Source organism: Anser brachyrhynchus, assembly GCF_964034855.1.
Source record: "Anser brachyrhynchus genome assembly, chromosome: 7".
Lineage (NCBI taxonomy): Eukaryota > Metazoa > Chordata > Aves > Anseriformes > Anatidae > Anser > Anser brachyrhynchus.
The window spans coordinates 32,776,660-32,832,606 of NC_137701.1; the positions used below are offsets into that span (position 1 = coordinate 32,776,660).

Sequence of the window (55,947 nt, forward strand, 5' to 3'; positions counted from 1 at the left end):
AGTGCCCTGCAAAGGACATGAGGGAAGTATTTGCCCATATGGTTTATGACCCATGGGACACCAAGCTACTGCTACCGCTCTCAGGAGGTCAGGAGATGCTGTGTGACCACCGAAGTGTTAAAATGGGCAGTGAAGATTAAATCAGAAACAATCCTGGTACAGACTAACTGCGTGATGCCATCCTCTGCACGCTCGTACCCCACCCAGGGCAGCTTTTCACCCCAGCCACGTCTCGTCAAGGCTCCAGCAACACCAAGCTAAGTAATGGCATCGCTCCCTCTGCTCATTTCCTCTTCTGCATCTTCCTCCCACAAGGGGAAGCCTTCCTCAGGGTCCTTTTCCATTGCCCTATCTGCCCTCAAATAGATCCTGAAAATCCCATCTTTTCCAACTAAAAAGAACCTAGAAGAAGAGCTTGAAAAGTAACCAGTAACTCTGATGTCTCTCATTGTGTGCAATGGAAACACGGCCAGTTTATCAGGCAGAGAGGACCAGCCCAGATGGATCATCAACTCATGTCATTCAGCGTGTCAAGTAGTTCCTTCCAGCCCAATTATCACCTGATGCTGGCATTTTCGCTGTATTTAACAAACAGAAGTATCCTCAGGGATAATTGGGTGCATTCAGAAATAAAATTAAAAAGAAAAAGAAAGAGAACTGCATGCAAAGACTATGAATTCATACAATAGAGTTGTATTACGGAAAACATGTGAAGAGTACAAAATATTTTATCACTGCTGAGTGCAGTTAGAGATAGTAGGAGGTCTGTAAATGCAAATGACAATTCTTTGGCTTGATTCAGTACAAAGCAACAGAAATCTTTACTTTGACCTCTGCAGGCTTTGCGTGAGACTGTCAGTAAAACTGCTGTGCAAGCTAAAGAGATTCTTGAAGATTAACCTAAATATTGTGTTTAGATAGTTAATCTGATGGCCTTGAAAGTTAAATGATGATATTACATTTACTACAAATAGCTTAGTTTTCCTCTGCAGTGTCAGGGATATGCTCTTGTCAGAAGCAGGTTACTCCTCTAGTATTAACTCTTTCCCCATGGCAACACCTCCAACTCCTTGCTTTTCTGATTTTTTTTTTAATTACTATAAAGCTTGATAATCAATACAGCTGCAGAAAAAGCAAGATACAGTCTATCTCCCCTTATGCCTTAGCAATAAAATTGCAGTTCCATCCTGATCTCAGAATATCAGTTGCTATCAGAGCTAAGTTATGAACTACAAGGCATTCAAAAAATGTAGCTCGATTTTCAGATACTCTGTTAAGTGCAGAGCTGGCAGTTAGAGAAATCTTATTTTGCCTCATAAATGGGGTGAATTTGATAGGGAATTCAGTGAAAAAGCATCAGAAAGAACACCGGCACAACAGTTTCCAAGTGCAACAACAACCTTTGGGGCGACCAGACTTGCATGAGAGTTCTCCAACGCTGGGTTACTTCTAGCACCAGCGGGTGTTCTGGTGGACAGACTCAGGTCCCCAGCCCTTCTTAAAAAGCTCTGGATGAGGCATGGAACAAAATACTCATCTTCCACCTCTTAAATGAAAATTAAATGAAAAACTTTATAAAGAACGTGGTCTAGAGCTGAACAAAGTCACAGGCTAGAGATTCTTTCTTTCTTGCTTGCTTCTCCATAAAGTGTTTGAAATAATAGTTCTGACTCCAACCCTTTCACAACTCATTTCTTCTTCTCTATGGCTTCTCCTACATGAAGAGCCAAGCTTTTCTGACACTGCACAGCATGACAGCCCCTGTTTGCCGTCTTCTTTTGGAACCCCATTTCACTTCTTACCAAAAGCAGAGTTGTTTGTTCTCTCTCTTACAGCTCAGCACAAACCTATTTTCTGTGAGCATCTCAACACTCTGACCCTCGCTAAGAACAGCTGCAACTTTTCTCCTGCTTGTGCTGACTTCTCCACCTCTCGCTGCTCTACAGCATGCTGCCTCACTTCATATACACCTCCAGAAATAAAGGCAGGCGAGTCTTGATGTGATGTTCTGATACAGCATATGCAGCTCATTTCAGCCTACTTTCCGAATCAAAAAAAAAAAAAAGCAGGTTATTTTCTGCTGTGCAAAGGGAGACTATAGCAGAAGGACTGACTACAAGGGAGAAAGCTATAGAAGAGATTGACAATAAAGAAAATGCATTGCCAGATTTTTCTTTAAATCTGCAGTAGAAAGGGAGCTGGGAGAGAACCTAGCCAGAAGAGATGAAGACAGCAGTGTCCTTAAGCTCAGTAGAACAATTTAACAAATTTAAAATTTTATCAATTTTTAACAAAATTTTAACTAAAGAACAAACTAAGACAGTCGCTTCTGCTCCATGCTGATCGTGCTGAACTGCCAGCTTGCAGCAAGGCTCAGTGCTGCCTGCTCAGCTTCCCACCAGCCCCAGGCTTCCCACGGTGAAAGGAAATAATTCCTGCTGGATCCATCTGCAGGAACGGGTGGCTTCTTAGGATGGGATTCTACTTTACAGAAGGTCTGAAAAACAGCATCACTGTGTCTCTGCAGTTACAGTAGTACTGGCCAGGGGTACGGTGCAAAAGGAGCATGACTAAGCTCTACGAGCAGTTCCAAGAGACAGAAAGCTGGAAGAGGTGATTACATTCCCTACACAGAGGCTGATTTAGGAGATAAGAGGTAGTTGCACATCTACTTCTTATACTAAGCAAAAGTAGCACGGATCCTAAGTAAGAGGGCAGCAGTAACGGGAAGCAGAGCTTGCTGGAGGCAGCTTTTAATGCTTGCTTTGTGAATGAGCCATGTTTTGAATTGCCATTTGGAGCAGACTAGACTGGACAGCCTCCAACATAGCCCAACTGTTAGTGTGTCTGTAGGAATGTTTTTCCGAGTTGCGAAGTCACGGAAGTTACAAGGCATCCCCTTCCATCTGTTTCTAGTAGTCACTGATAAGAGGGCATGCTTTGGGGATGCACAGTATAACTCCAAACATATTACCTCCAGCTTTTCAAACTCACAAGAATATGAACTGCTGGAGACAGCAGAGAAATTGCTAGGAGAATTCTACAACAAAAAAGACCTCATTAACTTTGAACTACAAAAAAAAAAAAAAAGAAAGAAAAAAGAAAAATCCAACACATTCACTGGAGTCAACCAAACTGCTGCTTATGAGTTGACTGATAAGAAAAACGCTAACAATCTTAGAGGTAAATCTTTGTCCTAAGTGGCCCTGCTTAAAAGATGTGAGGCTGTGTAATAAGGCATTGCCAGTTCTCCCTATTTTTGTTATGGGCTCTGCAATATTGAGTGTTTGTCTAAAGCCTGGAATCAAGAGATTAGGTGAACGCCTCTGTTTTAATTAAGAAACAAACAAGAAAGGTTTTCTTAATTTTGTCATTGCTGGAAAAAAAAGGGGGGGGGGGGAGAAAAAGAAGAAAGAAAAAAAAAGCTCTCCAAGGGCTCAAAAGCCAAAAAGCAGGCAGAAAAACCTTCATATTGATATATAATTTAGATATATTAAATCACCTGATTAAAGTCAATTACGTTATTTATGAGATTGAATTTAAGTCAATTACATTATTTATGGAGATTGAATTTTTAACGTTCGTTGTTTAGTAACACTGACGATGCCATATCCATGAGTCATCAGGTTTCTTTATTAAAAAAAAACATCCTTTAATCAGCAGCAAAACAGCTTCAGAGAGATCCACGCTCAAGCCAGCTGATTCCTTTCTGATATCACTGGTGAAGGAAAAATAGCAGGTAGCACCGATAGCTGCTGCTACCCGTATGCCTGCGACTAAGCAGGAGAGAATAAGGAGCATGCATCCACGGCTGTTTCCAAATCGACCTGCCCCATGACTGCCATTAGATGCACAGCAGGATGGCAATGCCGCCTGTGGCATGTAGAAAAGGAAATAACCTTGTGTGGAAACTTGCAGAGCTGTTGAAGAGGGACCTTCCCCTTCTGGCATGTGACCGTTGGCGAGACTGAATCACAAATATCTGAGCTAAAAGGAAGAACTTCTGCCGAAGCTGACCCTCAGTTGCAAGCAGTGCGTGCCTTTCTGGCTGCAGTACGCACGTGGTCTTGCCATTAGGTGGGACTGTGAGCGTAGGCTGCTTACTCTCTCTGCACGAGACAGCTTCTTCCAAGCTTCAGAGACAGCTGAACGTAATGAACTTTCATGGTTAATGGAACCCTACTAGGTGGGTTTTTAGCAACTGAGCTAGAACCTGGGTCTTCTGGGCTCGGCGCTCTCTTGCTTTCTATTTTTGAATTTTGTCCTCTAAGAAGTCTTAGAGCCCTTGTATGAATTGGCAGCTAAGGCTTTTGGAGCTGTAACGTTTTTCTTCCCCACCCTTTTGGAAACTGATGGACCTGATCTCTAACTCATTTTTTAATAAAGTGATTTTTCTCCAACTCATCGACTGCTCCAGCCTTCTTCAGTATTCCTCCCTGCACAAAACAGTAGGCTTACCAGTTGGGTGTCTCTGCCACAGCCTGATCAACACCGAAACAAGGCTGATATTTTTAGGAGTCATCACAGGCTGGAGATTCATCATCCCACTGATGTGAGGTGGTGGGAGGAAGCAAGGCGTATCACTTCTCTTTCAGGATAACCGCCATATGCTATACACAGACTTCCTCAGACACGCGGCACAGTTTTATGCCAGGTGACATTCTGATGATAATCTTTACACTTTGGAGAGGATAATGCTTTACCATCTTATTAAGTGAACAATTAGATTAATATTATGTGGATCAGGATTACGTGATAAATTAAAAAATAACTTGGTAATTATGTGAGCATGAATTTTTCATTAATTATATGCTTAGCACTCCTGCGTAACAGTTAAGAATTTCCATGGTTTCCACATTCTTGACTTTTATCTAATTTTTGGCAAGATTCCCTAATCTTCAGGGGTTTTGTACAGCTTTTGAAGTATGAGAGAGTTAGGCTGCACAAACCAAAGCCTTATAAAACCAGTTCTTCGCAGGCTAAAATTCCAGAAGGTGTTTTCTAAGCTTAGCATAATTACTAATTGCTTTTATTGATTTCTAACTAAATTCACTTTAATTTGCCCCTGAACTTAAAGGAAATGGGGGTGATCATCACTGTGAAAAAGAATCTATTCAGAAAAAAAAAAAATGTATTTGTTAACTTTCAGGTTCAGTTTGTGCTTAAATTAGCTATGATTTGCAAATGATAGTCAGGTTACGATCCATGCTTTTTCCCTACCTCTGAATATCTAGAATGGCAAAAGTTAATTCATTTTTCATAATAATCACTTCTGTGGAAACAGAAAATCTTTGTAAAGACAGTTAAGCCAAGCTTCTTGAATACTGAAGGAAAAAAAAAAATGCTTGGATCACACACAGAAAATCCTTGAAATGTCTGGTGCAATAAAACTTGGTACCGCATTTCATGGGGCCTATAAAATCTGCTCCAAAGCCACCTAAAAAATGGCTCAGAACAACTCAGAGAACGCTTGATTTAAATTATGAGAACTTCTTGTGATTTAATGGACAGAAGAGATACGGTCACCATCAGCTTAGATTTTTTTAGCACGCTCAATCTTGTACTCCTTATGCGTAATTGAATAATGTACTAAAGCATATTAAAGCACCCCGAGACAGGGGTGCCCGAGGCTTTCCAAAGCTTTGGAAAGCCCGAGGCTTTGGAAAGCCCGAGGCTTTCCAAAATACTGGCTCTAACCGAACACCACAAATATTTCCCAATAGCAGAAGAGCATGGTGTTGTGCCTGGTGTCACCAGATGGTGCTCTTCCACCATTTGTCAAAGTGTTTGCCTTCGCGTAAGCAAGTTTCGACTCTTAAAAATATGTTGTTCTAAAGTCAGTTTTGGATTGTGCCAGAATCTGCTTGGAAGTAGTTGGAAGACGGGGGCAATGGAGTCAAGGTAGCCAAGTCTGCTTTTCATTTAGGGCTTAGTTGCTGTCAGTATAAAATTCCTAAAAGATATTAAAAATGTCTTTTAGGCTAAAATTCCTAATGTTAGGAATTCCTAAATTTAGGAATAATTTAGGAATTCCTAAATTTAGGAATAAAATTCCTAAAAGACATTCAGGCTAAAATTCCTAAAAGACATTAGACTATTAGTGTCACAATGAGGTAATAGTATCAGAAGATGGAAGATTTGTTAACATTTTTGATCCATTTTTTTCACCAGAAAAGGTTGTTTTCAAAGTCAGTAAATTGAAATAATTCTCAATACAATGATTGTAGTTCACATCAAAGGAAAAGTCCTATTTACTTGAATAAAGCAGGAATCGGGTAAGAAGTGGGACTGTCTTTGTTTGGCACCTCACAAGCCTTTCCGCTCAGCCTTCAGCCTATTTTCGTTTTTGCTTAACTCTGTTCAAGGCTGCACTTCAAGTGCTTGCCTTGCATCTCTACTTTTCTGTCTTTTCTACTGCTACATCACTGACATTCTCTCTTGCTCCGCTTACTACTTCTCTCTTTTCAATTGTCTTTCACAAAAACTGACGTGGAAAAAGAAAAGCTGGAGAAACTCCTCCACCTTAGTCTTTCTCTTGGCAGAGATGTGCACCTGTGAGGTCTGTTACTGTTCCAGATTATCTGTCTGCACAGGGGAACTAAATTGCTCATTCTTATAACTATTTTAAGGGAAGGATGTGCCATACTATCATGACACATAGAAGGTAAAGTCTAAATCCATATATTTTGCCTAAAAAAAAGCAAAGGTGAAAATATACAACTCTCTGCCCCTTTGTAAAGATTTGTCCGAGAGAGTCTGTGATCCAGCAACCTCTGTTCTTTTGTTTGAACAACAAATAAATCTTAAGGCTTGATTCTATTTGGAAAAGTTTTACCTGTTAAAAGCATAAGTTCTGCTTTTTCTTTTCCAACAATTCCAAATCAGATTTGCTCAGTCTAAATATAAAAATGAAACAAAACATTTCTCCCCAGTGCTAGCTTCACAGACACAGCTGTGATCTGACTGAAATTTAATATCCTGGCCCAAAACGAGGGCTGCGTGACGCAGTTACAGTGCAATTGTTCTCATTTGCTTTGTACTTTCTCAGGTAAGGACTCCATGACTCAGACTTAATTAGCTGTTCTGTGGATGATACACGAGTCTGAAAAAGCCCACTGCACTCTCCCATAGATGCATTTCTCCCAACAATAACAGCTACAGATGTCCTGAGACTTTCAAAAGAGAAGATGTGTAACAGCATTGTCCTGAACAGGCTTCACTATGGATAATTGCTCCGTGTTGGTCTGCACTGTGCATCTCCTTGCCTGGACTTTGCAATTTGTACCCATGTAGAAACAGAGCTGTCCCCGTGGTACCCATCCTCCCCATGAGCCAGAAAAGCCCCTATGCCATCACAACTCTGGAGAGCAGGGCAGAGAGGAAGGTGAAAGGTTGAAACCAGATCATTTTTTGCTTTTCAATGCAGCTTTTCTGCCTGTTTGCATGTGTTCTGGGCTTCTAGCAGGAAACTCCATGAATATCCATTGTTAACTCCAATTTCTTCTTGGCAGCTCCTACTCCACAGTCAAAAATGTCCCGGATGAGAACCACAACTGTTGTTTGAAGGATGTTGTATTGACAGTTTTTAGGTCTTTATTATAAATAATGCCAGCCTAATTAACGTCAGAGGAAAGAGATTATTAAGGCCAGAAGAGGCTTCTGAGTACGTTTCTCTCCCTTGTGCCACTATGAAAACTATGCCTCTATTTACCAGTTATGAAAACAAACTACTTTTGGTCTCCATGAAGATGTTGTCCATGGAAGGGGACTCCTTGGTAGCCTGATATTCAAAGTGAGCCCAGTAGGCACTCTCAAAATGAAGTTTCTTATCAAGTTTCTCCAAAACCGAAGAACCCAAAATGACCAATCATTCAAATATTCTGACCATAGCCTTTGAGTGGTGTGACCAAAATCATGTTACTGCAAAAGAGAAGTCTGGTAAAAACTTTCCTATTAATCAGGTCTTCATGCTATTATCTTATTCTCCAGCCAGAACACTATGAGAGAGGTTTCACAGATGAAACTGTAAAGAGCATCAGCCACCAATTTTGCCAACTGTAGCCTACATAGACCTTGAAGGAGCTGGTTTTTTGTTTTGTTGTTTTTGTTTTGTGTTTGTTTTTTTTTTTTTTCTTATCAGAACATCAAGATTTTCACCATTGGACTGTCTTGACCTCTACAAATTCCGCAGGCCATAGTTTTTCCTGTTCCACCTACTTAAAAACCAAACTGTTGCATGGCCCTTTGCTAACTACTGTCACCAAGAAGACAACAGTGAACAGGAGCTTCTTCCGTTTTCTCATCCATTACTTTCATCTTTTTTTTTTTGCTTATATTTGCCTTGGATTTGCTTGGGATAAACTAGCAGCTTAGTAAGTGAGATAAAAAATGTTCATGTTAATTTTGCCAATCTTAATGAAAGAGTATTAAAAATGACACTCATCATTTTCAAGAAAAAATTCTTGCTGTCTCCCTCTATGTTTTAAACTATTAAATGTTGGGAATAGGAATTATTCAGAGGAGAGACTGAACAGGATCTTGGTTAAACTGCACCTTCTAAATGTCACCAACGGATGCGATAGTAGGCATGTTTAAAACATCACTATTTAATGTCAACTGTGATTGCTGAAAGGGCACCATACTTTACAAAACATATCAGCTTGTCTGATGGGATGCAATGGTCTGCTGCAGCTTCTAACGCAATGGCTACTGTAACAGGTCTGTGACTTTTTCATTTCACAGTGCACAGCATCTCACTGCCACAGATGATAATTGGGAATTTGCAGTTGCCTACCGAATGGCCCCTCACGCCTATTACACTTAAGCAATAGATGAAGGGGGACTGAACAACTACAAGGAGTTGGGCTACAACCAAGACAACAAAGAAGAAAAAGACAGTAAATGCATATAGGGGAAGACACTGCTGCGGTGCCTGGCAGTCTTGCTAATTCCAGAAATCTAGATGAAAACCTTCATGGCAGGAATCATTTCATTGTGGATTGGGATGAGCTGCCAGGCACCAACATGGGCTCCAAACAGAGCTCACCCAAGAACAGAGCCACAGAAAACAGGGCAAAAATTGATACTGGCGTCAGAAGGCTTGGGTTCAGTCCCCCACAGTTGCCTTCAGCTTCTCCTGAAATTAGGTACACAACTGAGAAGATGCAATCATGATATTATTGAGGTCCATAGTCCAGGGAAATGACTTGGATCCTTTCTATTTACTCCAAGATATGACCATGACAGTTTATTTATGTCATATATAAAAGAACATATTACCCCATCCAAAGGACTCTATACCAAAGGACCAATATGCAAGGAGTTATACTTATTTTATCGTATTTATCTATCATGCAGAACTTACAAAAAAAAAAAAAAGTCTTAGAGACCATTGGAAAATTACCTAAGCCTATCTGACTATTTATCTAACTTCACCTGCCTAAGGACGAGTGGAGCCCTTGCTGTCGCTGTCACTACTCCACCTCATCTTTTAATTCTTGCTATGACAAAAAGCAAATATGTGCTGAAAGATACAGTGAAACCTGATTGCTACATTCAGTGGTGACCAAGTCTGTTACTGTCAGAAGTCCAGGCTGAACAGCAAAATAAATTTTGTAGTTATAAAAAGTGAGGAAAATCTTTAGTTCAGCTTCATGGGGTCAAGATGAATGAAACTGAAAAATCAAGGCAGTATTGTTCAAAGCAGCTGCACCAAGAGCCAGAATGTGGCTGACCTTCACAGATCAAAATAGAGCAGGGAAGGGGAAAACTACGACTACAACTGAACCTCCTACATATTTGCAAGTACAAAATCTAGAGATCTGAGGGAAGGGAGGTTTTCTTTTTTACATTGTATGCCTCTTGGGACTTTTTTAAGACCTAATTGGTATTAAGAAGATTGATTATCTGAATGTCATAGGGGACAATGACTCTGAATAATCAGGTGGATTTGCATCACAATTAGGTATCGGAAAGCAAAGCTGCTGTAGACTATTTTATTGAGTTTCAAGTAATCAAAGTTGAGTTGTAATGACAATGGAGATGCATTTTTGTATTTTCATGCCTAGCCATATATCAGGTGTAGGAAAATTTCAGCCTTCACTGCAAAGGTGAAAAATGTTTCCAGTCCTCATGATCACATAAACAAAGAGCAAATTAAAAGAAGTAAGTATATCATTTTAATCAGCTTTGTGATGTTGGGTATCAATGCATGAGTTTTAAAGTCTATAGGACTTAGTTAGCCATCTGCCTCCTTTTCTTTACTGTGCTTCAAAAAGCCAACAAAACAGTAAGTTTTCCAGAGTAGGTTTGATTCCTCCCTTGTCTGATACGCACTTAGTACTTAAGCCTCTAGTTCATACTGTCTTCTGGTTTTTATTTATCCTTTCCCTTTAACGTGCTTCTTTGGAAAGGAATTTTGTGACAGTACCATGGCTCAGGAATCTTGTTTCTAAGTTGATGCTTCTTTTCAGTAGTTGTACCTGTGTAGGCCAATGCCTCCAAAGGTCCCGTCCACCCCAAACACTGCTTCTGTTCAACTCTTCTTGTCCCTCTGCTTTGTTTCAATCTTTCTCTCCATGACAAGCAAATTAGAACCTTACAGTTCTCTGTGAGTAGAAAGCAGACAAAAAGCAGAAAGCATGTATTGCTCTGGTGAGCATGTTAGCCTCTGGGGCTGCAAAACAGTTTTCTGCAACTCTAATTAAGACATGGCCTGTGGTTATACCAGGACGCAGACTGAGCCAGTCTGGCATATTTTCGCTTTTATTATTATTGTTTTGATCACTCTGTCATAGAAGCAGTCAGTACGGACTTGCTTGTGTATGCTCTGCTGCCCTCCAACGGATGGAAAAGATGCTCTCGCATGGCTTTTCTTGTTACTTCACCTCCCTGAGATGTCTCTAGTTGCAGCCTAATACAGGGTTTATTTCTGATGATGCTCTGTGTATGGCAAAGAGCCTAGAAACTGAACGCCTGGCGTAAATTTGAAGAGAGATCGCCATCAGGTATTTCTGAAGCCGTAGTCAACAAGAGAAGCTACGCTGCCTCCAAGCTGTGGATTAGTTTATTTCTGGGCTGTTATCACCCTGCAAATCCTTGTGTATCCACCTAACTTTACTCATGAGTCCAAAGTGCGGGCTGGGTGTTAGGAACTGGTGTCTGACGGCAGCTTTCCAGCCCCTGGCCTTGCCAATGCTCTCAGTGCCACCGCTGGGTGACAGGAGGCCTGCCTTGGGCAGATCTAGTGCTTGCAGATCCACTTGTGAGCTTGTGGTTTCCGTCCACTGGATCTGCCAGTGGAATATGACAGAGGAATATGTATTGCAGTGGAATATCCAGCTGCCTTCCTAGTGGTCCGAACCCACGCGCAGGCCCCAGATGAGCCCCATGCTCTTTGGACAGTCACTGCAGAGGCAGCACCAACCTAAGGGGGGTTCCTGAGGGGGAAGACCCATCCGCAGGCCAGAAAATATGTATTTATAACAGCCCCCCGCGGCTGTTACTTCACAGACCACTACCAGGCTACACATGAGGGGTGGAACCGCCTAGCAGGGCACGAGGCGTCTCTCGGATCACACCTCTCAGCAAGCTGCCAGACCGCCTCCTTTCAAAAATAAGAATTGAGGGGGAAAGACAAAATAAATAAATAAATAAAAAGAATAAATTCGATTCAAACAGCGGTGCCAGGGACGCGAGGGGATCACCTCAGCCCGCCGGGGGCACGGGGGCACCGAGGGGTGCCCCCAGGGGCGCTGCGGGCGGGGGCGGGGGCGGGGCGGCGCCGCGGCGGTTGCGCTCCGAGCGGTCACATGAGGCGCCGGGGAGCCGCGCAGCCCCCGCCCTCTTCCCCCCCCCCCCCCCACATTCCCCCCCCTCGGCCGCGAATGGCACGGCCCGGATGCGCTTGCACGCAAGGAGGGTGCGGGCGAACCATTGAGCGGGGGCGGGGGGACCCGGCAGCTGCCGGCTGGGAACACCCCCTGCTCTCGGGTGTTTGAGGGGGGGGGGTGGGGGGGGAGGAGAGAGGACGTGACAGGCGGAGCGGCCGGACACCGGAGGGCCATGGTCGGCCCCCGGGGACAGGAGAGCCAGGGCCCCCAGCAGGTACCGTAGCAGCACCCCTCCGGCCCTTGCCCCGCCGCTGTGGGGCCGGCACCGGCCGCGGGTGGGCCCGGCCCCGCGCCCTCCCTGCCCCTGACCCCATGAGGGGGTGCCGGGGAGGGGGTCTGGGGGTGCCGGGCTGCGCCCCGTGGGGGGCTTGGCAGGCTTTAACGGGCTCCGTGGGAAGGCGTAGCGGCCCCCTTGGGGTTATTTTTCCCCCTTTCGTTTCCCTCAGAGGGTAAATGGGGGGGGGGGGGGGGGGGGGGGCTGTGAGGTGGGAGCCCCCCAGCACCGTTGGCTAGCGCTGGCCTTGGGCTGAGAGCTTGGGTGCGCTGCGCCTGTGGTAAGGCACGAATATTCTGGTAGCTGGGGGGATTCATCCTATATCGTGGTGAAAAACCACTTCACAAGAGTGTGCTGATAAAGCTTTAGGGCATTGGAACTATCCAGACTACCCGTCTGGAAAAAAAAATAAACTAGTTTAGTTTTTGTTACCGCCTTCCTTTGCATTTGCTTAAAATTGCATTACTTGAAAGGTGGAAATCCGCAAAAAATTATCTACCTGTTTTTGTAAAAATATTACAGAAGTGCTAATGTGACTGTTCTGTTTTGTGAACCCTGAAATTGAAAGAGATGTGCAAAACAGAGAATAAATGAACTGTCTTATGGCCACAGGAGCAAAAACTATCAAGTGTGAGGCAAGCTGTGGACCCGGAGTTTGAACAGCAAAAGCAGATTAAAGTATTTAAATGTGTGGAGAAAAAGAAAAAAGTGATGTTTAATCCGTGCAGAAATGCATTACGTATTTAATGTTTTTCAGTTTAATGACGGAATTGTTAATGGAAGTCTAGGGTTTCCCTGATATGTCTCTGCTGTTAGGATAAAGCCTGGGAAACATTCACTGGAAGAATGGAAGAGAAATACTGAATTAGTGTTGTATTGTTCATTTGTCAGGTTGAAACAAGAGAAGATGAGGAACAAAACATCAAGTTGACTGAAATTTTGGAACTGTTGGTGGCTGCTGGGTATTTCCGAGCAAGAATCAAAGGGTTATCACCCTTTGACAAGGTAAGACCAATGCAGTACTTTTTAAAAATCTTTTTTTTTTTTTTTTAAGTATAAGTGGGTTACATTTTTTTCCAAGTTAGTTTAGCAATTCTAGTTGATTTTTTTTATTTTTTTTTTTTAAAGACACTTGCAATGCAAGAGGCTTTCCTATGTAAATGATTCTGCAAATGAGCCCCTTTGAGACAGGTCTCCTCTGTCTTGTAAAACATTTTTATGCAGCAAGGCCTGTTTTAAAAGAGACAATTGTAAGAGCAAGCAAATTGCTGATGTGCTTTTCTATGCATATTATGGCTTAAGTTAGAGTCGTATACAGGGAACTTTGCTCCTCTCTGAACTGCAGTTAAAATTGCTAGAAAATATTTGGAGATAGCAACAATGCTTTTTACAAAGAAGTATTCATTAATTAGAAATGAGGAAGGATTTGGCTCGAGAGGCTTTGTGAAAGAATGGAATAGCTCACTTAGTGAGGTTATTTTGGGGCTGTTTTTATGTGTCTTTAGAATGTCACGTATGTCAACCTTTCATTGTCCTAGACAGGAAGTATGTGATACCAACAGGGAGTGGAGTTCAGGCTGAAAAGAGATTTCTGAATTGTTCTAGTGCTGACTTGGTGAGAAATTCCTGAACCAAGGTTTGACCACGCAGAACTATGGCACAGTCTTTAAATGGACACTTCTGTTTTCTGCTGTTCCTTCCAAAGTAGCACAGCCCTGCTTTGCAGTACGGTTTTAGTTTCCACAACCTGCGTGGGGTTACTGACCTTGGCTGTTAAGGAGACTGTGCACACAGCCATAAAGTAGTTTCAAGGAGACTGCCTTAGGATGGGATGTTGTTGCACTTATGTCTAGAAGTGGAAGCATCAGGTTTATACTTGCCTAAATATAATTGCAAAGCTACCATTTCATGACAATGCTCAACCTTTACAAAATGAGTGTTGCTATTGAAAAGGAGCTGGCTGCTAATATAAAAAGGGTACTGATTAACTGTTTTAGACTGGAATGTGAGAGGCCTATAGGGTATTGCAAGGTTTTCTAATACCCAAATTTGGTGTGTGACATGAAGTTATTTCACATTTAATCCCTTCTTTATGCTCATTGTCTTTGCATATATTTAGGTTATCTTGCATATGTTTTTGTAAGGTTGTCATTAAATGTTCAAGTAGTTTATGTAAAGTTGATGAGATGGCTCAGGAGTTTAAATATGCTTAAGGATCTCTAGGAATAGGGTCTGAAACAGATTTCTATAGAGTTAGACATTTCCATTACAATGTTTACACTGTGCTTAGCAGTTGGTGTTGCAAACGTCAGCAAGCAAAGAATAACAGTAACAACAGTATTGTTAAATATATGAATGCAGAAATTAAGATCCTTTATAAAATTTTGGTGTGGAATTATTGTATTGTATTACGTGTGTACATAAATATTTATCCCATAACTATTTTAAAACTAATATCTAAGGCTAATAGAGTAATTTAGGGCATCATTAATTGTTCTGGCCTTTTTCCACGCCTTTTGTACATGGATATTGTAAGTAGAAGTTGATATATGCTTTCTATCCATATGAATTTCAGTCTGTATATAAGAGTAGTGAGGATGGAGAAATTACGAAGCTGTAGTTTCTAAAATAAATAAAGCCTTTAAGATACGTTTGTTTTTACCTCTTCAGATTGAAGTGGAACTAACCATGCTTTTGATCCTTTGGTAGGTTGTAGGTGGCATGACATGGTGTATCACTACTTGCAACTTTGATATCGACGTTGATTTATTGTTTCAGGAAAACTCTACTATTGGTCAAAAAATGTAAGTTGTTGAAATGACAAAAGTGGTATTTTTTTCTTCTTAGACAAGGAGAAGGGATGGGGGAGAATTACCTGATATTTACCTGTTTATAACAAAGTCAGAGTTTTTCCTGCTTCTCAAGATCATCCTTTTTCAAAACAGTCTGTGGGTTTCTGGATTGCTCAGACTGTAGTTCCATGAGCTGCAAAACCAGAAGGAAGCTTATTCCAAAAAAGGCAGTTACCCCCTCTGCGATGCCATGTCTGTGCATCCCTACTAAGCAGTGAAAGCATTTATGTGGCTGCACGACGAACTGGATTGGGAACTGATCCAGCTTAAAACCTACCAAAAAAAAAGGAAAATAGTTGTAACATGAATCAGTTCCTGGCTCCAGTTCTCTGTGCAGCTGCACAGATGCTTGTGCTGGCACAAGAGGATGATGCAGAAGCCAAAACAAAGGGCAGAGAGAGACCACGCTGCTGGAAACTGGGGAATGCAACATTAGAAGACCTTCCTTGAGTTCTCTGTGTCTGCTGTGTTGCTGTGTAAATAACCTTTGGTTCTTCTTTCTGGTTCTGGGTTGGAATTGGAGGCATCAGCAAACGGAATCTAAATTGCTGCCAAAACAGTTACCTACTGTGATCATGACCTGATGAGACCATTTTGGTTTTATGTCATTTCTTATGCATGGAACTTAATTGTAAGCCAACCAATTCCTGTATTAGGGATCATTTATGCTGAGAAAGGGAATAATTCTAAACGCTGTAATTTTTTTTTTGTGTTTCTGTGATGAGCCATAATTAAAGTTTGCAGGAAGTAAGAATAGCCTGTCAAATTACAGTTGCATGAAGAGACCTATTTGCTCAACATATTTGGAAAGAACATTTTCCTGTGCTGTTTTCTCAAAAGTCATTTAGCATTGGCAAGGCTTTAACACATTTTAAAATAACGATTTGTTGGTTTTCCGTTAAATTTAGAAATACTCAAATCATCATAGCTAACTACATAAAGCATTGGTAAAAACACAAAATTAAATTTAGACTGAATGAAGATGGTGGTAGTGTGGTTTTGGTTTTAACTGCCAAGAAAATGTTTCTTATCTTTAAGAACAGCTGAATAGGAAATAATTAAGTTGTTCTGAAAATGTTCTTTTATCTTTCTAGCTGACTGTATGTAAAACTGGTGAAACAAAAAACAGGCTCATCTCCCAGAACAGCAAAAATGATTTATTTATATTCAAAGTCGCACGAGTATAGTCAGTTGTGATGGTCTGTAATGTTTAAATGAATGGTGGGTCAGTGCTTCTGTGATCTCAAGATAAGGAAAACTTGTGTTTTCTCAGTATTGTTCTGAAAACATTTTGATAGTGTCTTACTAAATTGCTGTGTCAACTATTAGAAATGTTGAAATAAGCATGGAAACAAATTAGGAGATCTTGCATCTGTTGGATTAAGTAACTTTTTAAAACTACGTTTGCTGAGCATTTAATTACACCACTGAGAGACAGTGCTGTTTCTGTGTAGTAGAATAGTAGTGTGGCGCCATAGTGGAAACTGTCTTAGAACTGAGTTCTGTCAGATTCTCACGTCTCTTAAGTTTTCAGGCTCCATTCCCAGGCTCTGGTCTCTCTTATCCCTCTCACTGCCCATTTATTCTTTCAGAGTACCAGTTATCCACTGGGGCAGCGCAGAATATCACTGAGGTCAATACTGGACCACTTAATTATTTTCCTTCTTGGAAAAATAATTCTAATTTTTGCAAGTACAGTGTTCATACTCAGTGCTGACACCTGTTTTTAAAATGTGCTTGACAGTAGGCAACAAAAAAAAAAGTCTTGCTCTAAAATAAGGGATTCTGTAGAAGGCGAATGGTGTTCTTGTAGATGAATGAGTAACCCTTTCATTTTATCAGCTCGTACCTGAACTGTAGGATGTGATGGTTGCTAGCAAATTTGGTTTTATTCACTTCAAACCAGAACCATATGAAGTATACTATGTGCTTAACTATTAGATGCAACACACATTTATACTCATAAAATTTCAGTAGTGGCATTGAGATATTTTGGCAGTTCTATTAAGCAGGCTTTTAAGCCCTTAAAAGTGCATATCTTAGTCTTTCTTTGAGCGCCTGTCTTAAAGCTAGTGTTTCATCATGCATGCATATATTATATCTACAAACACCTTTTCATTCCATCTGAGATGATGAGGGTTTTAATTAGCTCTTTACGGACTGATAATAAATAGCACAATGTAAAAGCTATTCTGTAAATGCATTTGATTGCTTTTCACAGCTGTGTACAATGGAAGCCACTAGAGGGAACCTTCTAACTGCTAATTGTGTTTGCAAAAATCATTTGAGATTTACAAAAGAAGAATGAAGCATAAATACATTTGTGGTTTTGTTTTGTTTTTATAATAGTGCTTTAACTGAAAAAATTGTGTCAGTATTGCCAAAAATGAAGTGTCCTCATCGTTTGGAACCACATCAGATCCAGGGACTGGATTTCATTCACATATTTCCTGTTGTACAGGTAATAGTCAATATTTTGCTGAGAAAGGCCCTAGCATTTGCATAAAGATATTAACAAAGATTTATGTTATTGTTTGTCTCTTTACTTAATTTTGGAGTAAATAATGACAGATGTACTTTAAATGAATGCTTTTGAAGAACTGAGTGGCACTGTAGATGATCCATGTTTAAGAAAAACACAAACTCTAAATTCTTTGAAATGGACTCATTCTGCCTCTTGCAGAACTTGTCTGCTTAAAGAAACTGAAATTTAAGCTTGTTTCAGAACCTGGTAATCTATTTCGTCAGACTGGGAAATAGAACAAGTATCTTACAGCCTATCTTTTAAGTTTACCGAGTGAGTTATGCAGGTAGTGACACAAACAGCAGGATGTCAATAAGATGAAAGCCAGCTGGGGTTGTTTCTTTAAACATAATTAAGCATTTCTTTTCTTCCCCTGTTGGTATCTCTTGAAGACTGGGTAGAAAAATAAATTTCTGACATGTGATCCTATTACTGTGTATTTGTTGAGCAATACTAACCGACTGCATGCATGCTCACAGTTCTTCATTTTATTAAGGTTGAAGCTAACATGTGATATGTTGCGCTTATGTGGTATCTAAAGAATCCTTGGTATGCTGTTATCGTTCTTCAGATTTTGCTTTTCATCTGCACACAAGAATGTAGCCCTGATAAATAGGGAAGGTGAAGACAGGTCAGCAAGCTTTCTCATTAAGTATCTCTTTTCCTCTTTCCTGTGAAAGAGTGTAGCAAGGAAGAATTTAATCAAATTCTACTTTGTAAGAAGTGGGGAAAACTTCCTGTTGTCTCTTGTTATCTTGTAGTGGGAGGCTCTGGAGGAAAACCACACTTAGCTGTCTTTCCCACAAAAAAAAAAGTGTGGTGTATGCTACTGTAATAAAGCTTTCAAGCTGTGCTCATGCTGCCTAAAGTGGGAAGTTTGTGTATTGTCAACGTGAGTTTTTGCTTCTAAATTTGTAACTTTCTACCAAAAGAACCCTACCCTAGATTCATTTTTTGCCCTGGTCAGTTTAAAATAATAATAAATGGCTACATTTATCATATGTAAGACTTATCTCATAGGAAAAATAATTCCTGTCCTAAAGTGAAAACAAACTATTTCTCCTGTTGTAAAAACGTAGCTTCAGGAATTCTTTTCTCTGACCTGCTTTGTCAAAAATTCTGATTAGAGATACTACCTCTGAAAAGGAAAATACATGGTTTTGAAGCAGGAGGGAAGACAGCTTCTGGATTTCTGTGATAGCAGTGATTCTCAGTCTTCATAGCTGGCCAGTAGGCAGTATATCTAATCCATGCCTGGTGAAGAAGAGTTTCTTGATGACCTAAGTTGTTGTTTTTTTCATGTGTAGAGGATCTTTTTCAGGAAACATGGCTTTCCCTCAGGTTCCTGTATTCTAGAAGACTGTATAAGATCTATAATAGGCCTACTACACCATGGTGTGTAGGAATTCTGTGTTTGATAATGACATTTGATTCGATGCCATGTTAAATTCAAGATTCTGCTTACTGTCTAAATTGCAAGTCAGTCCCCAGATGATACAGAAGCTTTTTCCTTAGCTCAGCTCTGTGTCCCAAAAGGTCTTCCACTGTGCAAGTTAGTCCAGTGAACTTGATGGCAGGAATTTAGCTGAATCCTTCTCTACAAGAGGAATTGAGATTGAGCTGGCTCACTGCCACGGACTGTAGCTAAATAAACAAAAAATAGACTTTAAAAATGGGAACCCAGTGAGCAGATACGGTGCTGTTCTTCCTGCTAACTTTTCTCTGCAGACATAAGCAAAGTTATGTACAAAATCTTGTGTTGGGATGTGTTTTGTAATTAATAGCCTGTGTTTTCAGCTCCCTCGTTTTCAGTGTAGTCCCCTGGCTTTCCAGGGATTCACGGTTGTAGCACAGAAAACTGTTGCTGGCTCAAACTTGGATCCCAAGCATGATCTGATCTCTGATATGACCTGCTGCACAGGCTGTCAACAGCCCACAAGATTTGTCTCCTCCAACATTATTTAAAGTGTACTTGAGTCTCCTGTGGCTTTTTGTGTGGTCTTATAAATGTCTGAAGAAATGTTTTTTCTTACACAGGCATGTGGTTCTTCTTGAATGCTTCATAGGCTTAAAGATGCATCTTTTCATGGTGTTGCTGTAGTTTGTGGAAAAATATTAATATCTATAACAGGGAAATTTGATAGAAATGAGCATAGCCTAGTTGTAATGGCTTCTACCTGGGGTACAACCAATATTACTGGGATGAGGTCATGTCCTAAGTGGTGTCCTGTGCCATGGACTGATGATACAAGACAGGTTCCGTGTTGGTTTCTGGCATGGGGAGCCGATAACATTTTCTGTTCAGCTTGCAATTGTGTCAAAATCCAGGCCGTCTGCCCCCATTCCGACCGTTAAAGATGAATGCTGTGAACAGTTGAAGCTTGCTTTGTAGGAGGATGCCCAAGGACTGTAAAAAGGCCACGTGGACTACTAAGTTGTTTGTTTGAAAGTATGCTCCCAAGGACGGCATCTTTGGAGTAAAGAGGGTTTTCCTGCTTGCATGCAGAGTGTAATCTTATTTTTGTATACATGCTATAAATCTAATACTTTCTGGAATCGAGGGATGTATTGCATTTTCAGTATGGCCTGTGCAGTACAAAGATAGTATTGATGGCTTGTGTAGCACAGCAGAGTTTTGAGTTTAAGTATAGAATTCTAGGCAGCAAAACTTAGAGCCTATAGCTGAGGCCTTGGTCTGGTGAGTTTTCAGGTGTGTTGGCTTTTCCGTAGTGTAGATAAAAATGAAAAGCCAGAAAACTGAAGTTTTGACATTTAAAGTTGCAGGCTAAAAGAATAATGTTTGAAGTGGCCCATGTCCATTTGTATTTCACAGTTGCTCATCATTTTCTTTTTTTATAATAAATCTAGTCGACATACAAATATTTGGATTATAGAAATCCATATAGGCAAAATCCTAATGAGCTTTGCTTGTAGTTGTAAAGATTTCATATGTTTTGTTTATGAATTGAGTACTATGAATTCCTACTAGCTGAGGTTTGCAATAATTTTTTCCATACTTATTATAAGAAATATATTGGTATATAAAAGCAATTCAGTATAGGGGAAGTTGTAGTGCAGGCTAAATATAGGAGAAATCATGCAAGAGCATAACTAATTCTGTAATATACTACTTACAAATAGCTATTCAGAAAAGTTGTTTTTGGAGTACCAGGCCCTGTTCCAAGAAGTGTTTAAGGGAAGGCAGTTTTGATCTTTAGACTGTTGAATCCCACTGTAGTATGAACTCTGTGGATCTTTGAGGTTTGCACGGTTCAATATATTTCAGCAGGATGAAGAATGTTTGTTTTATAGACAAAATTCTGAATGTAAGGATAGCCATGTGACTTCTTGGAATTTCTTACTAGGTATGTGATTTCTTCTTTTGTTATCTTTTTAGCCCATCAAAGAATAGCAAGCATGAAACTTATAGAAAGGCTAGTTCTGGATCGTTTTGTTAGGAGTAGGTCTATCAGTTACCATGCTTAAACATAAATGTTCGTTTGTGTGCTTAACATGTGCTTTTAGCTTTTATCATGTATTAAAAGCAATTATGAAGCCATTTGCTGGTCGCTGCTGTTGTTTTTCTTCCTCTTTCCACTGACTAAAAACTTCTTTTTCAGTGGCTGGTAAAACGTGCAATAGAAACAAGGGAGGAAATGGGAGACTATATCCGGTCTTACTCTATATCACAGTTTCAAAAAACACACAGACTTCCAGAGGTAAGGTCAAAGCTAGTTCTTTTTTCTATTACAGTGTGTCAAATGCATAGGTACAGTGTCAGCTTCACAGCTCTGAAAGCCAGCATGGATGTACCAGAGTTGTTTAGACTACGCTGATATACATCAGGCTGTGGGGTTTTGCCTTTGCTATCCCTTTGTTAATGGGTCCTAGAGGAATCCATGTACAGATTCAGCTGGGGAAAAAAAAAATTTTAAACTTCGTTGTGGCAGAAATTTATAGGTGTTAGTTAACTTTTGCTTAGTATTTGCCCTAATTTTTCAGCAATATTTGTTAATTCTCTGTCAATGTTGCTTGCCAGGTAGCTTGCTCCTGGAGTGCATATAGAGCCATGCAGTGTATCCAGGCTAACTGTATGACTAGAGCTACGCTGCCTGAAATACATTCTGAAACACGTGGCATGCTGTAGAGAAGCTGATCTATCTAAACGAGTATTGTTATGTTGTGAATGCTGTGCATAGGTATAATGCCACTTATGACTTAGGTGGTATTTTAATGTGCTCAAAGTCAGCTCTTTGTCTCCATGGATCCAAAGAACAAATCTGTTCTTGAAAACTAGATGCCTGAAAAACTGAACTTGGGAAAGACAGAAGGGGCACTTTTGTGAAAAAAGTGGTACTTTTCTCTCTTCAAAATATGATTGCCAGAGGAGTCAGAGCTGCAGTTTTATCCAGAAGTGCAAAGAGGAACCTTTGAGGTGTTTGAGATATCTTGGTCAAATTTCTTCTGCTTGTGACAACAGTCAAATGCTGCCAGCTTTGAAGTTACATGCTTAGAACAGTGATGTGATCCTTTCCTCTTCTGTTGAAACTCTTCCTGTTCTGCAGTACTGATACAGAGCTTTCTTGGGCCAGGGGGAGAGCTGGAGTGAGCTTGGACCTCTGCATATAGTGCAGAGCCATCAGTTCTGTTTGTGCATATCCTGAGGAAGTTCCATACTTAGAAACAAATCTTTTGGTTCTGGGTTTTAATTCTTTAATATCATTAAAGGTAGATATCCCTAGTGTTGGGAATGACAGCAGAGTTTTATTAGTTTGAGTGCTGTGGGTTTTTTGTTTTTTGTTTGATTGTTTTTTCTTGATTGTTGTTAATGCTTGGGAACTAAAATGATAGGGGAAACTTCTTTCTTTCACACTAAGCTTGTCCCAGCTTTTTTTTTTTTTTGTAGTGTGGTAATGGTTGGAGGTTCCAGTAGTGGGCTGGGATTGCATTTTTGTCAGGTACTATATAAACAAAGAACAGAAAGACTGCTGATCTGGATATGGTTTTAAAGACCTACTTACCTATCTGATGAGAGAAGCAAATACTTTTCTGTTGCAGGAAATCACTAGTGTTTCACCAAACTATTGGTCAGCTCAGTTAGAAAGCATTTGACAAATTTGCTAAACTCGTTGCAAAAGTTGAGAATTAGTCTCATTTTTTTGTATTTTTAATCACTTCTTACATTTTGCAGGATGATGAATTTATGCAAAGAAAAGAGAAGGCCGTCAAAACAGTTACTGATATCTTTGTAAGTATATTATTTTTTATGATCAAGAAGCAAGCAATTTTAGTAATGAAATCACTTTGCTGAGGAATAGAAGTGGTTTTAGGGCTCAGATTTATGTCCTAATAAGTTGTTTTTTAAAGTATATTCTATCCTGTTAATGTGTTTATTCAGGAGAAGCTGTCTGAAAAGGAGGAATGCAATCTATTAGCAGCACACAGTTACCTAGTAAATGTCAGCTCTGTTCAAGTGTCTTGTCCAAAGTCCCATGGTTCTTGGTAGGGTTTTCTTTACATGTCTACCAGCATGTTTTCTAAAATTGCTTTTCAGAGCTCAGAGAATGACACAGCAAAGGTGAAATAGGTTCAGGTATGCCAAATTGGGTGTTTCTTTGTTAACTGAAGAGAGTGAGTTCCCTTATCTGGTATGCTACGGCTGTTACTTTGAAATTCATAGATCGTGGCCCTGGAATCAGCTGTGTATGTGTCCACTTCTGCAGCCAGGGGAATAATTCCATAGTCAGGGTCCAAGAATGGGACAGATAATGGAAGTCAAGGATGACAAGGTACAGCCTGGTTTGATACTATTTTATACTGCTCAGCTGGCTTGTCTGAATCTCTCTGAATAGCTCTCCTGGCTTTGAGCATGCTGGCTGCTCTCCCCAGTTTGGATCTATCTGCAGAGTTGATGAAGATGTGTTCTGTCTTTTCCTCTGGATTACAGGTCTCTAGTATTTAGGTACATCTTCACGGTAGAAAAAATTTTGACATTTGTTCATCATTGCTCAGGGTATCAGACAAGCACCTTTTCACTAAATATATGCGCTCTGTCAGGATTATAGCCTCTACTGCTGGCACCTGATCTTCTTATCAGAAGATTAATTCATGAGATCTTTTAAGGTGTCAACGCATGAGTGCAGTCTATAGGGAAATGCACAGGGAATTTTAAGGGGAGAAAGCATGCAGGCTTTCCTGTCTGTCCATAGGAACTGGAAGAAAGGGTATAAGCTCAAGACTCTTTTGCAGGTCACCTTTAAATCACTGTGCATTGGAATTGGAAGAGAAATCAACTCTCCTAAAGGAGAGAACCAGCAAGAGTGAAAGATTAGTCTGTTGTATGAATTCATTATTAGACCTGGGGTCTAAGGACCTACCTTTTCTCAAGGGGACAATACAATGAGATTTATGGTCATAACCAGGTCTAAAGGTTAGAAAAGGGAATATTAAATGTCAGTAATGCTTACTGGGATAAGAAGTACTGCTACTGAAAGGTGAATATCTAGTAAACAGATTCTCTGGTTTTGCTCAAGTACTCAGTTATCTAATACCAAGACTAAAGTTCATGGTATGATGTCTATTCTTTATATAGCACAAGTATAGTATACAATACCACCATAAAAACTAGAATTATTTTTATGATTTCTACTGCTTTTCTGTTGGTGTTGAAGTACGTGTTGTGGGAGATTCTTGATCATAAAAAGCATGTTCATTGTGATGGGCAAAAATGTAACAAGATTTAATAACTAGAAACAAAGATGACTGAAATTCAGATTGGAAATGAGGTATAAATTGTAGAGAATAACTGGCAAAGTCCAGATAAACTTGCCAAGAAATACTATTTTCACTTGTTCAAAATCTCTACTTTGGGATTACATGTCTTGCTGAAACAGCTTTCAATCTTTTTTAAAGATTATGGTTCAAGAATTGCTTGTTGAAAATCATAGTTCGTGTTGTGTAAGAAATCATATCAAGCAAAAAATGATCTTTCATTTTCCTTTACAGTCTTTGCGACTTTTTGCATTGAATCTTTTGTCTTGTGTGAATATAGATAATAGTTTGAAGTTAAGCATATATAGGAAAAGCACAAGCTTTTCATTGATTTCAGCATTTGTTTTAGTAATGTATTTGTTTTAACCATTTTAAGCCTAGCCATCAAAGGACTTTAAGTTATTTCAATGTAAAACAAACCAAAGGGAGCAGACCATTCCTTTTTGCTGTTGGGTCTTTGGTGATGATGATGATGATGATGATGTGATGAGCTGATGTGAATTCCCTCTCAGGAAAAAAGGATGAGAGAAAATGTCAATCTAATTGATTTGGGATGTGAACTTTTTTTCTGGTGTTTTGACATCAAATGGAATCATAAAATTATCTCTGAGGTCATAGGTTCTTGGTTAATGTCCCTCTCCACCCACCATGCCTTTGCTAGCAGGATGGTACTGAATACTACAGTTCAAGTAACTTAAAAATCTTTGGTCTGGCAACAGGAAAGATTCATTTCAGGTTCACTGCACCCTAATCTGTTGTAAAACAAAATTAATTCCAGTTAAAGTCAATGTTGTCTTAGTTCCAATTTTTAATTTTGGGAAAGCTAAGGATCCCCTGATTTTTTTATTTATTTATTTAGTCCGTGCTTGGGCTGGAATATTTTTTCTATTGTTGGTAAAGAGGCTTTTAAACAGTATAATTGATCTATATGGAAAGAGGAAGAAAAAAGTTACTACTTCAATGTAGTAACATATTTCATATGCCATACATACAGTGCTGTAACAGTTGTGTCCCTGTTAACAGTCTAACAGGATAATACCTCTGACCTTTTGTTTCCACTTTGTTTTTAAATTAAAAGTAGCTCTGTCAGCACAAAACAGTTTTCACAAATCCTTGTTTTGTTTGACGGGTCCAGCTATAGCATCACATTGGGATAATGTGAGACAGAAACACTTTAGTATCAGACTTAAGATATTTTTCTTCTTTAAATTGCAATGCGATTAAGGAGATAATAAACATGATTTTTTTAAACTATTAAATAACTGTTTATAGTTGTTTTTTAAACATGGAAAGACAGATCCTGTAACAAAGTCTTTAGAAATAAATTTAGTAAGATTTTATTGTGTATTTCCAAAAATGATGAAGTCAAGGATGTTTATTTTAGTAAATATATTGAGTTGGAAAGCAACCAGTGGTATATATTAGTCTAGATAGCAATGCCACACTTACTTAAAAATAAATTCTTTCTACAAGCTCTGAATTCATTTACTGTCTTACAGGAGGTTTACAAACCCCAGAGAAAATACAAGCGTCAGAAAGGAGCTGAAGAACTGCTAGATGAAGAATCAAAGGTTCATGCTACGCTTTTGGAATATGGCAGGTGAAAGATTTCATTTGATTGCCTGAGTGTTTTGTATTATGTCTCTTTAGAAGTATTCCATATAAAAATTGGTGTGGTGGTTTCTTTAATACTACTTGAGAATCATATTGTTTCAGATTTACTCTAGTTTGGTTTCAGACTTTGTTTACTCATCCTGTAAATTCCCTGGGAACTGGAGAGTCATATATGTGTTCAATGCCTGATACAGTGGGAACCCACTTTCTGACTTTGTCCCTTTAGCAGGTTATGTTTATTGAACATACTTGTTCTTTGCTCCATAAAAATAGCTTATGCAATGATGGCAATACTACTGTTTTTACAACACAAAACAATACAACCCGTGTCAAATTTTTAACCTCCAAAAAAAAAGGTAAAAAAGTTTGAATATATCTTTTAAGATTTGAATACTGTGCTTCAGAAAGATGTTGCAGGTTCATTTAAAAAAACAAAAAGTGAGTGGTTTCTGGGCCGTAGAGATTGCACTAAGAATATCATAAGGCTTTTCCTGAGTTCAGGAGCTAATAGCTCAGGATTAATTTCCAAATGGAAAGAGCATCACTTCTTCCTTCCAGTAACTTTACATGACAGTATTTTAGGCACAGTCTAGATTTGCAGATCATAATGGAAGAGCAGATTGAGTTTGAAAATATTCTGCAAATACGCTGCACTACCTGCTTATTTAGTTTATTTGAAACATTCCAAAACTAACCTGAACCTGGCTTCATATATATATTTTTTTAATAATCCAGTTTTTAGTGCATTTTTATGTTAAAAAATGATGGAAATTTAATTTATTTGTGGAAGCTGGAAACAGTAATTCTTTCCTGTTGTTTTAGGAGATACGGATTTAGCAGGCAAGCAGGAAAAACAGAACAGGTAAAAAAAAAAATAGATCCAGTTGGGAGTGAGTGGGTGGGTAGGTGGACGTCTGTGTGTTAATGGCATATCCTGTCTGCTACATGAGTAATGAGTATCTTTTAGCTAAGTGTTCCATGGTGTGGTAATTGAAGGAGGGGAGTGGTGGTGTTGTGTTGTACTTTCCTTTTGAAAGAATCACACTGCTCAGTAAAAAATTTTGCAGCCATTTATTGCATACAGGTCATTTAATGTGAAAGAGAAACGTAATACCATGCCGTAAATAAATAGTGGTGCCTCGTGAAAAGTAGGATCCTTTTCTATGCTTTTGATGACAATGGAATCATAAGCTATCTTAGTCAGAGTATTTGCAGTGTTATTATTTCAGTGTAGATACTACTTTAGGTACAAGTTTTTATTATAGACAGAGATGATGAAGAAATGCATCAATTATGTCATGGACTCAGCAGTAAATTGAGCATGTTAAGGTTGCCCTTATTCATTATCTCAACATTCCACATACAAATTTAGCATTTACAATTTATACATTGAGATGTTTCCAAATCTCAGCATACCTCTTTTTCCCTCAAAGTAACTGCCAGGCTGCAGTAATGTTTTATAGAGTTCATTTTGTTTGTTCATCAACTTGACTGTCTTTGAAATGTTATATATTGCAGCCATCATGTTTGTTGTGTGAATTGAGTCACCAGTAAGGCAGAACTAGAATATGAAATAGATTAGTGAGGCAATGGAGAGACCTAGAAATTGAGTTGGTCTGTCACCAATTCTTGTTATTTTAGTGGTATAAATTCCTGTGATTAAATTAGGCAATTCTATGCTTTTTTTTTAAGTTGCATGTTTATCATGCAAATGTTAAGTTATTAAAAATATATATTTTGGTCAAAAATTACAGCTTTACCCTCTATAGCAGACATTTTGGTTTAGACAATTGCCTTGTCGAATTGGTAGTTTCCAGAAGAATATGGAATAAGAGATCTTTGCCCTGGAAGTGTCCGTAGCAAGCCAGAGATGCTGTGTCAAAGACCTTCTGAATGCTTTTGAAATCAGTGAGGGATGGCATGAAATGGAGTGTGGGGATGTTCTGGTAGCTGAAATATTTTTATAAAAGCAGATTAGTTATGTTCCATTTTTTCCTTCATGTCTGTATTAGTACTTTACATTACATGGACTAGATATAATAGTTTCTTAATTTCTCTTTAAAAGGCTGAAGATAAAAAAATTGTGGTACCTTCAGGGCTCGCAGCATCAGGAAAAGCTGAGCCTTGTGATGAAGATGACCTTCAAGCTGCTGAAGAGGTGTGCCATGTACTGAAGTAGGCATGGATGTAACTAGCTTGGGTGGAGGGCAACAGTTATCTGTGCCCCTCCTTCCTCTGTTGCAAGGAAAAATTAGGTGCTTAGCTGAAGGGAGAGTTGCTTTCCAGAAGAGTATGGAACTTGAAATCAATGTACAGGAGTTAAATATTTATCGATATTCGATACAAAAAAAAAAAAAAAACTTCGGTTTTGGAATTTGAGCATTTTTAGGAGGTCAGTTTTTGGCTTAATACTGGGTTCTGAATACCGTGAGTTAGACTGTACTTTTGTAAAGAATTTTCCTTTATTCGGTAACTTCATTGACCTCTGAATTAACTTTCATAGACTTACTGTCCCGTTACGTTCATTAAAATGCATGTTACGCAATGTTAGTTGTATACATATGCCACTGTCACTAGGCAGAAATAAATAAGATATTTTTATGTATAATACCTCATATTTTGTCCTAGCTTCGCATTAAAACTCTGATGACTGGAATGGCTGCAATGGCAACAGAAGAGGTAAGCATCTAAAACTGATACAGCTTTGTTTAAATCGTTGTTAGTTATGTTTTAGTGGTCACTGTTCAGATTCATCATCATCAGTGTTTCCTACTTCATCAGGCTCTGTAGTACATTAATATGTGGTTATAGGGGCGATTTTTGTCCAATGTAAAAGTTTTCTATGTTCCTGTTAACATTAGAGTTTGAGGAAATTGCCATATAAAAAAAGCACAGGCAGTTCAAAAACTCCAAATGTTTTTTTTATTTCTTTTACTTTGATACCCTTGCAGGGCAAATTGACAGCAAGCACAGTAGGACAGATAGTTGGACTCCAGTCAGATGAGATCAAGCAAATAGTGTCAGAATACGCTGAAAAGGTAAGTGTTACGTGGTTATGATTTACCAAATAGTGCTTGATAATTAATTTATTTAAGCTTCTAAATTAATTGCTATGATTCTCCTAAAACAACACTGTTCCATATATTGTGTGCATGACAGCACAGTCAGGATTCAGGGAAGTGTTTTAATTAGACTTAAATATGCACAAGCTTTTGGCATGAGAGTGCATATTCTGTTATTGCATATATGAGTAATTCGGCTGTTAAGCACCTGCTTAAACTTGCTCATGAATAAAGAAAGGCCTGAGCTGATACCTATTGAAACCAGAGACCTGAATGCATTTGAAAATGTTAAACGTTAAGTGCAGGAATAGGGTTCTGCAGGACTGCTCAGAGAAAAATCTATGCCTACTCCACTCAGATTGTTAGACACTGGGATCTTACTTGCACTGGGCACCGTTCATCAGTCATATGCTAGGTCTCTCATTCTGAATCTGGTATTAACAAAAACCAAATCTTTGCTCTTATAAGTCAAGGCGATTAACCGTGTATATTAGCTCCATTCATTGTGTTCAGCAGTGATTGTTTTCTTTACAGTAATGTGAGGAAGAAATCTGGCTCTTAGAGCAATTAATACATATAATACATCACTGCCAGTTATGAGTTATAGGTCGCTCCTATTTGTCCAATAGTCTTCTCATATTTCTTCCTTTTTGTTGACACTTATGAGGTATGGAGCTTTCCCATTTGGGAGATAAACCCTATAACTCAACAGAGTCTATAGCAAATTCTTGGCCTTTCTTTATTATAAAGGATTGGAAGAACAGAAGCCCAGGGGTCATATTTCAATGTTACATTTCTTCTGTTCTGAGAGAAGGCAGCAAGACCTTGACTATTACAGTAGAACAATGATTAATACTCTGGGAAGTAAGAACTGATTCAAGTCAAACCAAAAATATATCGCTTTTCAGATCTGGATATGATGGAAAAGAAATGTTGTGTATGTGTGTGTGCATACACCAGGAAAAGAGAATTAAAGATGTTATCAAACAGCTTATTAAAGCATCAACAATGTTTGGATATGGTTCTAATAGTTTTAACCCCTTCTAAGTATTCCTAGTCTGAAGAGAAAAGTGGTTCTTATTTGTCAGTCAGAATCTTAATAGGTTTCACAGGCCCATTTTCAGTGCAGAAAGCTGGCAAACAAAATTCTAGATCTGATTTTGCCATATGCCAGGACTGTGCTTACAAGATGGTGTTTTTGCTGAAGATCAATGTGTAGTTTTCTGCATTTCCCATCCTTTCTGCTGCTCTGTTAACTTGCTTGGTGAGTTGTAAGGAAAGCTTCTAGTGTTGTTCCTCATTTTCTAAAAAAAAAAAGTCTTGGCAGAAAATTGTTAACATGGCTTTTATTTGCCTATCCATCACCAGCTTTTTAAGGACAGTCATTCAAAGTAGCTTGGATTTTTACTGTGCTAGAAGGATACTTGCAAATTCTCAGAGGAAGAATCCCCACACATAACAGAAGGTTTTGCTAGGAGTAGAATTGGATGAAGAGCTTGTTGCTTGCTAAAATGAGATGACTATAACTAGAGAAATGCTGTCTGAAAACTACACCTTTCAAAATGCTTGAAGAAGAAACTTTTTCAGAAGTGTTTTAAATGGTGTTTGCAAATTGCTCTCATATCATGAAGAGTTGACTTGGAATATTTCTGGACTTCTAGATTTGTATTTGACATTACTACACACCCTACACATTGGGTTGGAGTAGCATAAAATAAGCATTTCAACCATTTAGTGTGGTTAAAGTTCATTGTTCAAGGAAGATACTAAATGTGCTATTTATTAATTTCTTGGTTTGCAGAAACCCTGGAAGGTAGGGTGAGATTCTGTGATTTTTAATGTGGGTTCCTGAGACTCAGGAAAGTGTCAAGGAAAAATGATGGCAAATTACATTGGAATGACTGCTAAGGATTTAAGTGGAACTTGACTGAAAACAGATTTGAACTGTTAAAAGAGTTGAAGATTGCTTTTGTTTTCCCAATGGGCTTCAGACAGTTTCAAATTGAGGCTACTATGGTGGAGTTCAGTCTCCTCTGAAGTGTATTTAGTGATAGGAGGTGGTTGAAAGTGAAGAGATAAAGTTTACTGCTACAACATTTATATCTTCATACAGAGACTCAATATTTTTTTCCTTTAAGAAGCAGGCTGTGACAGTCATTATTACTAGCCATTTATTTTGGCTGGCAGTTTATGAGCTGCAAATAGATTAGCAATACTGATGAATATAAAATAATGTAATTAATATTGAGTTTTAACTTACAAAATTTTGTCTTGCAAAGTGAGTTTCTGAATAATATTTGACTTGTTTATTTTAATTCACTAATTCTTTTGGGGGCAGTTGGAAGGAACCTGGGAGGAGTGCAAAAGTGAACCTATACCTACCTGCCAGTGGGTGGGGATACCACACGTTGACTGAAAAGTTGGAGGATGTATCTGTTCAGTCCTTTTTGTCACATGCAATTGCAATTCTTTTGAGATACAGCAGCAAATTGATAATCTTGAACAGGCAGAGACACTAATGCTTTCTTAAGTAATGTCAGCTACTGGGACAGTTTAGTAAGAGACCAGGTAACAACAAACAATGTCAAAAGCAAAGTAGTTTCTATAAGGTGTGCTTTCTTCCTTCTGTGCTGAAAGTTTTGTTTTCTCCCCTAGTTGCAAATCAGTTCCACAGTAACTGCAATGCTGTAGTGTTGCTGCAGAGCAAATCCTTTTTAATTTTCATACCAGAAAGGTTTTTCTGCAGAAACCTCTGTATGTGGTGGTTATTTCCCGGTTTCAAAAAGCAAGCTTAGCAGCCCACTTCTTGAGGCATGGCCTTTTCTTAATAAATCATCAAGAATGGTGGTGTGGAAACACATTTTTCTTTTAGGTTCCCAAGAGGTTACATATGAGGCAGAAAATACTTTTAACAATGTACTTAAAGCAGGCATGTTTTAATGATGTCATTTTAAAAGCGAAGGAAGGAGAAGGAAAGAAAAGGAAGGAGAATCTTGACACTACTGTAGGAACATTATGGGCGCATTGCGAATGTAGCTCCCATAGTAACCGATAAATTGCATCAGTAACACATGCTCTTTTGAGTTTTAAAGATCAAACCAGGGTTGATTGCCATATTTTTTCAAGAGCATGGAGCACAGGACAAGAACAGAGGTAGGTAGAATTTGATGAGGAACTGAGCGCTCTTTGTTTCTCATGTATTCAAGAGGAAAAAAAATGTTAGGACAATAAGAATGTGAATTGCCTGAAGAAGTAGAAGTTTGCAGAGACAGCAAAAACTGTTTTGACAGTGCTTCCTAAAAGAATGGGAGCTTTAGGGTTTGGCTGTTCTTTGGGATTTATTAACAAAAATATAAAATGTTTTGTCTTTTTATATTCTTATATATTAGTTTTGTTTTATAAGGCCTACACCGAAATGCAAGAAGTTAAAAATACTTGAATAGATTGAACGTTATCAGCCTGAAACAAAAGATTAGAAGATTATGACTATGAAATAATTATAATATGCCCTACAGATTTTTTTTAAAAAAAGAGATAAAAAGAACAATTGTTTTTTGAACATCCCATCAGATCCAGTACTTCTACACACCTTTCCAAAATAAATGGACATGTTAAAACTCTGTCATGGAAGCAAGTCTAGCATTTGTCAGTTTCTGTACTGAAAAGCATTTTGCTACAGAAAAGCAGTTTAGCATAAGCTAATGTTATGATAGGCATTCTGCTTCCTTCATTGTGTGCACATTTCAAAAAGGAGAAATAGTAAATTTATAGGGTTCAGTGCAGGTTTAGAATATCATTTGCCACTACAGAGTGCCAGTTTTTAGCTTGTGATCTGTGAAGCCCCTGATACTTCATAGACTACTACAGATCTTTATGCAAGAAATTAAGCAAGCTAGTTTACCTTTTACAGTAAAATTAAATTTGTTATATAGAACTTTGCACTGTCACAGAAAAAATAGTGGTGTCTACAATCAAAAAAGTAAAAAAAAAAAAAAAAAAAATCAATAATGAAGTAGAATGTTTTTTTTCGGTTGTCTGAAGCCACTTGAAGACTAACATGGAAACCAACAGGAAAAGCAATACTAACTGTATTCGCAAAACGTGTAAGATACATGTTGTGGTTCACTTTTAGTGTTGTAACTGAGGAGTGTGGAGGAGTATTAAGGAAAGTGAAGTAGATCACTTCCTTCAGCAGTAGGTGTTTTTAATGTCAGTATTTAATCTTGCCATGTTTTACGTCATTCCTGCCTAGTAGGCACTAGCTGAGAAGGGTGCAGTGTTGGTGTCTACTCTGCCAAGTTAAGGACTTACCCTTTCTTCATGATTGGCCTGCTCCAAGACGGGCATCAAAGGAGATTTTAGTTTGTCTTCTGCCAATTATAACACAAGTAAATTTTTCACTTCAAGTTGAGAAGAAGATAACATTTATGCCAAGTGTATTATATTGCCTTCTGTGGATGAGGTGTTCTGTTGTTTTTTCTCTTGTCTTCAGAAGACCCCTCTGCCTTTCCTATACTTGTAATAGAAGCTTTGATGCTATGTCTTGAAGCCTCCACACGAGGCACCAGTATTTAGTCTCTCTGCTGCAGTTCGTGTTTGATGTATTGACTTTTACTGTGCACTGTTGTCAACAAGCTGTCATGAAAGCTTTGAGATCTTCAGCACAAGTTCATATGGATTAATATATTATTAATAATAACTATTTTACTATATTAATAATATATTAATTGCTCTTTAATCTACTGCAAATACACAATTTCTATTACAGATGTTATTCATGGTAAAGTATGTTTCTGGCAGCTTTCCCTTCAAAATTCAGAGAGAACAGGAGAGTGGATCCAGATTGTTGTCTTAATTATGTATTTGTGAGACACTTTCTTGGCAATGCAAGCACTTTTAAAGACTAGTGGCCATTGCACAGAAACACATAAAAATAAAAGCGTAGAGAGGTAAATGTAATTACCACGTTGCAATTATGTCAATCAGCATACTGCATGTAAACCAGTATTTCAGAATCTAAAGACACAAATGTTTAGGGCTTTTAAGAGTTATGGATTTACGTGTTGAGGTATGACATTGATATCTCCAATTGAAGAAGTTCAGTAAATACCACTTAAGCAATAAGATTGCTTCAGTTTAAAGGGGGGGGGGTAGGCTGCTAGGCTGCTTTCTTTCTTTTTTTAAGAACCCTACTAGGTTTAACTGTATTGCTGACAAAACAATTAATTTGACGTGGTATGCTGTAGTATTTTCAATGAGTCTCATGGCACTTGACTATCTTACCTTACTGATACCTCTGGGATATAATTTATTTGTTTGGCTCATTTCTTATCTTGATGCAAGACAGATTGGTGAGTCGTTCTTCCTGTTGGGTAGTGGGACACAGCCCTTGATATGGAAATATCACAAGTGTGTCCCAGTTTGGCGTTTCCTTAGCTACTGTAGAAGTAAAAAGTAATGGTTTGAGTTTCAACAGGCTTTACTACTCTTTATTTTAGCAGTCTGAGCTTTCTGCTGAGGAGCGTCCTGAAAGGCTTGGAGCTGCCCAACAGCACAGAAGGAAGGTAGCATCTCTGAATAAGCAGATCTTGCAGAAAACCAAACTCCTGGAAGAGGTAAGTATTATGTGTGTAACAAAGAAAACATTGATAAATGTGGTTGATCACCAAGTTTATGCCACCCAGAAAAGATTTGCAAGCTGTCTTCTCTACCAGCAATTTGTCATGTTCAACATCCATTTCAGCATCTCTGAACATCTTGCTTGCACATTTATTACTAAGACAATGTGCCTGGTTTCATATTAAAAAAATGAATAACCCTGTGAGGGAGAGGGGCTAGTTGATCAAAAGATGTTTTTAGTTTTGTTTGGGTTTTGTATTGTTTTGTACACCTCTTTTGGAGATGCTCTGTGTGTTTTTTCTGCATTTGACTTGATAGCTATGATGTTGAAACTGAAAACAGTCCACTGAAGAAACAAGTTAGAAAACCGCTCTTAAATATGTTTCATGCTTCTTTAGGCTGATGGGTTTTTCACTCTGTATGCCCCATCTGTCAAAAACAGTATTTTTTTAATAGTAAATAGCACTAAAATTATTATTTGCACTATAAGTTGAACGTAGGTGATGTTTGTCACAATTCCTCTTCATTCTAGAGTGAGAGGTTAGAAAGTATTATGCTATATTTATTGCGATATACTGAAATTTATTACAGGTTTTTTACTTGAATTTGTATTATTTCAACACAGTAATATGAATTTTCCATGTCTATTTCAAATACAACTTTGGTACCTGGTCAAAATGATGACTTAATGCTAGGTATTGTCAGTATTTTAATACTTAAATGCACGCTGAAGTGTCAACCTTTCAAAACTATAACATGGCCTTATGAACAGTTAAATTCTAGCTTAATTCCATTATAGGTCTATATAGGTTTATTTTTCTGTTTGTTTCTTTTTTTTCCTCACTGAAATAGGAACATAAATTACAGAGTGTGATCTTAAGGCATTTCAGAAGTGGGGAAAGTAGAAGGATATTCACTGTACCCTAAATCATTACGGTAGAGTGGAGGCAGATACAAGCACTTTGAGCTTGCCGGTTGCAGACCTGTTCCAAATTGAAAGCTGTGCTGTCATGACTGGCAACAGTTCGGTACTGCCCTGTGATAAAAGGGCATGTTCACTTGGGTTTAAGGATATTCCAGTACAGTTCTAGAGATTTGGAGTGGATGTTGGCTTGTGTCCATCAGCCCACATCCATCTGCAGTTTTTCTGCAGACAGCAGACGTACTTGAGGAATGCTCAGTTTGAACGTAGGATACTGGAACAGCGCACCACAGCTCTTGTCCTTTGCCCTTGCACTGTGAGAGCTGTTCGTGTTCTTGGAGACAATTAGCTCAAGGTGAATTTGGGGAAGGATCACCTAGGTATGTTCACATTGTAGCATTGGAGAACTGCAACAGCTAGCTCAGGTTTAAAAAACAAATTTTGATATTGCACTAGCACACTGACCTCCAGCCATGCTGTTTGTTTGATTTTTTTTTTATTTTTTTTTGCCTAGTTGAACAGTAGGAGAGGCTGGTATATGAGCTTAGCAGTTGTAATTGGCTTTTGCAGTGGGGTGAGATAGAAGAAGTTAAAATCAGTGACAGTCAAGACCTCCTTTTAAAAGGTATTTGTGAAATTCTGTCTTCAGTACTGCCGGTATTAAGTAATTCCTGGCAAGAGTTCTCATATCAAGTGGTTCTTTAATCTTTGTCTATTTTCATGAGATGTGGACTTCAGGTTTAAATTACTTTCTTTTTTAGCTAGTTAGAATTCAGTCTGTTGGTGATTTATTTGTGAAAAATACAGAAATACTAATGCAAAAAGTCTTATAAATTTGTCTGTGGAGAGGGATGATTAGAGTGAGTCACAGCTCCGTGTGGTGAATGGCAAACTCAGCCATCAGGAAAAGAGGAAAAGAAGAGGATCAGAAAGTGAAATGTGCATTTCTTTACTTGCAGTGCTTCTCTTCTCTAACCCCCGTCCTGTTTTTATTGTTAATATTTGCAGTGTTACCTTAAAATATATGGACTTTCGGGAAGGATATTTATGTAAAATTAACCTCTAAACTATTTGACAAGTGAAAGAGCCAGTGGCATTTTGGTAATAATATATATCAGGAAGGTCAGGTGGAAAGTATTTGCTGCTATTAATTAAATGTTCAGAGTTCTTGCAATAAGATATACTCACCTGATGAGAAAAGCCCCTGTTTGTGATGGCTTGCCTATCATTTAACAGACAACCATTATTAGCATCTCAAATATTGCTGTTCTCCATTACAGGTGTAATTAGCGTGAACATAGAATTTAACTCTCTTCTTTCTCTTTGTAATAGTTGCAAGCTAAATGTGCTGATCTGCAGACAAAATGTACTGAAGCAAAAAAGACATTAACCGAGGTAATCTCTTTGTTTGTCTGGGCGCTGATTCTAGCTGGATCATTTTTGAGATAATTCTTTTGAGACGTTATGTGTAGAGGGATGTATTAAATGCTGAAGATGACTGACAACTTTTCTATGTTAAGAAGGTTTTGAGGTTGTGAATAGGGTTATGATTTTTTTGTCTTATCGCCCAGTAGCTTTTCTGGTCCAAAAGAAAAACTCACACGCTCTAGAATGGGAGGAAGTGGCTTTACTATGAAAAGAAAATAATGTTTATAGTGGCAACAGAGTGTATGAGTCAGTAAAAATGATTGCGTGAAGTGTAATGTTAATCTATTGGATTACTTCATGGAGTTATTTTTGAATTTAGTTATTTCTGCATGTGAAGACTGCTTTTTGACATTTTATTGCTTTTAATTCTTAGATTGTTGCTCTGCTTTTTTTTATGACGATGCTTCTACATAACTCTAGATCCGAAATATCGTGAATAATAGGATTTTTTTGGTTGGTTGGTTGTCTTTTTTCTTTCAGTGGGAAGGATTACAGACATAGTAAAGGGATTGAACTAAACATTATGGTCTGAAAGAGAAAGTTGTATCTGATTTTACTGTCTGATCTCGTATGTCAACTGTGGAACCCTCTTCCAGTTGTGAAATGTCATTATGACTGGATTTTGTTCTTCATAAGTCCCTGCAGTCCTGCTCAAATTCAGCGCTTAGATCTTTATGTTCTGTGCCTTGTATTACCAGCATTTTGGTTGTACTCATGGGTTGCTGGATGGCATGGTTACTGCCTTACCCCATGCTCCAACGGAATATAGAATAGTTAAGATGAGCATATTGAAGTCACTTGGCACAATGTAGGGGACAATCATGTTTTTTATTTTAAAAGTGTATCTTACAGAATTATTATTTATAACCCTTAGGTCAAGAGTTATAGTGAAAAGCTGGACAAGGAATTGGCGGCTTTAGAAACTATAGAATCCCAAGCAGATTCTAGGTAAGTGTTTTTCCTTCTTTTGTGGCATTTGAAGTTCTGAAAAATGATGGTTTTAAAACCAAGTAATTGAATATTTCTAGCTTTTTTCAGCCTAAACAAATAAATAAAATTTAAACAAGTACATTTTCCGGCTTTCTTCCAAAAACAGCAAAAGATTGTCTTATTATTAAGTCTGAGTGAAAAGTGTCAATACGTAGCTGAAAATAAACGTAGATGCTTAAATATAATACAAGCAAAAGAATACTAAACACAATTGAAATGTATATGAGGCCTTCCTGTTCTTATTTTCTTTATATTTGAAGTCTTCATCTTGCATAAATTATGGTACTCTTTCAAAACTTCCACAACAATGAGGCGAGAGCATTGCAAAATCATCAAAATATTTAGGGTAATACCATGTTTTATTTTGACCATATCACAGAATAGTCTAGGTTGGAAGAGACCTTCAAGATCACCCAGTCCAACCTCTGACCTAACACTAACAAGTCATAGTAATATTTGGATTTATAATTTACATGGATTTTATTGGAAAAGTGTATAGAACTAAGCTTATTCCTGTATCTTTTAGTTCTCAATCTGTTTAATTTAAAAACTAAAAAACTAATGCAGTTTGCTGGATCTTCAAATTTAGCATATTACAGAATCTGCGAGCACTGGTGGCCATGAATGAGAACCTCAAAAGTCAGGAGCAAGAATTCAAAGCACATTGTAGGGTAAGTTTTGATTTTTTTATATAATGCTTCTTTACCAAGCTTTAAATGTATGCTTATACTTCTTCCTGCTTTGTCCTTTCTTCCCCTCCCTGCCATTTACTGCTTTTTACAGGTTCATATTAAATACTGCCACTAGTTTGATTTTTTGCAGAATTATGGACAGTTGCCCAATTCTGCAGTGTATCATATCTACAACGAGGCTGTCAACCAAGAAGGTTGGAACTGAACTAACCAGAAGGACTCGCTCCCTGCTATGAGGCAGGGAGCTACAAGGAAGGCAGGCAGGGCATCTGAAGTAGTGTGGCCTTCAATGTTTTGTTTTGCCAGGGGTCTTTGTTAAAAGGCAGTTTCTAGATAAAACGCCAGATCAGCCCTGTACTGTGGCTCTTCCTGTTCCCTTCCCTGTTCTGCCACATCTGGAGATGTGGCAACAGGGATTACAAATAGATAATAATATTACAATAAATCTAAGTTTGAGATCAGGCTGTACTAGATACCATCTGTGCTATTCACAGCCTGAAACACGTTCTGTCGTCTTGGACGAGCAGTGACCTGAGAAGCACAGTGCACAAGAGGAAGGCATCTTGAAAGTCCCTAGCTTTGGAGCAAACCACCGGAAGAGACAGAGATTGAGATAAATCTATTACAGTTTTCAGAGTAGAGTTTCAGTTTTACTGCTTAATTACAGTGTTTTGCTGCCATGTTTACTGCTGTGTTTATGGGCTGCTTAGAAATATGATCAGAGAGAATTGTTTCCTTCTCTTCTGTTTAAACAGTGTTAGATCAAATTTAATGGAACGAAAAAAAAGTAAAAAGACACACTGCCTGTGGCAGATACTCAGCATAGAAACCTCATTTTCCCCAAACATACCATTTTGGAAAGCTGTAAAGGATCCTGATGGAAACGACCTTACAACTAACTTTGTTCATTCATTAGTGTGAATACCACGTGTTGTGGTTCTGTGTCATGCTATTGCTATTGTAATATTTCTTTACTTCCTTAGTTTCTCATTTTCTATGTCACTCATTAGTTGTTTCAGCTGGCTCTAGTATATTTGTAAGTAAGAAATATATCTGTTCTTTTGTTTGATAAAAGCAGGCATTCAATTTTATGCAATGAGTAATAATGGGTGCCTTACCACTGGGCAAGGAATGCTGTTTAATCTTACAAATTCTAAAATAAAATATGTTGTCAGTGCCACAGTTTTGTTACAGGTCTATGGCATCAAGCCTCCTGCCATCCCCTTTTAGGAGAGGTCTCAATTAAAAGCAACATAAGTTCCTCTCTTTTTTTTTTTTTTATTTTGTAGGAAGAAATGGAGCGTCTTCAACAAAATATTGAGAATCTGAAAGCTGAGGCAGCGGAAAGTGGGGAGGAAGAGGTAAATATCAAATGTGTTAATTGTTTATTTTCAGTTTGTGTTTTAAAATGCTGGTTTAGGTCCTTCTGACTTTGGCACATTCTGGTAAGAAAATCTGTTGCAATCTCTGAAAAATTCTATTTTCTATCACTGGTAAAGCCACAATTCTGGCTAATAAACAGAGAAGTGCAGTAGACTGAAAATCACTGTAGTATTCTTTATTCTTTTTGCTAGAACCCATGGGGCTAACTCATAGATGCTTTCATCCCCTTTCATTTCATCTTTGTAGCAGCAGGGAAGAATCTCAACATGTTAAGAGTTGTGCATATATTTGACAAAAACAAGTCTTCCTCAGAAAGCATGTTTGTTTTGGTTGTCTTTTTTTTTCCTTAAAAGTGGATTTATTTGAGGGATGGAGGCACGGGTTTTTAGTGGCTCAGTGCATTGTATGCAGTGAGCAGCTGTCGGAAGCTAGGTTTTAGTGCAAGTGCATCCAGACCGAAGGCAGTGAATAACAAATGAACAGAAAATGAAGAGCTTGACTCGCTTGTATTTCCAGTGAGTAAACATTTGGTGTATTTGTGTGTCTAAAATGAGGTAGATTACAAGTTCCATGATGCTGCTGTCCTTCTGAACACAGTGTGTAAAAATGAAAACATAAACCTCAGTTGTAAGTTTTTAAAGAAGGAAAAAAAAGAATCTTTAAAACTGCAATCCAGAAAATGTAGGACACATCTCAGAGGGTTTATGTTCTGTCCTGGGCCTTGTTTATCCTTAACCCTGCCAATGAATCAAAGTATAAACATTTGGACAAGTGCAAAGAATCTTTTGATAGGTGTCTTCATTTTGTGTGACTGTAGCAAAGCAGTGGGGAAACACTATCAACAAATCTTAAAAGCTAAAATACCAGTATTAAAATTATCAAAACACACTTCTTTACAGTAAAAATCTGCATTTAAAAAAATGACGACTTTTTATGAATCATCTTTAAAAAAGCAAATGGTTGTGTTTTAGTGGGAGCCATTAAATGGAAGATACAAATATAGAAAACAAACCAATCTGCACATTTTTGTAATTGTGCTCTCATTTGTTGCTGTAATACATAGTTGTTTTGGGTTCTCAAATTCTAGGAGCCGAATAAGCTTATAGACCAGCAGTACAAAACTGAGAAAGATAAACTTCAAAAGATCCGGCTATTATTGGTAAGTCTTCATAAATTGGACAAAATTACTTGTGTTTTTCTTACCTTGTCACTTTTAATACCTCTCTTCTTGTTGTTTTAATTAAAAAAAAATCAAAAATCAGTTACAAAATAATATTGAGCCTCAGCCAATACTTTTTTAAAAAAAATTGATTATTTAGTAACAAAATATTGCTGGGGGGGCTTCATCCATTTTAAGAAAAGAACGAGAAGAGGCTTTGTTTTCTCCCCTCCTAACTTTCTATTCAGGCACGAAGAAACAGAGAAATAGCGATTTTACAGCGCAAGATTGATGAAGTACCCAGCCGAGCTGAGCTAACACAATATCAGAAGAGATTTATTGAACTTTACAGTCAGGGTATGTATATCAAGCAGGAACATTCTGCTGAAAGCTAAAGCCCTGGAAGGAGGGTAATTGCATTTTAAGCTTATGGAGTGTAAAACAGCGCTTGCTAATTCTGAGGAGTTTAAGGGTCGTTTGATATTCACATTATACAACCTATTTTCAAGGTTTTATAAGCTGGCTATAAGAATTCTCCTGTGGGTGAAACTTGATACATGAGGTCTTGGGAGTAAATTCTGGCTGCAACAGGTTCAGTCGTATAGTTAAATGACCAATGATTTTAGAAATTCCTTAATCTATTTATAGACGAGGTTGCTATAAATTTAAGTCATGCTTCATTAATTGCTCTTAACATTAGATAGTTTGGTTCAGAATCAGATGTCAACAAAAATAATGCCAAGTAAAGACAAGAACTTCAAAGAAAACAAGGCATTGTTTATTTCATTTTTGATTTATAAATATCCTGCAATATCTTGTTAGGATCAGAGTACAAGTTACCTTCAACTTCTTTTAAGATAAGTTATAAAAAGTGGGCATTTGCCTGGTTGACTGTTTGGATAGCGATGTGTTTGCTGCGCATGGTATGGAGCATGCAAACTGAATAAAATTTTGAAGTTGTTCTATCAAACTGACAATGGACCGGCATACCTTACTGGTGTGTATTTAGTGTAGCCTGTATAATGGCATAAGCTAAAATATATCTCTCTGTAGAAGAACTAGCTAGTATTTTAAAGATACTTTGCATTTATTATATACAGGTGCAAACGAAGCTCTTGAAGGTTGAGCAGTTCTAAAATTGTTATTTAACTTTGATTCATATCCATTGTTTTTAAGTCATCTCTAGTTGTATAGTCACATGCTATCTTCCCATGTGCATTATCTAGCTCAGTGCATGGAATAGGTGTGCTTCTTTAGTGAGTGCAAATCCAGTTCTTTTCTCCCCTTGCCCCCCATTTGCTTTTTATGTGCTATGCAGTTTGTTTAATCAAGTCCAGCATCTACCTGCTCAGAAGATGGAGGCTTCGTTTATATATGAAGGACAGGAAGATTAAGGAGATTTGTGGAACCTTGGGTGCAGATTTAAGAGGCTTTGAATCTTACAGGACTGTTTTCTGTAGTGCAAAATATGTGTGGTAACTTAGGATAACACCGGGCTTGGTCTCCTGGCCAGGAACCTGTACTGCTCAGGCTAAGCTTCTGGAAATTTGAGCTGAAAATCTCTTGCAAGTCTTTCTGTGAACTGTAGCATAGTTTTTTAGAGTTCTTGCATTTGACCAGATTCAGGAGATCTTCAGTGTAGACAAAAACTGTTTTTTGGACTTCTGGGTCCAAGGCATGGTGGACAAGACAATCTTCAGAGGTGCTTTCTGACTTCAGTGGTCCTGTACTGAAATGCTTTTAAGTTCCAATATTTGCTTTCTTAAACTGTATAAACCAGAGTGAAATCATCCTCATGTATATCTGACTTACTCATGAGCTCTGGAATAATTTTCATTAAATCATTTGATCTTTATAAACATGTACTTTTTTTCAGTTCAGGATTCTAGGCTGCTTAATATAATCATGGTAACTTTTGCCAGCTGTCCTTCTCAATTGAACTTTTTCCCTTGAGAATCAAAAGTGTCTTAGATTTCCTTAGTCATTGAAGAACTAAAGAATAGACTTCAGAGACCTGAGTATCAATCATCATCTTGTGGACCCAAAGGGGAAAGAGTGTCTGAGCCTTACCTTCTGCACTGAGCTGTGAACAGCATCTGCTATAATCACCTAAAATAGATGGCATTATTTGAAAAGAAATGTTTTTTTTTAATTCTATCAGCATGCATATGTTGTAAGAAGAGAAAGGAGGCTTTCAAACAGTAAAACCTTTCTTGTGCATTGTGCACGTTTGTACCTTGAAAGATACAGTTTAATGCACTCCTTTTTTCCATGCAATGCTGTCAGATTACCCATTCCCTTTCTGTGCCCCTGCACTCCCCCTTCCCACCAATGTGCCAGCTAGGCCAGGGCAACTGTTAGCAGCACAGCAGCCTCCGTGGTGTGAGGTTAAAGTTCACGAAGGAAGGATGAACAGGTATTGGTAAGGAAGCACAGCTGATAGTGCCAGTGTGCGTTTGTGAAACGGACTGTCAGCAGCTGGGCTGTAATTTAGACACTGAGCTGTGTTGTTCTGGAGCCCAGTTATCATAAAATCCGATAGCTGTGAATGCTGCTGAAGATTTACATGCAGAGGGAATATTCTTCCAGAATGTATTATTGTCTGTGTTCCGTTATTGATAATTGTATATTATAAAAAGCCTACAAAGTATTTTTACAGGTTCCATTTCACCCCATTTATTATTCTACCCTTTTTTTTCTTTGCAGTCTCAGCAACTCACAAAGAAACAAAACAGTTCTTTACTCTTTATAATACACTGGATGATAAGAAAGTATATTTGGAAAAGGAGGTAAGAGAATGTTACTATTGTTTTCTAAATATTCAGTCTATGGAGAAGATAGGGAAAGCTAAGTAAAAACTACTTAGTCAGCCATGTCAGAGCAGGGTCAGCAGTCTTTGAGAGTAAAATTGAGACAATGAGTTCATAAGAACATTTCTAATGTTGAGGTGGAAGTGGTCTGTGTTGTAAAAAGTGCTGTTGTTAATACAGCATGTTTAATCTGCTTACTGTGCTCACAAAACACAAGTAACATTTGATTAGCAAATATCTTTGTCACAGGACCAAATTACCCTGTTTCTCTCTTCTTGGTTAACCTAACCAACCCATCTCTAGTAACTCTGGAAAGCAAATTCCACCTGCTGGCTTGCAGCATCATTTGGTTCTCAGTGTCTCAGTGAAAGGTTTCTGCTCATATGGTTGTTGGTTTCAATCATAGTTTTTAAAATACTTTTTAAAAACATAGTTTTTAAATGTTTTTAAAATCATTTTTTTATTATGTCTTTGATTTTTGGGGTTTATCCACTAGCTTTACTGTTCTGCGTTGTAACACAAGTGTTACTGTGCAGTAGTTGTGCTGTGCTACCTCTTATTACTTGAATGTTTTGTGGTATAAACTGCATAATTGCATTATTAAAAACAAACTTTCAAGGCAGGGATGTGGGTTTGGCAAGTGTTGATGAATCATGCAGTGATTTCTTTGAGTAACAGGCATTTTTAAGCTTCACAGCTTCTTTGGAATCTGCTCAGAATTTGTTTGAATTTTTCATAGTGAGGTCACGAACAACTGTGGCTGCTGCCATGTATCACCTATTGCTCTCTCATTTATATCAAAGATCTTGGATTTAAGGGAAGTCAGTTTAGCTTTCTGTGGCAGTGGGGCAAATGCTTCTGTTTGCAATGCTTAGGTTTGTTTAGTAAAGAACGCTTAAAAGTACTCATCAAAAGGAGAAACTGCTCGGAAGGTTTAACCGCAGGAGACTTGTGAGAAGTACTGAAAGCCGAAGGGATCGCATTAATTGCTGCTGCTTTGTGAATTTTAGTGCCCTCAGCGATGTTTAGAAAGCAAGAAAAAAATGCATGGTTTAATCTGCACAGTGCGTTTATACCAAGAGCAACAAAATACTTTACTAATGTTACAAATTCTTATGTCTGTACTGTTTAAGTGCAATGTTAGTATCTTCGTAACAGTAGCTATGCAAGTGAAATGCTGTTTTCTACTTCTTAGAAGTTCATCTTTAAACAGACTGTGAAATATGTAGAGGTGAAGTGTGTAACAATACATGGCTTTATGGAAGCCAGTAAAACTGACCAGCACAAAGAATACAGTGCAGAAATTTACCTGTTCTGCACTGCTTGGTTAGGCTGTGTGGTATTAGGTGTGGCTGTGTGGTGAGCCTGACCGGCTCCAGTCTCTAAAGCAAAAGGTTTTCTATTAGTTTTTATTTTTTAAGACATTTAAGTGAAACTGTTTTGCTTTGACACTGCAACTAGGACTAAGTATGCTACTTTAATATAGCTATAACATATGCTTGTGCACCATCACAGTTGAACACTGGACAACTACCTGTAAGCTTCAACACATTTAAACAGCTCTTTTACTTCATTGCTTTAGTTTAGAAAGCTGTCCTGCACGAATATGTGATTCTGTAATATTCTCAGTGGTATAACTGGGCATCAGTAAAACTAAAAATCTCAATTTTGATCCAAGACTTGCTGCTGCCTTCTGTGGTTCCTCCACTAGGACAGATGTCACTTACAAAGACGTATTGTGGTTCCTTTTTTCAAAAAGACGCTCAGGATTTCATACAGCTGACTGCTTGTCAGGGAAGCCTTGATACCAGTCCATTTTTAGATCTGAATTTCATGTTATTGTCTGTGAAAACTCAGAGTAACATCAGAAAGGACAAATGTATATTTTCTTTTTTTTTTTTTTAATTCACAGGTTAATTTACTAAATTCTATTCATGACAACTTTCATCAGTAAGTAATGGTCATTTTTCTCTTGATAGTTGCAGTGGGTGGTGTGGTTGTTTGGGAAAAATGGGAGGGGGCATGAGTTAGTGTAAAAATTTGTTAGAATATTTTATTAACTTAAACGATTTAATAAAATAGCTTATTAATTCTGTTTAAGCCAATGTTTGGGGAATCACAGACTTGAAATTACTTAACTTTTATAGTCAACATATGTTTTTAATATCTGGCTGTTCAGTTGCAGTTGTGGAAAGAAATCATTCAGTCATAATTTTCCTGGCATTAATTGAAGTATTTTTCTTCATTTTGTGAGTTTGTGGTTATTACATTATGTACAAAACATTAGGCTCGAACATATTTCAGACATGTTTATTATACACTAACTCTGTATTTAAAGGTTTTGATGAAGTGTGAAGTCTTTAGGTAAAATCATGGTTCCCTTGGAAGTTTAAGGTCGAATATCAGTCTGTGATGCAGCCAGCATTTGTTCCTCTGTGTTTTGGTTTTTTTTTTGACTTTGGGGGCGGGTGGGGGAACTCCATTGTGATTTTTTTTGTCACAACAGTACAGTGCAATAGAGTCATGGGGGAGGATATGGCCTCATAAGTTATAAACATTTTTTTCTGTTATATCTCTTTATAATTCTGTTGTGAAATTGTTGTGAAATTGTTTTTTTCTTATAGAGTAATTAATGATCTCTGTAATACTATACACCTGTGCCTTTTTGTGTTTGGTCAGAAGTTTTGAGCTTTGTGATGTTTTTTTCCTATTATCCGAAATTCTAATTACAACTAAAACAACAACAAAAAATCCACACCAGCACAAAAAAAAAATAAATTAGGTATTTCAAATGTTATCCTTTGCAGCAGGGATCATAGATCTGTTTTGCTCGGTGATAAGATTTTTGATATTCTGTCCAGTCATTAGAAACCAATTCTTTAATTGACAGCTGTGTTTTGGATTGTTTTTATTGATGGTTGGGTGTGGGGTGGCATTTTCTTTATTTTGTTTTCCTTAATCTGTTCAGAAGTGTTTCGGGGCCTGTAACATATCTTGGCCTCTTCCTGTTAGGGCATAAATTATTATTATTATCTTTTTTAGAATATTTACTGTTCTAGTCCTCTACTCACCTTCTTTATATTCTAATCAGCTGCCTTTATTATAAGTTTGTGCTCTTGGTTAGTTAATAGTAGTTCATTATTTATTACAACACATAAGAGAAAGGAACAGATGCAAGCTGTCAAGGAAAATGTTTGCGATGAGCTCTGTAGTCTGTTCCCATCTCTTTGATGGTTTATACCAGCTGAAGATCTGCACTGTACTTGAAATCATTGATTAAAAAGATGAGTTTTTTACAAAGGATATTAAGCAATGTGAGTACTTGGACATGGGTAAATACGCAAGGTAATTGTAGATGAGACACATTGTCCCACATCCCTATCAGTTATTATCTTTTTTTCTTTCCAGAGCAATGGCATCTTCTGGTTCTCGTGAGCAGTTCTTACGGCAGATGGAACAGATTGTGGAAGGCATCAAACAGAATCGAATGAAGGTCAGAGACTCTTCTCGCTTTCTCTTCTAGAACCTGGGAATTATTTCAGAAAAGCCTCTTGGTTAAAAACTATGAATGCAGGAATTCACTGTATGAGGTGCAAATTAAGGAAGCAACTAACAAGTATTGTCTCTTTCACATCCATAACAAACAGTTCACCACTAAAATGGTAATGGACAGAGTAGAAGAGAGATAGGAATCTTGTACCCCTAAACTTTGTTACTGGCAGTGTAGTGACTTAGGTCTTTGAAACAGCTGGTTCAAATATCTCACTGATATCCCTGAAGTTGATAAGAATTTTTTTCCATTTGGACTGCATAAGCACAGCCCAGGCCTATGTCAGACCCACTTTCTGGATTTAACCTGATTTAGAAAAGACTAGGTGTTGCTGCTGAATACACAGCCTCAGTGGAATTGTGTTAAGTGGGCTTGGGGCAATGCACGCACACAAAGCAAGCATGAGGTTCAACAGCTACTCTAGCTGAAGCCGTCCATGGATTTATTTGCATACAATGGGGTAGTTTTAAGTACCTGGTTATAGCAGTTACTAATTTGTAATTATTGTGTTGTTCTACTTTCTATTCATATGGAAATAGATTTATATACCATTAAGGGGCTTTGAGATGGTTTATCCCGTAGAGCCAGGAGATTCTTGGTAGTGGATTATAGTTGTTCATTTGAGTTGAAATGGAAGTATGGTGCACTTCAAATCAACATATACCAGAGTATGTACTGAAAAAGCCGTCTTTCCAGGTAAAAGGCTGTTTTATCTTAATAGCTAAGCAGAAACTTCGGATATAAAATGCAATAATTACGTGTATATAGGAAAAAAATAGGATGGAATGCAACTCAAGCTGTCATAAAGCCCTCTGCACTACCAAACTTGTAAAAACATTGACTATAGACTACTGTTTTGGAGAACATTGTTTTCAAAGAGGACAAAGGACAGCAGAATAGTGATGATGCTGTTGTATGTATGGGTCATCTTTCTGTTACCAAGGCTGACATAACGAGTGAGTCAAGGTCAAACTCAGATTATGAAAAGACTTCAGAACAGTGCAATTCCAACGAGCGTAGATGAGCTTGAAGATAATTACACTTATTTTGGAAGAGTGACATTCTCTTGACTGCTGTAGCAAGCAACTGCAGGAAATTGAAACTGCCTAGGAGTTCATTGTTTTGAGGAGTTCATTGTTTTGTTTTCCATCTTGACCTCCATTATGCAGACAGAAATGAATAACAGCACAATAAGTCAAAGGAGTGAAAGCAGACCAAGAGCTCTGTGCTGTTCTTCGGGTTCTTAAAAATGAACTCTTAAATCTTCGAAGTCCATTAAAATCATCAATTGTTTCTCACACTTTATGTGCATATGTGTGCATTCCTTATACAGTAAGTGACCTTTTTTCCTTCCTATATACTTACAGATGGAAAAGAAGAAGCAAGAAAACAAAATGCGAAGAGATCAGTTGAATGATGAATACTTGGAGCTTCTAGAGAAACAGAGGCTTTACTTTAAAACAGTGAAAGAATTTAAAGAGGTAAGAATGTTTTGGTTTTTTTTGCTAATGTAAGCTGATGAGTATTTGAACTGATAAAGAATTGCTTAAGAAGTTCTGCTCAGATACACTGATTGTTTTCAAGTGTGTTATAAACCTTGCTTATGTTTAGGAGCAAAGGAGCAAATTTCTAAATACATGGATTTGTCTAGAACTTTAAAAAAAAACAAACAAACAAAAAAAAACAAAACCTGCATTTCTCTACTTTACCTGAAGAGTTAAATCACAAAAAGTTAGTTGTCTGAGGAAGCTGCCAATCTCATTTTGAGGAGGAGCTTTGTAGTGCTACCTAGAAACGAGCAGCATTCGTGTTGTGGGAATGGCTGAATAGCTCTCTCCTCATTAGCAGAACTGTGAACTTTTTCTCTTTTTTTGTAAGGCTCATGATGTAGTTCATTGCTGTATTTCTACTCAATGAGAATTTAGAAGGCAACAAATGGGTCTGCAACAGCAAATGCTTTCATTAGGTATTGGGGGCAGGCAGCACCTGACTTGCTGGTACATTAGAGACAGTTCTAGCAACTACCTGGAGACAAGGTGGGATTTCTGGTGGAACATCTGCCTGACTGACTGCTCTCACTGACATCAGTGGCAGCAGAGGCAAATCCAAGTTGTTTCATTTCTCAAGAGTGAACCTGAATAGCTAGTTTAATTAATCCACTAATAGTATTCCTAAAAGTAAGAATGGATTTAGGTTTATTAATGCCATGACAGCTAATAAGTGCTATTTTACTTTCTTAAACTTACAGTATATAACATGTATCTTTTGGATGAGGTTTTAGGCCTTTGAGGCACCACAATAATGGGAAGGAAGGAAGGCAAATTGGTGGAATTGTTTATGTCCCTCCTACTTAGGAGTAGACAGTGGAAGCAATTCAAATAGTTTATGCCATCTTGAAACAGACATGCAGGATTGCTCTTTGACACTTGTTGCTTAAAAATTCCATAAAACTGGGGTAAGACACAGAAGCCCAGTATTCAGGTAAGAAAACTGACTACATAGTAACTTAAGAGCTTTGTTAAAGCCTGTCAGCGGATGAAGGAGTGGGTTTGCATGTTTGTGTTGCTTCTGTTTTTCTGCACTTCATTTTTAAAAAAAAAAAAGTCAATTCAAGATTTTAAGGCTTCTAAACATGTGTAGGCTTTAATGTCCAGTGACCCATTTTGGCTTGACTTAGGCATTTACTTGTGCACAAGTGTTCCTTACAATGCTTATTGCACCATGTTAACGATGTCTCTTGGTGTGATTCTTCATGTGATTCTTTAAGTTTTATTCTGAAAAATTCCTTTGTCACTGATCAGCAAGCACCACTCCATGTTACATGGGAAGTACTAGTTTGTTACTGAGTAAGCTGTATATTCAGGTCTCCAAGTGGAATCCTGGAGATCTCCAGGATCCTCCTCGAGATCTGTGAGCAGCAGCTAGGTATGTGTGAGTAAGGGAGGGAATCCAGAATCTTTGTAGTCCTAAATACTTTTAGGGACCAGCCTTGTTTTCTAACCCCTGTCAAAGGACTGATTAATACTTCATTGATTTAGCCTTGCCTGAGTTTATCATAATGTGCTTCTGTTAATCACTGTCTCCATGATAATAAATGAAAGTAGTGCTGCCAGGCGAAATTGTTATTGGCTTCAGGAGTTTGGGGGGAAAGAAGACTTTCTGGTTTATTTTGAGAACTCCTTCCTTATTTTGAGGCTCCTTCCTGTTCTGGATGGTACACTCTGGGAGATTGACAGACTGTTCAGCTACTTTTCTGACAGAATTTTGCATCCTCTTTGTAGAAGTTAGGTGGATTTTTTTAAACAATAAATAAGCCATTTGGCTTCCTTGCCTTGTGAGACACCTTCAATCTTGCTATCCTTAAAAATAAATAGTGGTTGTGGTGTTGAAAACTGATGGTATGTACCTATGTAAATATATTTCTTGACTTGGAGTTATTCCGTAAAAACTGACTTTTTTTGCAAACTGTCTTGTGAATTTTTAGATCACTTAAAAGTAATCTCAGTTTCAGATTTATTCAATTTATAAATAAATAGGTGGATATGCTTTAACTACTTGTAACCATTTTAGACCAATGGTCAAGCAGCATTCCTTTTGGCGTGTATGTTGTAAAGTTTAACGAATGTCCTATTGGAATACGTTTATGGATGAATCAGAATTATCTTCCTTACTCATTCCAGGCTACTCTGGATTTTGGAGATCTTTCAAAATTAGAGAGTTTGGTTTACTGATGTGAAGATCTAAGTAACAGAGTTGAGAGCTACTACCTAACTTGTTTCCTTTCTGTTAACAGGAATGTCGTAAGAATGAAATGCTGCTCTCCAAGCTGAAAGCTAGCTCCTCCTGAACGTCTCCAGCTGGTGAAGTTTTATACATGATTGTTCAGTCCATACATCAAATCTTTTTTGTGAAGTGACGGTTAAAAATGCAATTGTAGATATATATATATATATACATAAAAAAATATATATATACAAAAAATATATATATACAGACACAGCTGTAAAGTCTGGGTTTCTTTTCAGCATGTACTCTTTTACATTCCTTCATCAAACGGCCATGTTACTCATTATTGCCTCCACTACACAGTAAAGAGTTAATGCAGTACAGCAAAATAGAAATTATTTATTTGTTTGTTTTTCACAGAAAGAACAATTAAGATGGTTTTTATTTGGGTTTTAACACTGAAGTACATCAAAACTCTGGAATAAGTAGATATGGACTGTTTAATATGTCCGGTACCATAAGATGAGCACTGCAGGATGCAATAGCTTGTAAATTTTGGCCAAAAATAAGCATAAAAAATGGTTCTTGAAACTCTTCACCAGCTAATAACTCCATATTACTTTAATTTACACTCCTAGCTATAGATAAAATTCCAAAGGATAAAAATCAGTTTCTAATGGTTGACAAAAGAAAATGGAAACTTACCTTGGATAATTCCTCATGTAAAACTATAGATCTATATTTTTATAAAGTCTAGCTGTTGTATAAATTTCTTTGAAATTCCATTTTTATATATAGAGTATGTGCTTGTTAAATTAATAGATCCAGGAAAAAAAAACCCTAATCCCTAGGACCGTCGCATTATCCCTAGCTGGGATGAAAATCAAAGTCTGTGTCAGCTGTAACATAGGAAGATAAAGATTCAGACTTTCTACTCAAATGAACTGATGTTCACCTTTGAAGACAACAACCTATCTACCCTGCTGAAGATTTGTCCTTGAAAGTTTAGAAACTTTGTGGAACACTTTCTGAAACACTTTTATATCTGTATATACAGTATTTTATAATTCAAGCAGTTGCTTTTTGTACTTAACATCGGGATTTTGGACTGACTTAATGTACATCACATATTTTGTTCAGGAAAAGGAAAACCACATTCTTCTTCCCCAATAACATTTACACTGCTGTTAGATTACTTTCTATGGCAGCACATACAAAATAAAAAGATGTTTAGAATCCACTGACCTTCTGCTATTGTTTTTGAGGTGGCACTTTAGGCCATGTTAAAGGGCAGCTTTAGAAGCCTTAATATGCTTTTGAATTACAAGTGCATTAAAAGATGAATTCTGTAAATGTAGTATTTTGATATTCAGTCTTAGAAATGCTTTCATGTGTCACATAGCATTCAGTAACACTTCTGTTTTCTCTTGCTGCTCTTGTTAAGCTTGATGTTTCAGTATTTGGGACAAACTGTCAAACCTGCTGTATGCCAAGGAGATCCGTGGAAGGGTTAGATGTGTCTTGCACAGGCATCTGCTCACTACACAGAATTCTCGGTGGAGATGGTACACATTCATCACACTGCGCTACCTGATTCCATGCCTTTTGAGGACAGGGGAAGGTTTGATAGTTGTATGTGATCTCATGCAGAGTCTGTAGTGTTAAATGGAGAAATGTATGGATTTGTTAAGATCTGCGTAAGGAGATTGTTGATGTTCTGTCTGGGTAAAATGTGGTGAGCTACCCCAACCGTGGTAGGCTAGATTCAATGTGTTGTGCCTTCTCATAAAAGAGACTCTGTTTTTGTGACAACCAGAAACACTTTTCCTGTTCCTTCAGTACAAATAAAAAGAACCTTTGCACTGAGCCAGTTTGTACCTTACTCCCCCCCACTAGTTAGTGACTGAATACGTGCAGGCTGCTTCTCTTCATATGTATCTGAAAAATCTAGGCAAAATTAAATACCGGAGTACCTGAGGAAGGAAATCTGGATTGAGTGCTACTTGCAGACATTCTCTAGTTGGCTTTGATAGCAGTAGACTTCATAAATGACGTCTACACACTTTGCCCTCTATAAAAACCTGTAATTATTCTTCTAATTTGTACATTGGAGGTAGCATTTCTTCTGATACTTGAGTAGAAATCAAGAAGTAGTATAAGAAAATGGGCACTTCTTCGAACAGCCAACTTGGTTCTTCCTCCTGTTCAATATGATGCCTGTCAGGCTAACTACTTGATCATTCTGTCCCCAGCCACTTTTACTGTAGAGGAACAAGTGTACATCATGCTATGACTACTCGTGGGAAGGTGATTTTTGGGAACAGTATCCACGATGCTCTAGCACTATAAATATGACAATCCTGCTAAACAGAACCAAACAAATTAATTTTGGATTCCACTGTAAATGACGACAGCTATTTTTCAAAGTGAAAGGCAGTATCAGGAGGTAACTCTTAAGTGGAATTTTCAAAGACAGGAGGACAGTTCTTAAGCAGTTATGTTTTCATTTAAAAATGTTCATTTTCTCATTTGCTGCTCATTTTCATCTTCCAAAGCTTTTGGATTTCTGTACAATCTGTGGATTGATGCCGAGAGCACAAAAAACCTGAGGCCTTAATTTATACAGCACTGCAGGATTCAGGGCCTTGCTGCAGGGTGCAGCAATGAACTTTCTGCTGAGCAATAGTCCCACTGAGTTCTAGGAACAGATTCAGCATCAGGAAATAAAATTAAAATTAGTAGTCCACTGTGTATGGGCAGAGATAACTGGTGTATTTCAAATGGGCAACTGGTATTTGGGGAAATGACCCAATGTTGAAGCACTGTCAAATGATTACTTCCTAGAATAGCTTTTTCTTTTCCTTTTTTTTCCCCCCTTCTCTCTATTTGTATGTTCACGATCCTGTATCATTTACCTTAATGCACGTGGGAGTTGTATCTTCTGTATATTCTTTGGTCTGTCTTGAAGCTAAGGGTAACAACACAGCGGTAATGTGAGCTCTGAACTCTAATGCTTGAACTGCCGGAAGGAGGAATGCCTCCATGCTTCATTCTACTTTCTTCTTTTTTCAATTAGAATAAAGTTCCAAGTTTTAGTAGTGAGAGTAATTAATCACGGAAATAAAGTACCAAGGGAGGTAGAAAATTACGCACTGTTCCAGCTTTTTTAATCAAGGTTGATGACTATCCAAGAGAGATGCTCCTACTGTACCAGGTTACTAGGTTTGGTACGTAAATCCGTGGGTGAAACCTGGTCCTTGCTGTGCGGGTGGTCAGGGGCTGGCACTGCCTGCTCTGCTATCAAACAGGAGGCAGCAGGCTCAGCTCTGACGCTGTGCAACGCGGTTCTCCTCCTCCTGCCCCCCGAGCCCAGCTTCTGTGTGATTGAAATCCAGGATTTCACATCCTGAATATGTGTTGCTGCTCTTCTAAATATAGGCGTGCACAGAGCCAGTGTGGGAAGCTGATTTTTAAGAGCTTTCTAAAACTGCACTGTAGTGAAATGTTTCTCATCTCTGGATATGAAGCCAGGTTGCTTTCAGTGGCAGCATGTCACCGTGTAACAAGTCACTGCTGTCACAAATGCTTGGGTGGGCAGAGCACAAAACTAGCTATCCTGAGAACTCACAGTGAACCTATAAAGCCTAAAATTCACCTCTTAAGGAAGCTAAATTAATTTTTGACAAGGTGAAGAGTTCCAGTGCATGCTCCATCAGTAGCCCTGCTACTATCCGTTCTCAAGCAAGCTGAGACAGCCCTGCTGCATCTCCAGCCTTTGCAACAGCATCGGTGCAAGCAGACAAGAATTGCACAGTAGTCTTCTGGCCTCACGGTGCTGGCTCAAGTTCCAGATGCCAAGCCATGGTGAAGCCTCCAAACCTTAGTTTGAACACCAGCTATTCCTTTTGTAGGCAAATTGAGATTCACAAGGGAAAGGCTTATTTAAGTTGGCAATTATGAAGCTGAGCAAGTATCTAACTTGCTGCTGGGACTCTGTTGCAGTGAAGAGCTGCCATGCTAGAAACATTCAGAAACACTCAGCATCCTCCCTCAGGGAAGGGGAGGAAGTAAAACCCATTAGAGTGGCAAATGTGGAGAGACAGATTGAGTAGTATGCGTGGGTATCTGTTTCTCATCTTTTTGTTATTGTTGGGATGGGAAAATTAGATGTTGGGCAAACAATTTAAGGCTTGATTCTAAGTCGTTTAGGATTTTTTTGGAGTCACTCGAACCTGATGGCATCAATACCTATCTCACAGGAGGAGAAAGTTGATTAAAAATGGCAAATAGTGGAATTCTCTCAGTTAGGGTGATGAGTACAACACTTACGATGCCAGGACACTGGACAGGGCAGCGCAGACATTCCTAGTTTGTCACCTACCTCTGAACAGTGTTACACTTGGCCCTAAACCTTCACGTAACCCTGGGGGACATAACTGACCTTTACTTCACCAGGACTTCCTGCTGAGAGCTGCTGCTTGCAAGAGAACACAGCCCTTCGGTTATGCTAGGGTGTGGTTTGGGGCTGCTTAGTCACCCCTCTTAATTTCACATAAATTAAGCGATGGGTGGAACGCAGGATGTTTATTCCCTCCTTTCCAAACAAATCTCAAGAACGAAGCCAGCATCCTGCCTGCATCTCAAACATTTCAGTGTTGCTCCCTTAGCAGCCCCCTTGGT

The 55,947-nt window shown here is 38.3% G+C and overlaps 1 protein-coding gene across 2 annotated transcripts; it reads left to right on the forward strand.

The window, feature by feature from the left end:
- Window positions 1–11,948: 11,948 nt before the first annotated feature.
- CCDC93 (CCC complex scaffolding subunit CCDC93) lies at window positions 11,949–52,837 on the forward strand. 2 transcript variants are annotated; one of them, XM_080599781.1, is made up of 24 exons: window positions 11,949–12,105; window positions 13,057–13,170; window positions 14,875–14,969; window positions 17,367–17,478; window positions 21,162–21,260; window positions 22,733–22,789; window positions 25,812–25,912; window positions 26,749–26,788; window positions 27,992–28,084; window positions 28,555–28,605; window positions 28,878–28,964; window positions 34,487–34,603; window positions 36,862–36,924; window positions 37,832–37,905; window positions 38,537–38,618; window positions 39,929–40,000; window positions 41,110–41,181; window positions 41,430–41,538; window positions 43,888–43,970; window positions 45,904–45,941; window positions 47,400–47,484; window positions 48,909–49,022; window positions 51,335–51,401; window positions 52,712–52,837. In XM_080599781.1, exons 1-23 carry the CDS (start codon window positions 12,064–12,066, stop codon window positions 51,386–51,388), a joined length of 1,854 nt encoding a protein of 617 aa, XP_080455907.1. In that variant the 5' UTR covers window positions 11,949–12,063; the 3' UTR covers window positions 51,389–51,401; window positions 52,712–52,837. The 2 variants fall into 2 exon arrangements, with proteins under 2 accessions (XP_080455907.1, XP_080455906.1); XM_080599780.1 differs by lacking the exon at window positions 52,712–52,837 and having other exon boundaries at window positions 51,335–52,507.
- The last annotated feature ends 3,110 nt before the right edge of the window (window positions 52,838–55,947 follow it).

Bases quoted from the DNA above. Each gene is read 5' to 3' on its own strand.
- CCDC93 (XM_080599781.1), top strand. From the start codon at position 12,064: ATGGTCGGCCCCCGGGGACAGGAGAGCCAGGGCCCCCAGCAG. The intron at 41,539-43,887 runs GTATGTATATCA...TTTTCTTTGCAG, and splicing joins TATTGAACTTTACAGTCAGG to TCTCAGCAACTCACAAAGAA. The intron at 49,023-51,334 runs GTAAGAATGTTT...TTCTGTTAACAG, and splicing joins CAGTGAAAGAATTTAAAGAG to GAATGTCGTAAGAATGAAAT.